The 72,089-nt window shown below is 39.7% G+C and overlaps 3 protein-coding genes across 3 annotated transcripts; 2 read left to right on the plus strand and 1 right to left on the minus strand.

The window, feature by feature from the left end:
• The first annotated feature begins 20,717 nt into the window (after window positions 1-20,717).
• Window positions 20,718-21,818, plus strand: HTR1F (5-hydroxytryptamine receptor 1F). The gene has a single exon (XM_062175985.1). It carries the CDS (start codon window positions 20,718-20,720, stop codon window positions 21,816-21,818), a length of 1,101 nt encoding a protein of 366 aa, XP_062031969.1.
• Window positions 21,819-28,707: 6,889 nt separating this feature from the next.
• LOC133750780 (large ribosomal subunit protein eL42-like) lies at window positions 28,708-30,112 on the plus strand. The gene is made up of 2 exons (XM_062180454.1): window positions 28,708-28,716; window positions 29,780-30,112. Exons 1-2 carry the CDS (start codon window positions 28,708-28,710, stop codon window positions 30,110-30,112), a joined length of 342 nt encoding a protein of 113 aa, XP_062036438.1.
• A 35,512-nt stretch (window positions 30,113-65,624) lies between these two features.
• LOC133750790 (short coiled-coil protein-like) lies at window positions 65,625-65,906 on the minus strand. The gene has a single exon (XM_062180464.1). It carries the CDS (start codon window positions 65,865-65,867, stop codon window positions 65,625-65,627), a length of 243 nt encoding a protein of 80 aa, XP_062036448.1. The 5' UTR covers window positions 65,868-65,906.
• Window positions 65,907-72,089: the final 6,183 nt, after the last annotated feature.

Raw genomic sequence — 72,089 nt, forward strand, 5'->3', positions numbered from 1 at the left:
ACTAAGTTGATCTCTGTATATAAAGATAATTGAAAATGAATCATGATGAAGAATGGGATGGGAGAGGGAGTGGGAGATGGGATGGTTGCAGGTGGGAGGGAGGTTATGGGGGTAAAAGCTACTGTGATTCAAAAGTTGTACTTTGGAAATTTATATTTATTAAATAAAAGTTGAAAAGAAAAAAATAAAAACTTAAAAGACTAAAGTAAATACTTATTGGTTGATTAGATTATCTTATGTATCCTTTGAAACTCATAAGATAAAGGTGAACTCTGCTTTGATAGGGCTTAGAAAATATTCAAAGTACATCAACTCATGTACTCTTATATATTCTTCATTTATATATATATAAATATACATATTTATATATATGCTTCATGTACTTTTTATATATGAGTTATACTCTTAAATATGCTTCATTTCTATTGCCTGGTTTTTTTTGTTTTGTTTTTGTTTTTGTTTTTGTTTTTGTTTGGACAGGCAGAGTTAGACAGAGAGAGAGAGAGACAGGGAGAAAGGTCTTCCTTCCGTTGGTTCACCCCCCAAATGGCTGTTACGGCTGAAGCACTGCACCTGTCAGAAGCCAGCAGCCAGGTGCTTCCTCCTGGTCTCCCATGCTGGTGCAGGGCTTAAGCACTTAGGCCATCCTCCACTGCACTCCCGGGCCACAGCAGAGAGCTGGACTGGAAGAGGAGCAACCGGGACAGGACCAGCGCCCCAACCAGGACTAGAATCCAAGGTGCCAGCACCACAGGCGGAGGATTAGCCATGTGAGCCTGCGGTGCCGGCCTCTATTGCCTGTTAAGCTGTATTTTTGGTAAAAAAAAAAAAAAAAAAAAAATGGTGTCACATGGGAACCTTTTACATTGTAATTTATTGTCATCTTTTAACAACAATTGACATCTGACAGGAAATGATAAATTACATTTTAGGCTGGCACCGTGGCTTAACAGGCTTGGGCCCTGCACCTGCTTGGGAGACCAGGAGAAGCACCTGGCTCCTGGCTTCGGATCAGCAAGATGTGCTGGCCGCAGCGGCCATTGGAGGATGAACCAACAGCAAAAAGGAAGACCTTTCTCTCTGTCTCTCTCTCTCACTATCCACTCTGCCTGTCAAATATATATATATATATTTTTTTAAAAAATTACATTTTAAGTTGATTGAATTCAAATGATAAAAAATTAGTGATCAAAGAATAAAGTAAATAAATACTTATTGGTTGATTAGATTATCTTACATATCCTTTAAAGCTCATAAGATAAAGGTGAACTCTGCTTTAATAGGGCTTAGAAAATGTCTGAAGTACATTAACTCATGTACTCTTATATAATTATTCTGCTTACTGAATCTACAAATGTGGTTTGCTTCCAAAATTATTTATATGATTATTGACTTTGAAGATTCATAATACAGCACAATGAAAATAATAACCTAATTCTACCATATTATTAATAAAGTGTAAATAGAAATAAGTTAAATGACATTTACTTAATTCTTTTGCTTATAGTACCTCTGCTTTATTAAACCCCTTTTTAGCCAGATCATCAATCCTTCAATAATCAAGTGTTCTGGGAACACATGTCTAAGAAATAAATAGAAATTCTACATGAACTTGCACCCCTGAATGCCGGTTACAGACATTTTATTAGAGTAGAATCCATCACAAGTTGTAAGTAGATTTTGTTTTAAGAAAGTCTATTATACTTTAGATATGGATGCATATGTATATATAAAATGAAAAAGACAGAACAGGACAGAACTTGAAAGAGAAGCCCAAGTAGACAGCCATTTGGGCATCCACGCTATCACAGTGTTAAGACACCAGACATGAGAGAAGAGGTCACCGTTCTCCACTCCCCAACACCTTCCCTCTGCTCCTTGCTCTTTTCACCATTCATCCAGCTCTCTTTGCAGAGATCAGAGAACAGCCTCTGCATTCCACAACCCTGCCTCTCTGACCCTCCAAACACCCACTGCCCTCCTGGAGTATTTCTCTGCCCTTACACTTCATTCTTAGGTAACACTTAGTGTACCATGTTAGATTTTGACTCTGAATCATGGAGTCTGAAAAAAAAGTAACTGGTGCAAGCCACACACCTGCAAGGCCAAAGGTTGAGAGACAACTGCTGTCCAGAAAGGGAGCCTCTTTGGGAATAGCTGTTTATCCAAAGAATATAGAAATATTCACTTAACAAATATGTATTGAGCTCCCACTGTATAGCAAGCATTGTTCTGGGAATGTAGAATATATCAACAAACAAAACAAAGATGCCTGGATTCAAGTCACTCGCATCCTTATGAGTAGAGATAGACAAAAACATTCATAATAAATAAGGATGTAATACAAGGCATTGTAAATGTTAAGGAAAAGAGAAACAGTGAAGCTTGGTTAGGAAGATAAGAGAAAGGGCAGCAAAAGAGGATTAGAGGTAAGTGGAGGTTGCAACATAAATCAGAGTGGTGGGAATTTGGGCAAAGACCTGAAGGTGATAATGAAGTTCATTAACCAAGTGGTTATCTCATGCGAGATAGCATAGGACTGCTACACCAATGGTTCTATTTAAGCGTGCTTTAGACTCTCTGGTGCAGGTAGGGAGGAATATTTTCCAAATATGGACTGGAGAGCTTCCCTCTCCAGGTCTCTGAATCAGAGTCAGAGAAGAGACAGGAATTTGCATTTCTAAAAGTTCCTGGATGATGCTTATGCTGCTGGGCCAGGAGCTACAATATGCTAAAAACCTGAAATGCCAGGTGTATTTACATGTCTCACTGAGTGAGGGCCACTCGGGGAGGGCTGGATGGAGCCTTTCTGCAAGGGGTTTTTTGGGGTTTTTCATTTTGTTTTTTGGTTTTATGATTGATTTTTTCTTTTTTTTCTTTTTTTTTTTTTTTTGTATTTGAAAGCAGATTTAGAGAGGGAGGGAGAGAGAGAGATAAAGATCTTCCATATGCTGGTTCACTCCCCAAATGGCTGCAATGGGCAGAGCAGGGTGGGACCAGGCTGAAACCAGGAGCCAGGAGCTTTCATCCAGGTCTTCATTCATGGGTGTGGCAGGGGCTCACTTGGGTCAAGGGTCAAAGTTCAACTTGGGTCAAAGTTCTGCAGGAATTTATATCAAGGGGCTGGTGTTGTGGATAGCAGCCTCTGCTGGTGATGCTGGCATAGCATATGGGAGCCCATTTGTGTCCCAGATGCCCAACTTCTCATCCAGCTCCCTGGTGATGGCCTAGGAAAAGTAGCAGAAGATGTCCCCATTGTTTGGGCCCCTGCCACCTATGTGGGACACCCAGATGCTGCTCCTGGATCCTGGTTTTGGCCTGACCCAGCCCTGGCCATTGCTGCCATTTGGAGAGTGAACCAGCTGATGGAAGGTTATGTCTCTCTCTCTCTCTCTCTCTCTCTCCCCCTCTCTCGCTGTGTCTCTCCCTTTCTCTGGAACTCTGACTTTCAAATAATTCAATAAGATATTTTTTAAAAAAAAGAATTTAATCAACATGGCCACTGTGAGAAGCTGTGGCTGAGCAACAGAAAATTATGCACAAGCAGAGAATGTTAGTAATCAACTAAAAATGATAACGGTAGATGAAAGGACCACCTTGACATTCTCCCTTCCTCTTATCTAATGGAAATCATGCCTTCCTTCAAGATACCATCTCTCCTCCCCTTGTAGTCTAAATATACTTCCCATTTAGTGTCTTTATTTACCATTTCACTAGTTTTTGGCTAATAGCTTCAAATGCTTCCTTCCACCACAGCAAAATATCCCTTAGCCACTCTTACATGGCTGTTGAACATTTCCAAAGAAAAACTGTACTGCAGTACAGATTGATGCCTGCACAGCTCTACACAGTACATAGATTTTTTTTTTTACAATACACAGATTCTTTCGTCAGCCCTTGACCATATAGCATACCATATAGCACCTGTGCCATTTGATCATCTTACTCTTCGTGATCTCTACCTCCTCCCTACCAGCAGATGCCACTGTTTCCTATTTAAAGACAAAACGGTCTACAACAATGAAAGCTCCCTGGTTTCTGCCAGTGGGCTCTTTCCCAACATCTACATGCTCACCTATTTACTCGTTGGGAACTTATTTCCTTCACTTACTTCCTTTCTTCTGGTATAATTTAGAAGATATCTATAAAAGGACTATTTTTAAAGGTGTGAAGGGAGTAGAGAACCATATTCAATAATTTCAGGCATGCTGCTGTGTACCAGGGGCAAGTATGAACCTAGAAGTCAGATTTACTCGAGACTTGGACCCAGGAAGTGGTCCTATCAGTGCCCACTTTGATGTGCTGTGAAACTGTAGAGATGCAGAAGACAAGTACTCATGATCCTGCTGCTATCTCATCTGCAATTTTATTCAAAATCTAGCCCATGAAGTTCTTTTTTTTTTTTAACTTTTATTTAATGAATATAAATTTCCAGTATACAGCTTATGGATTACAATGGCTTCCCCCTTCCATAACTTCCCTCCCAACCGCAACCCTCCCCTCTCCCGCTCCCTCTACCCTTCCATTTGCATCAAGATTCATTTTCAATTCTCTTTATATACAGAAGATCAATTTAGTATAAAGATTTCAACAGTTTGCACCCACATAGAAACACAAAGTGAAACATACTGTTTGAGTACTAGTTATAGCATTAAATCACAATGTACAGCACATTAAGGACAGAGATCCCACATGAGGAGCAAGTACACAGTGACTCCTGTTGTTGACCCAACAAATTGACACTCTAGTTTATGGCGCCAGTAACCATCCTAGGCTGTCGTCATGAGTTGCCAAGGCTATGGAAGCCTTCCAAGTTTACCGACTCTGATCATATTTAGACAAGGTCATAAAAGACAGAGTGAGGATAGTAACCAATGATCCTAAGAGTGGCATTTACCAGGTTTGAACAATTATACAGCATTAAGTGGGGAAGAGGACCATGAAGTTCTGTTGATTTTTGCCATACTCAATATTTCTATTACCAATTCACAGAACTAGGAAAATTTAAAAAAAAAGAGAGCGAGAGATTGATTTGTTTATTTGAAAGGCAAAGTTACAGAGAGAGAGAGAGAGAGAGAGAATCTTGCATCTGCTAGTTCTCCCCAAATGGCCACAACAATTGGGGCTGTGCCAGTCCAAAGCCAGGAACTCCATCCAAGTCTACCACATGGGTGGCAGGGCCCCAAGCTCCTGGGCTATCTTCCATTGTTTTCCCCATTGCAGTAGAAGGAAGCTGGTTCAGAAGTGGGGCAGCCAGAACTCGAACCAGCACCCACATTGGATGCTGGTATTGCAGGCAGCAGCTTAACCCTCTGTACCACAACACCAACTGCAATTTGTTCAATAGTGATCTTAATTGGTTTGAGCTAATAGGTTTATTTCAGAATATATGTTATTAAATTTACTTCTTGTTAGAGTTTTAAATTTTTTTATTAAATTTTATCAAAGCATTTCACTTGTTTAACAACAAATATAGCTGGTAATATCTACACTATTACAAGAATGAAAAACTTTAGATGTCTGGCAACCAGAAAGCATTTGTTTCATCATATTGCAATGATTTATATACATAACAATGAGCTCTTTGAGAAAATGATTTGTGACATATTCATTTTTTATTTACAGAGTGATAACTACAATATTACAAATAAAGAAATGCTTCCTAAATAAGTATATGTCTCTTTTTCTCAACTGCTGATAAACAATATACTCCTTGATGGCATGAACTATGTGTACCTTTTATGCATATTTACCATATTTGGAAAAAAGTACATTCTTCATTACTTAATAAATGTTTATTAATTAATACTCAAAACTTAGGAAACAAATCAGGAGGTTCAACATTTGCTTTCTCTCAATATTTTGTAAAAATATATATATATATTGTAATTCTTTTTAGAGATCAGTTCAGATTTGTTCTATGCCAAGTCACCACTAAGAAACACATAAAACATCATCATCTAACCATGTTATTTCAAAAATATCCATCATACTAAATGATTTCTTATTTTTTTAAACATGACCATTATTAGTATCTGCTTTTTTAAAGATTTATTTTATTTATTTTAAAGGCAGAGTTACACAGAGAGAGACAGAGAAACAGACAGAAATATCTTCCATCTGCTGGCTCTCCCCAAATGGCCACAACATTCAGGGCTGAGCTAGACCAAAGCCAGGAGACAGGAACTCTATCTGTGTCTCCCATGTGGGTGGCAGGGGTCCAAGAACTTGCACCATCTTCCACTGCTATCCCAGGCAATCCAGCAGGGTGCTAGACTGGAAGTGGAGGAGCCAGGCCTCGAACGGGAGCTCATAAGGTATTGATATCATAGGTGATGACTTAACCAGCTGTGCCACAATGCCAACCCCAAATATTAAAGTGCTTTTAATATAGAAAAAAAAAAGGAACCACTATTAAAGTATTTACCAAAGTAGAAGTGCAGAAGTAATCAAAATAACTGAATGAGACCTTTTTTTTTTTTTTTTCAGGTCACACAAATTAAAATGTATCTTTGATTGATTTTAGCAGCTTAAATTTATGGACAATCTTATCTATAAGCCATTTAAAATAAAACTCTTAATAAAATTTCCCCATGTGGACATACAATATGTACACACATATAACATAGCATAATAGACCAATATAGCAATTTTAATAATAGCTTTTAAAATCTTTAACTCTTTTTGTAGATTGTCAATTGATTTGAATTGCTTTTTGTTTTTTTTTTGTTTGTTTTTTTGTTTTTTTTAACTTTTATTTAATGAATATAAATTTCCAGTGTACAGCTTATGGATTACAATGGCTTCCCCCTTCCATAACTTCCCTCCCACCCGCAACCCTTCCCTCTCCCACTCCCTCTCCCCTTCCATTTGCATCAAGATTCATTTTCAATTCTCTTTATATACAGATCAATTTAGTATAAAGATTTCAACAGTTTGCACCCACATAGAAACACAAAGTGAAACATACTTTTTGAGTACTAGTTATAGCATTAAATCACAATGTACAGCACATTAAGGACAGAGATCCAACATGAGGAGCAACTGCACAGTGGCTCCTGTTGTTGACCCAACAAATTGACACTCTAGTTTATGGCGCCAGTAACCATCCTAGGCTGTCGTCATGAGTTGCCAAGGCTATGGAAGCCTTCCAAGTTTGCCGACTCTGATCATATTTAGACAAGGTCATAAAAGACAGAGTGAGGATAGTAACCAATGATCCTAAGAGTGGCATTTACCAGGTTTGAACAATTATACAGCATTAAGTGGGGAAGAGGACCATCAGTACACACAGGTTGGGAGTAGAGCCATTGGTGGTAGAGTAGAGGTTCAGAGCCACAGATCTTATTGGCTCTAAGCTGAAAAGCCCTTCACTCAGCCCAACTTCCAAAGTGACCACTGCAGCTGAGGGGATGGTCAAGTAGGGTCAGCAACATTGCAGGCAGAACTGTACATTTCTTGTTAGAGATGCCACCTGCCTTTACCTGGCCAGCTCTCCTCCCAGGCCAGCCAAATAATGAAAGTCAACAGAGTGCCTTCCCCTAGGAGGTTCACACCTCCCTTAGGATATACCCTATGTGAAGAGATAGATAGGTCTGGGCCTCTGAATTTACAAGGCCTGAAGCCCACCAGATTATTATCAAGCCCCTTCTATCAGGTTCTACTTGCCTCTCAATCAGAAAACTTAATTGTAGCTTAGACAGCACCTTTCTTAGCTCCTCTAATAATGACTCTGTCCTTTGTTCTAGGCCCTGTTTAGTGCACTTGGGCCTCATTCCTTTGTAATTGAATGAGACCTTTTTAAAAATTTGTATTTATATGAAAGATAAAGAAAGAGGATGGAGAGAGACAGAGAGCTCCTCCTATCCACCTACTCACTCCCCTACAACAACTGGGGCTGGGGCTGGGTCAGGTCAAAGACAGGAGTTAGGAACACAATTAAGGTCTCCTATGAGTGGCAGGAGCATAACTACTTGAGCCATCACCTGCCTCCCATGCTCTGCATTAGTGAGAAACTGGAGACAGGAGCTGATGCTGGGAATATGATCTATGCACTTTGGATGTGGTTTGAGGACAGCTCAACTGCCTTGTTTAAAAAAATATTTTTTTTTAATTTTATTTGGAAAGCAGAAAGAGAGAGAAACAGAGGGAAATCTTCATTCCCCAAATGCCTGCAACAACCAGGACTAGGCCAAGCCAAAGCCAAGAGCCCAGAACTTTATCCAGCTCCCCAGTACAATGAACAGGACCCAAATACTTGAGTAAGCACCTATTGTCTCCTAGTATACTCATTAACAGGAAACTGTATTGGAAGCAGAATATTGAAGACTTGAACCAAACACTCCTATATGGGATGCAGATGTTCCAAACAGTGATTTAAGATGCTACACCAAACACCCACCCCTTCAACTGGCATCCTAACTGCTAAGGCCCAACTCCCAACCGCCCCCAAAAAACTTTGGCTATTTAAATTTAAAATAATGGCACAAAAATAGGAGAATAGGGAAACTATTTGGTAGCAATTTCAATATTTTCAAATAGCAAAAAAAAAAAAAAAGTTAAGTCAAAATATATGGAGAGGAATTCTTTCTTGCTATTCAAATATAAGCAGATTTTTCATAATTACCTTGGAGCTGAATCTCAAGACGTCAGCATGTTTGGTTTGTATCTTCACATCCTAGGATAATTTACTGCACAAAACAGAGACAATGAAGATATTGGATTCTACAGCAATATAGCATTAAATAAGGCAACTAAATACATAAAAATAGAGGCATACCATCCCTGTTTAATTTTATGTATATATGTATATATATAATATACATAAATAATACATATATTATATATAGCCACTGTGTGTTTAAGTTAAATTATGTCACAATCACTGCCTGATCCAAGTCTGAAAGTTAAGTTTTTTCTTGTATTTTGGTTGATAGCCTTGATTAACCAACAGACTAGAAGACCAGATTGCATTTGATCAGAGCTCCAAATCATGGCTATATAACATCTGTCTTGAGTTCAGGGCTAAATATCTCATAACATCATTAACTGAGGATGGCTAATCAACTCCCAATTTCTATTAACAGCAATTAACACCCACCTACATTACTAGACTGCTGCTTTGTGTACTAACCCTACTAAGCTGTGGGTGCCCAATAAATGTCATTATTAATAATTTGTTTTGTTATAGTTGATACTAAACTCATCTGATGTAAAATTGTAATAATTTAAATATAAATGTAAAACTGTAATATTTTAAATAGAAATCTTTTTTCTTCACTCCCCAAATGGTTGCAATGACCAGAGCTGGGCTGGTCCGAAGCCAGGAGCCAGAAGCTTCATCCAGGTCAACCACGTCAGTAGGAGAGTTCCAAGGAGTTAGGCCATCTTCCTCTGCTCTCCCAGAAGCATTAGCAGGGAACTGGATCGGATGTGGAGCAGACAGGACTCAAACCAGCTGCCATGTGGGATGCTTTCTCTACAGATGGCAACTTAACCCACTCTGCCACGACACCAGCCTCTAAATGTAAATCTTAAGTAAAAGAAATCAAAGAGAAAAAGTTGATTAAAAATGAAAGAATTTGAGGAATATTTTGAGTTTAACATATTTGCAAAAGAAAAATAAAATAAATAGAAGAGTATACATCATGACCAAATGAATACCTTCATTCCGTTAGTTACAGTTGCATGAAATATATGTAACAGTTTAATGACTTTCAAGTACTGGATTAAAACAGGGGAAATAGGGGGAAAAGACATTTTAGTTCTTGAAATTGTTTAAACCTTGCCACCTTAGTCTGGTTAACTAATTACTATACATTTAAAAAATGGGTTGTTAAATCATCACGGAAATCTTTTTTTTTTACCATCACAACAGCTTTTATTGCATGTTCACACATCCAAAGCATGTGATTGATATTTCTTCTCAAATAATTTACCATAATGTTTTTATTGTCCAGTCTTGCATTTGATTTCCTATGTTAAGATATTCACCAGATTTTTAATAATTAACTTGTGAAATAAATAACAATTTTAAAATATTCTTCACATGTAGCATATGGTTAAATATCAACTTTTCAGCAATTCCCCCATAAGAATACAGAATTTCCACATTTTTTGTCTAGTTTCTAATAAGAACCACTTGCTTAAGACATTGTTAAATCCACTATCACCATGGAGAGAATTCTTGCCTTATTAAGTACTCAAGGAGAGAGAACAATAGGCAGGGAGAAGGAAAAGATTACAACTGTATTCTTTTTAAATTTCCATCTCTAGCTTGCTAACATATTACCTGTTTTCCACTCTAGATCAAATATTAGAAGACTATGTCATTCCTTATCTATGATAGTTGTCCATTATTTCCTCCCACCACCCTCCTATCAATGATAGAACTATAAATACTATAAAGTGAAAACTGGAATAAAAATGAAAATAATAATAATCAAATTCGTGACTTCTCCAGTGCTTATCATAGTCCTAAAGACAGAGCTTGCTACCTCTATATTGCAGATGACAAATAATGTCTTTATTAGGTGCCCTAAGGGATTCTTATTTAATCTTAAACACTTTGTATGGTTTGATTTTATTATATTTACAGATAATAAAATTTAATCTTTCAAAGTTGAAATATCTTGCCTGAGCACATGCTAGTAAGTGGGGAAGTCAGGCTTCAAACCAAATTCTGTTGAACTTGTCAGTTTAATTTTACAGTACTGTACTTAATCATTGCTGTGGCTTGAAAGTGTCCCCCATGTTTCAACTGCTGGAAACTTAATCCCCAGTGCACCAGTGTTAGGAAAATGGGTCTCATGGGAGATGCATAGGTCACGAGGGCAGAGGAAGCTCATGACCGTGCAAGTAGATTTGTTATAAAAGTGAGTTTGGCCTCCTCCCTCTCTTTCCTTTCTTGCCCTTCTGCCTTCCACTGCTGGATGATTCAGTAGAAAAGGTGGTGCCGGATTTCAACCTGTTGATCTCAGATTTCCCGACCTCCAGAACTGTAAGACATAGATCTATGTTCTTTGTGCATTACCCAGTCTGAAGTTCTGTTATAGGAGCACAAAACAGACTGAGAAAAGAGTCTCTTGACAAGCTGAGGAGCCATTCAGAAATAGACAGCAGTCCTTATGGCCTTTGCAACCGCCTTCTGCATATTCCGAACCTTTCCTGCACTCATTCACACACTTGGTCATCTCCCTCTTTAGGGTTCAGCTACAGTCAAACAAGATGAAATCATATAGTATATTGAGTCTATCCCTGCCTGTTCAATTGCTTTTCCATAGCACATGCTTCTAAAGCTGGATTCACAACATTCATTTTTTAAATTTTATTTATTTATTTATTTGAGAGCCAGAAAGAGGGACACACAGATAGAGTTCCCATCCACTCTCCAAATGCCTGCAAAATCTGGGATTGGGCTGGGGCCAAAGCCAGGAGCAGGGAATGCAACCAAGAGCTCCCACATGGTGGGCAGAAATACAATTACTTGAGACATGATTACAATCCTTAGGGTCTGCATTAAACAGGAAACTGGAGTCAGGAGCTGAGGCAACATACTCCAATGTGGAACATGGGCGTCTTTACTAGTAGGCTAAACACCTGCTCCTCACACTGTTCATCGAATATAGTACAGTTATCCTTAAGAATGCCAGTGTTGTGGCATAGTGACTGCTGACTGAGACACTGGCATCTCATATGGGTGCCAATTTGAGTCCCAGCTTCTCCACTTCTGATCCAGCAGGGGCTGGATCACCTGAGAAAGTAGCAGAAGATGGTCCAAGTACTTGGGCCCCTGCACCCACATGGAATACCTGTATAAAGTTCCCAGCTCCTAGCTTCAGCCTGGCCCTGCCCTCATCATTGCAGCCATTTGGGAAGTGAATCAGCAAATGGAAGGTTCCCTTTCTCTCTCTCTCTCTCTCTCTCTCTCTCTCTCCCCCTAACTGTGACTTTCAAATAAATAAATAAATCTTTTTAAAAAGAAAGAAAAAATAAGGAGAATCTTGAAATGTATATGTAAATGCCATTTAAAATCAGATTACTCTCTTTTTGCTAAGTATTCTTAAGATTTAGCTAAAGTTAAATCAGTAACAAAACAAAAAAAAAAAGATTTAGCTAAAGTTAAATAACGAGTCAATACATTGTATGTCAGTGACTTCATGGGAATGGAAAATCTTCTCGAAGGAACATTCCTATAAAAGTACAGATTTCTCCTGAGAGAAGCCATTCTATCGAATGCATTCACATTGTCACACCTCTGTCTTTGCTCACACTTTTCTCCTACCTGGTAAGTCTTTCACTGTTTTATCATGACAAGATTCATTCTCGGCCAGCGCCGTGGCTTAACAGGCTAATCCTCCGCCTTGCAGTGCCGGCACACCGGGTTCTAGTCCCGGTCGGGGCACCGGATTCTATCCCAGTTGCCCCTCTTCCAGGCCAGCTCTCTGCTATGGCCCAGGAAGGCAGTGGAGGATGGCTCAAGTCCTTGGGCCCTGCACCCGCATGGGAGACCGGGAGAAGCACCTGGCTCCTGGCTTCGGATCAGCGAGATGCGCCGGCCACAGCAGCCATTGGAGGGTGAACCAACGGCAAAAAGGAAGACCTTTCTCTCTGTCTCTCTCTCTCACTATCCACTCTGCCTGTCAAAAAAAAAAAAAAAATTCATTCTCCCTCACTGATAATTCCAGGATATTTTATGCGTATCTTCATAGTTCCTTTATTGCATTGTATAATGAGATTATACTTATGTGGTTAGCTGTTTCATTACTGTGGCTAGCTTCTTAAAGACAAGAGCAATGTGTTGTTTTGCTGGTTTGTTTTGTTTTGGGTTAGGTGTTTGTATTTTTTGTTGGGGAGGATGTATATCTTTTACAACCACCAGGTTAATCAACACATAAATAGCACTCAATAAATAGCCCTTCAAGGAATAAATAGGCTCAAAGAAGTATAATAAGCAGAAGTGGAGTCTTAGAGTTGGAGAGAAAGTAGGAAAAAGAAAAAACTTTAGAAAACACTATTACCCTAATCCTAGCATTACAATCAAAACATGTAGAGCTGATCCTTATAGTAAACATTTGTTCTATTTGACATTTGTCTCTGAGCATACTTTGCACTGTAGCAGGATATTTACCTGAGAAAAAGCATTTACTTTATACACTTCATGACTATAATAGAGCTATAAAATAATAAATCTTGTTTAGATAATAAAATAGTGATGAAGAAGACGAATTTGTTACACCGCTTATCTGTTGTGCTGTTATTTTACAGAAGTTCATTGAACTGCTGTGCCTCGGTTTTGTGATCTGTGACAAACTGATAACTGTACTTGCCTCATAAGTTAGCTGTGAGGACTGAATGGGTTAATAACATGTAAACCATTTAATATGATGCCTGCAGAAGTAAACACTCAGAAAAGATGAATATTACTATTATTATAATTGAAATAGGTAACTTCTATGTTCTCATGAGGTCTTGGTCGAATTGAATTTTACTGTGTTGCTCTGTTACAATATTATTATGAAGACTGTTTGTGTATGACTCCCCACAAGTTACTTAAAATAATAACTAAATTAAGCTATACCCCTAAGAACTAATAGCATAACCTAAGGACAAAACAATTGGGCATTAAAGTCAGACAGACACATGAATATGCAAGAGTACTTCAACAAGTTCATGGAAAATCTAATTGAAACCTAACTTTGTTTTGGTGAAAATAAAAATCTTGAAATCCATGCAGATCTTCTTCATTACACAAACTTTCTGTGAACTTTTTGAAGGCCCCTTGTGTGCATGCATTTCAAAATTTTCTACACCAAATGAGCTTATCTTTTAATTCTATTTTCCATGAACATTTCAAAGGATCCTCATAAATAAACATTATGTTACATCATGTGTAAGAGCTTCCACTCAGCATAGTAATTTAGATGTCAGTTAGGATTTCTTTGTCCCATACCAGAATGCCTGGCTTGAATACCTGGCTCCTCCGATGCACACCCTGGGAGGCAGCAAGTGATGGCTGAAGTAGTTGGGTCTTCACTACCTACATGAGAGACCTGGATTGAGTTTCCTGCTCCTGGCTTCAGTCTGACCCAACCCTGGCTATTGTTGGCATTGAAGGACTAAGCCAGTAGATAAGAATTCTGATTCTCTCTCCTTCTCTCTCCTCTTTCTTTCTTCCTCTCTCTTGCCCTCTCTTTCTTTCTCTCTCCCTCTCTCCCTTTCCTCTCTTTGCTTCTCTCTCTTTCTCTCTCCTTTCCCTGTCCCCCGCCAATCTCTCCCTCTCTTTCTGCCTTATGAATAAGTGACAAAAAAATAATACACTATGTATAAGCCAAAGAGTAAATACATCTTGTGGCTAAATCAACAAACTGACAAATATTCATGGTGTGTAAAACCTAGGTTAGTGTGCTTTCTCCGCTATTTTCAACAAGTCTACATATTTTTTTTCATTTATTAAACTTTTATTTAATAAATATAAATTTCCAAAGTACAGCTTATGGGTTACAATGGCTTCCCCCCACCCCATAACTTCCCTCCCACCCACAACCCTCCCCTTTCCCACTCCCTCTCCCCCTCCATTCACATCAAGATTCATTTTCAATTCTCTTTATATACAGAAGATCAGTTTAGTATATATTAGGTAAAGATTTCAACAGTTTGCCCCCATATAGCAACACGAAATGAAAAAAATACTGTTGGAGTACTAGTTATAGCATTAAATAACAGTGTACAGCACATTAAAGACAGAGATCCTACATAATATATTTTTTAAAAATTAATTAATTTTCTATGCCATTTCCAATTTAACACCAGGTTGTTTTTTTTTCATTTCCAATTATCTTTATATACAGAAGATCGATTCAGTATATAATTAGTAAAGATCTCATCAGTTTGTACCCACACAGAAACACAAAGTGTAAAAATACTGTTTTACTGTTTCAGTACTGGTTATAGCATCACTTCACATTAGACAACACATTAAGGACAGATCCCACATGGGGTGTAAGTACACAGTGACTCCTGTTGCTGACTTAACAATTTGACACTCCTGTTCATGGCGTCAGTAATCTCCCTAGGCTCTAGTCATGAGTTGCCAGGGCTATGGAAGCCTTTAGAGTTCGCTGACTTTGATCTTATTCCGATAGGGTCATAGTCAAAGTGGAAGTTCTCTCCTCCCTTCAGAGAAAGGTACCTTCTTCTTTGATGGCCCCGTTCTTTCCACTGGGATCTCACTCGCAGGGATCTTTCATTTAGGTCTTGTTGTTGTTCTAGTACTAGTGGTTGAACTCTGTAATTAACACACAATTATTCTTAGGTGTTTAAATTTAACTGAAAAGTGATCCCTGTTAAATATAAGAGTGGGAAAAAGAGAGGGAGGAGATGTACAATTTGGGACATGCTCAATCACACTTGCCCCAAATGGTGGAGTTAGAAACGTGCCAGGGGATTCCAATACAATCCCATCAAGGTGGCATGTACCAATGCCATCTCACTAGTCCAAGTGATCAATTTCAGTTCACAATTGGTGGCTCAGATAGGTCTAAGAGTCAAAGGGATCACACAAACAAGACAAGTGTCTGCTAATACTAACTGATAGAATCAAAAAGGGAGAGAAGGATCCAACATGGGAAGTGGGATACACAGCAGACTCATAGAATGGCAGATGTCCTAAACCACACTCTGGCCTCAGAATCAGCCCTTAAGGCATTCGGATCTGCTGAAGAGCCCATGAGAGTATTGTAGGCATGGAAAGCCAAGATACCATGAAAAAGAAAAAAAAGTCTACATATTATTGATGAGACCACAGGCCCTACTTAAAAGAGTAACCTTGGTTATTTCCCAGTGAAGACATTCAAAATACAGTTATAGAGACATAAATAACATCATCTATGTTCAGTAACCCAGATGTTGACGCTCACACTATGAGGACCAAGTGGGATCCTAAAAATATAAAGGAACATAAAGGAATCTGGCTAGAAACCATGTCTGAATTAGTGATGGTTTATTAAATTTGTAATTGCAAATAGCAAGAAAATAAGAGAAAAAGAAAACAAAACCCAGTTGTGATTAGCTGCATTTGTTTTCCTATTTTCTTTGTTATCTATGAATACAGTATCAAGATTAATTAGATTTCTAAATTTAATATTGAAAAAATTTCTGGTAAACTGCAATATAATTTTATGATGTGAATTTTTACATACACTTTGAAAATATGACAAAAATTTGATGTTTTTCTCAGCATTAAATACCATTTTATTGAGCCTAATTTAAATGCTACAATGTGACACTTAGAGAAACCAGTTGATTACCAAATAAATCGTCTTCTAGTTTTAAGCTGGTCTATTATCCCGCAGAATTTATAAAGATTATGGAAATCCACATAATTGTTTCTTCTTTAATATTCTACTCTAAATGTAATTTCAGGATTAGCTCTTGAGCTCTTATGTCAGAACTGTTTATTAAATAAATTAAAGCAGAAAGTTATTTTTGTTTATATTACAGAAAATGTCAGTATTGTAAGTTAAATTGCCAATAATGTAAATAAATATCATTGCAAAGGAATTAACCAACCAGGGTAGGCATTTGACACAGCAATTGATGCTGCTTGGATGCTCACATCCATATCTGAGTGAATGAGTTCAAGTCCTGGCTCCGCTCCTGATTCCAGCTTCCTGCTATTGCACAACCTGATAGGCAGTAGGTAATGGCTGAAATGGCTGGATCCCTGCCACCCATGAGGGAGAATGCCAATGAGTTGTGGGTTTCTGGTTTCATTCTGGCTGAGCCCTGGCTGTTGCAAGCATTTAAGGGGTGAACCATCAGATGGGAAAAATTCTCTCTCTTTCTCTCTCTCTCTCTCTCTCTCTCTCTCTCTCTCCTCCCTCCCCCATGCCTTCACATTCAAACCAATAAAAATAAATAAATAAAAAATTTGATCGTTTTTACGGTGAGGTCAATAGATACAGTGTGAGGTCCACTGATACTGAAAATACTTACTGGAGGTTTTAATGACACCCCTGTTGATGACTATGAGCACTCATTTCATTTCAGGCTCTGTGATCCAGTATTGGCTTAAGGAGATATGATCAAATGGCATCTGTCTCATAACAGTTCAGAAAGAGCAGAAATTATGTGAGTGCAAGGGAATTAATAGAACAGGGCTATAAAAGTTGTATAGAGACAGCAATAAAAATTGAGCAATATATAAATGAAAGTTGTCATAAGATCACTTATTTGAAGGGCTGGCATTGTGAGTTAAGCTGCTTCCTTCAGTGCCTGCACACAATATAGGCATGGGTTCAAGTCCTGGATGCTCCACTACCAATCCAGCTCCCTAATGTGCCTAGGAAAGCAGAAGAAGATGGTTCAAGTCCTTGGGCCCCTGCACCCATGTGGGAGACCCATAAGAAGTACCTGGCTCCTGACTTAGGTTTAGCCTAGCCTGGCTGTTGCAGTTATTTGGAAAGTAAACCAGAGAAAAAAAGATCTCTCTGTGTCTCTTTCTTTCTCTTTCTATAACTCTGCCTTTCAAATAATTTTTTTTAAATCACTTATTTGAGAAACTCCAAGAAATAAGAATATGAGAAAGAAAGACGTTAAAAAAGAAAAGTTGTATAGTAGCAATGTCAGAGTACCTTTCAATGGAGGGCAAGTCATAGATGCTATAGCACTGAAAAATTAGACAGATAAGGAACCACCACGTTGACTACGCTGAGAAATCTGACTCCCTGGTCCAACAGCATCAGCATCACCTGGGAACTTGTTAGGTATGTGGAATTTAGGGTCTGAAAGTCACCAAACTTACTGGATCACAAACTGTGTAGAGTGATACTCAACGATGTGTTTCTTGCAAGCCCTTCAAGTTGGCTGTAAGGCACACAGGATTTGAGAACTGCTGGCTTTAGAATTTCTACGAGGACTTTAGCCTCCATTCTTTATCTGGAGTTGCCCTTAAAAATGAGTGTGGATGGCCGGCGCCACGGCTCACTGGGCTAATCCTCCGCCTGCGGCACCGGGACCCCAGGTTCTAGTCCCAGTTGTGGTACCAGTCCTGTCCTGGTTGCTTCTCTTCCAGTCCAGCTCTCTGCTGTGGCCCAGGAGGGCAGTGGAGGATGGCCCAAGTGCCTGGGCCCTGCACCAGCATGGGAGACCAGGAGGAAGCACCTGGCTCCTGGCTTTGGATCAGCTCAGCGCACCAGCCACAACCCACCAGCCGTAGCAGCCACTTGTGGGGTGAACCAACGGAAAAAGGAAGACCTTTCTGTCTGTCTCTCTCACTGTCTAACTCTGCCTGTCAAAAAAAAAAAATGAGTGTGGGTAACATACTTCTTAATTACACCACAAAAAGTTACTCATTTTCTAGGTAGCAGATATTCAAATTTTTTTATGTCATTCAATTTGCTCTGTAGCACTTGCGTTCAATGAATATTAGAAAATAAAAATTAAATTTAGTAGTGGTATCCCAAAGCCAAATACAATAGTACATATACTACACTCCAAGGTGTTTTATATTTAACAACATATTATGTATATTTATATCCTTATGAAGTACTTGATAAAAAATATTGAATTTTTTTTTTATTTGACAGGTAGAGTTATAGACAGTGAGAGAGACAACAAGAAAGGTCTTCCTTCCGTTGGTTCACCCCCCAAATGGCCGCCATGGCCAGAGCTGTGCCAATCTGAAGCCAGGAGCCAGGTGCCTCTTCCTGGTCTCCCATGCGGGTGCAGGGGCCCAAGCACTTGGGCCATCTTCCACTGCCCTCCTTGGCCACAACAAAGTGTTGGACTGGAAGAGGAGCAACCAGGACTAGAATCTGGCGCCCATATGGGATGCCAGCACCACAGGTGGAGGGTTAACCAAGTGAGCCACAGTGCCGGCCAAAAAATATGAAATTCTTATCAGCTCCAACAAATGAAATATAACCACTTTTAAGTAAATATAATATTTAAAATATGAAAGGATGGAGGCCTGCACTGTGGCATAATAGGCTAAACCTCCACCTACAGCTCCAGCATCCCATCTGGACGTAAGTTCGAGTCCCAGCTGCTCCACCTCCAATCCAGCTCCTTGCTAATGACCTGGGAAAGCAGTGGAAGGTGGCCCATATGCTTAGGTCCCTGCCCCCACATGAGAGACCGGAAGAAACTCCTGGTTCCTGACTTAGAATTGGCCCAGCTCAGGCCTTTGCGGCAATTTGGAGAGTGAACCTACAGATGGAAGACTTCTCTCTCTGTCCCTCTCTCTCTCTCTTTCTCTGTAACTCTACCTCTTAAACAAGTAAATAAATCTTTAAAAAATATATGAAAGGATAGTAATAGTTAAAGGAAGAATAAGGTTTCAAGTTTCCACTTTCTCTGGATTTTTAAAATAAGGATAGCTACTAAGGAATTATAAGAGACAAGGACTGATGAAACAAGAGTTTTTTAAAATATGTTTATTTATTTATTTGAAAAGAAGAGTTACAGAGAGGCAGAGAGAGAGAGAGGTCTTCCATCCACTGGCTCACTCCCCCAATCAGCCTTAGCTATGCCAATCCGAAGCCAGGAGCCAGGAGCTTCCTCCAGGTCTCCCACGTGAGTGCAGCAGCCCAAGCACTTAGATCATCTTGTACTGCTTTCCCAGGCCACAGCAGAGAGCTGGATCAGAAGTGGAATAGCTGGGTCTCGAACCGGCGCCCATATGGAATGCAGCACTGCAGGCCATGGTGTTAACCGTCTACACAACAGTGCCAGCCCTGAAACAAGAATTTCTTTTAAAATATATTAATCTTATACTCTAATTGCTTTGATTTTATTGGTAATTTATTAAGTTACAGCTTAGACTAAAGCCAAAATTCTGATATGTGTGGAGAATTCTGTTTCAGAAGAAAGGTAATATGGTCATTACAAGGGTGACCTATAACAAAGAATAATTTCATTTTCAGGTTGAGAGACATTTTGAGCTCTCCTTACTAGCAAGTTCACCTGAGTAGCTTGGTTATTTGGTCATATATGTAATTTATTATAATAGATAGTATATAATTATTTGACTCTACTATTTTTCTCTTATCTTTTTAAAGCAAATTAACTACTTAGGTCTATAAATCCTCCTAAACACTTTGACATTTTCCTAATTCCATAAAGTGATCATAGAATTCTAGGGATATACCAAATAGTTTTCTTATTTCCCTTTATATAACCTTAAATTTCCCCTAGTTTCCACAAGCCACATGATGTTATTAATGTAATGTTGAACTGAGTACAAAATTCTTACAATTTTGAATACTGCCTTACATAACATTTTTTTATCATATTATACAATACACATTTTATACACTAATGACATGCTTTTAAAGTTTCTCTGCTGTGGACAAAGAGAAAACCATAGCCAAAGTTCATATGATTTTTAAAAACAATTCTATAATGGTAAGGATTTGACTGAGTGAATAGGCTAGTTTACTCATCAAAATTGCCTTATTTGAGTCATACCTTCAGAAATGTTTTGAAAGTAATTTTTATTATTAATCATTGGATTTCTTAAATGCAAATAAAAAGAAAATGTGATCTACATTCCATTTTTTTAACCTATGGAAAAACATACACATATGCTTTCTTAATTTTTCTGAAAGGAAGAGAAAAGAATCTTGAAATCTTCTCTGAACTGTTTTTTCCCTCCTTTGTTACAGGTAGCCATTTCTCATCTACTTAATCTTTAAAACAAAAGTAAAAAAAAAAAAATGGATTTCTTAAACTCATCTGATCAAAACTTGACCTCAGAGGAACTGTTAAACAGAATGCCGTCCAAAATCCTGGTGTCACTCACCCTCTCTGGGCTGGCACTGATGACAACGACCATCAACTCCTTGGTGATTGCTGCAATTATTGTAACCCGGAAGCTGCACCATCCAGCCAACTATTTAATTTGCTCCCTTGCAGTCACGGATTTTCTTGTAGCTGTCCTGGTGATGCCCTTCAGCATTGTGTATATTGTGAGAGAGAGCTGGATAATGGGGCAAGTGGTCTGTGACATTTGGCTGAGTGTTGACATTATCTGTTGCACGTGCTCCATCTTGCATCTCTCAGCTATAGCTTTGGATCGATATCGGGCAATCACAGATGCTGTTGAGTATGCCAGGAAAAGGACTCCCAAGCATGCTGGCATTATGATCACCGTAGTTTGGATTATATCTGTCTTTATCTCAATGCCTCCTCTGTTCTGGAGGCACCAAGGAACTAGCCGAGATGACGAGTGCATCATCAAGCACGACCACATTGTTTCCACTATTTACTCAACATTCGGAGCTTTCTACATCCCACTTGTATTGATTTTGATTCTCTACTACAAAATATATAGAGCAGCAAAGACATTATACCACAAGAGACAAGCAAGTAGGATTGCAAAGGAGGAGCTGAATGGCCAAGTGCTTTTGGAGAGTGGTGAGAAAAGCATTAGATTGGTCTCCACACCCTACACGCTGGAAAAGTCTTTATCTGATCCATCAACAGATCTTGACAAACTTCATGGCACAGTGAAAAGTTCCAGGTCTGAATTAAAGCATGAGAAATCTTGGAGAAGGCAAAAGATCTCAGGCACAAGAGAACGCAAAGCTGCCACTACCCTGGGATTAATCTTGGGTGCATTTGTAATATGTTGGCTTCCTTTTTTTGTAAAAGAATTAGTTGTTAATGTCTGTGAAAGATGTAAAATTTCTGAAGAAATGTCAAATTTTTTGGCATGGCTTGGATATCTCAATTCTCTTATCAATCCACTGATTTATACGATCTTTAACGAAGACTTCAAGAAAGCATTCCAAAAACTTGTGCGATGTCGATGTTAGTTCAAAGAAAGTTAATTATTAAGGGATGGAGCTTTTGGAGGAGAAATAGCTAAATGAATGCTAAAAAACAAAACATTTAAGTTTTAGAGAAAAATGTGTTAAAACTTCTAAAATGATAAGAACTGAATTTATATTTTAATAGTATCATGAATATAAAATTCATTGAAAAATATAAAATTCATCATTCTAGAGTACTCAGAAAATGACTTATGCAGATTATGAAAAACATTTTGCCTATGCAATGTTTATAAAAAGCTAACTGGATTTTATACATATATACATACACATACCTATATATTATTAATGACAGTGGTATTCCAGGTTTATGTCTTACAGCAATTACAGAGGAATTTTTAATTAACAACACAATTCATCCATAATTTCTATATAATCCTATTATTTTATATAATTCTATTATTTTATACAAAATATATAATTTACCACAAGTCTCACACTTCTCGTGATACCTAACAACTCTTATCCCTTATCCATCTCACCCTGAGCAAAAGAAAGGAAGTGACGGCTCTTACTTGGTGTGACTTGAGTAAACACAAAAGAGAGATTGATACTGTTTGAATTTAGACAGTAAAGAGTAATCAGAAAGTGAGTTAAGGATAGAAAAATAATTCTGGATGCAGGACTTGTACATACTTAAGGTACTCTATTTAATGTAAGTTCCTAGAAGAATATTATCTTAACCATAGATTATCAACATTTGAAATCTAAGTCTTCACATGGAGTCAAGAATTCAGTAGGGGTGGTGGAAAAGATGGTGTTATAATTGCCCCTTATTTATTTAGGAATCAAACTTAAGGCAGTATGTACGCTAGGTTATTTACCTATACTTCTATTGTCTTTTTAATTTTTTTATTATTTATTTGATAGGCAGAGAGACAGAGGTGGACAGAGTTCCCGTCTGCTGATTCACTTCCCAAATGCTCACAATGGCCCAGACTGGCCAGGCAGAAGCCAAGAGACAAGACCTCAATCCAGGTCTCTCGCATACATGGCAAGGATGCAATTACTTGACCCATCACAGCTGCCTCCCAGGCTGTACATTGGCAGGAATTGAGAATTGATCGAAGGCACTCCCAGATGGGACACAGGCATCTCAATCTCTATGCTAAATACCCTTTCCCTCTAATGTCTTTTTAAAATATAAAATATTATTGCATTATATTAACTTAATTAGTTCAGTTTATAAATAAAATCTCTGGGTCAGCATCTCCATATTTTTTATTTTAATATTTTTCCTTTCATTAGAAAGAATATTCTACAGCCATAGCACCCTTAATGCACCATATCTCATCTAGAGAGAATATAATAGGAAATCTTAGTACTTTCTATTGACTTCAAAGGAATATCAAATTTTCCAACTGGTAGAAATGAATAGGCAAAGACTCATATTATAGTATATATGAGTTAGCCATTTCTAAACTTGTATTTTTATGAAAGCAATAAAACTGCTTCTGAGAGTTCATCTTATTTGAAACTACAAGGTCACTGACCACCTTTTAGAAAATTAATCATCAATTAAGATCACTTGAAAACAACACAATCCTTTTTTTAAAACTATAACTTTATGTATGTTGTAAAATATTCTTTCTTGATGGGATGCTTAAGAGTGCATTACATCAAATTTTTTTCAGCATCTGTGACACATTACTCTCAATGTATGAAATTTTTACAGAGTTCCCATTTTATCCAAGACATTGAGACATTGCTAGAGAGAAGATACAGAACGTGATGAATTTAGTTTTTCCCTTTATATGCTCACAATCTAAAGTGAGAAACAAGAGAAAAATGACAAAGCTATAAAAAAAAAAGCAAAAATCTAATAGGGAAGTTGTTACATAGTAATGAGCATTCAGAGTCAAAATTTATCACATCTGTTTGACAAAAATAAGAAAAATTTCAGAGTAGTATAGCAGGTAAAGTTGCTGCCTGCAGTGCTGGTATCCCATATGGGCGCTGGTTCGAGTCCTAGCTGCTTCACTTCCAATACAGCTCTCTGTTATGGCCTGGGAAAGCAGTAGAAGATGGCCCAAGTCCTTGGGCTCCTGCACCTGTGTGGGAGACCTGGAAGAAGTTCCTGGCTCCTGGCTCCTGGCTTCAGATCGGCACAGCTCTGCTGCAACCATCTGGGGGGTGAACCAGCAGATGGAAGTCCTCTCTCTCCCTTTTGTTCTCTCTGCCTCTGCCTCTCTGTAGCTCTGCCTTTCAAATGAATAAATAAATATTTTAAAAAATAAATAAACAGAAAAAAATTAAAAATATAAAAAAAGAAAAATTCCATAAACAATGAATTTAAAGCATGTATCAGCCATACAAAAGAAATGGAAGGACAAACTCCAGGTGGTCACAACACCAGGAGTTCGGGCTGCATCATCCAAGTATGTGGGGGGCATCTTCATGAAATAGCTGTGAGTTTGGCAGTTGTTTAGAGGAATAGAGGAAAGGGAGAGGAAAAGACAACTTTGCATTATTGTGGCTGACTTTGTCAGAAAAACAATATCGATTGTATTGTGTTGATATAAGCGGGTGGTCACTGATGCTTTTTTCATGTAAATATAGCAAATTTAGGGCAAATCTTAAAAAATTATCTGAATTGAGCAATGAGGGCACTCTAAATAATGACTTGTTAGAAAACAAACCAATAATCCAAGAAAGGGGTGATGAAGCCCTGTACTTGATGCTGACAATGGGAATAAAAAGAAAGAAACAAGTGGGCAATGTGAAGGAAGAAGCTACAGAATGTGACAAATACTTTAATATAAGCCAGCAAAGGGAATCATATGGAGTGCTACGATAATGTCATCCTATACTGACATGTGGATCTCAACAGAAGGAGCCCAATGCTGAAATAATGACTTCTTTTCTGGCTATGGTAAGCACATAAAGACAGGCCAGATCAAAAGGCACTGCTGAACACTGGCAAGCCCGAACAAAATGGGCAGCTAGCTGAGATTTCCCTCTGACCTCAAAACTGACAGACCAATAAGGCCACCTTTCTTGTCCTCACTTCTCTTTGTCTCCCAGAACCCTTGTGTCTCCTGACAGTCTGAAGCTTTCTCTGCTTCTTTCTCCCATTCTCACTTATCAAAATTTACTTCAGTTACTTATTCATTCAAAGGCCTTACCAAAGCTTAAATAACCTGTTAATTAGCTTACTTAACTCATCTCAAAATCTGTGATACTTTTAAGCCTTGCATACACAGTTCATCAACCTGGAAGAACAATTTCAAACAGGGGAAGATTCACCCAAACACACATACTGCCCTCTGATGTGAGTTGGACTGATGCTGAAATCTAGGAAGATAGTACTATAAGTGACAGAGAAGTCACATCTCCCTTCAAAGCTCATGGGAGAATCAAGTTTATTATTTCTATATGTTTGAAGCCACTTTTTATAAAATTAATTTATTTGTTTTAAAGGCAGGGTATCAAAAAGAGGAAGAGTCAGAGAGAGAGAGAGAGAGAGAGAGTGAAGGAGGCAGGGAGAGATCTTCCATTCACTGATTCACTCTCCAAATGCCCACAACAGCCAGAAGTAGGTCAAGCTAAAGCCAGGAGATGGGAACTCCATCTGGGTCCTTCCATGTAGGTGTCAGGAACCTAACTATTTGGACCATCATCCACTGCCTCCCAGATGCATTAACAGGAAACAAAGATAGGAAATACAGAGTACCTGGGACTTGAACCAGGCACACCCAAATGGAATGTGGGCATCTTAAGCAGTGTCTTAATCCATGGCACCACAAAGATAGAAAACAAAGATAGGAAATATAGAGTAACTGGGGCAGTAATTAATTATTCATCTATATGTTTCCCTTCTTGCTGAGGATACAAATCATTGCATATCCTGCAAACAAATATGAGTGATTTAATGCATATAAATGGCAGATAGTATAGGGGCTCATAACCAGCAATTTATACTTTCTTTAAAATTTATGAAGAACACATTACACTTAACATAATAGACTTCTCTGAATATATTAGATTTATTCTCTCACTGAAAATTTTTCCAAGTTACTAAAAGCTGAGAATTTAAAAAATATTTTTCACGCCTATATCAAATGAAGCAATATAGTGATTCATGTATTTACTGAATAAGATAAAAGAAAAAATCTAAATGTTATAGAAAGTGGATAGAGAGTAAATAATGAAAGTTTACTTCTTGCTATAATTTTAAGTATACCAGCACCAGAAAAGTAGAAGTTTTTTTTCTTTTCTTTTTTTTTTTTTTTTAAGATTTATTTGTTTATTTGAAAGAGTTACAGAGAGAAAGGAAGAGTTCACTCCCCAGACGGCCACAACAGCCTTTGCTGGGCCAGACTGAAGCCAGGAGCTAGGAAATTCCTCCAGGTTTCCCCGGGGCCCGAGCACTGGGGCCATCCTCTCCCAGGCACACCAGCAGAGAGCTGGATTGGAAGCAGAGCAGCCAGGACACAAACCAGCACCTCTATGGGAATCCAGTTTCACAGGCAGCAACTTTACAGGCCCCCAAAGGTTTTTTGTTGTTGTTGTTTTGTTTTGTTTTTTTCCTATATTCCTATAAATCTTTCCAGATGGAGGAAATGTGAAAGGCAGAGACAAGAAACCAGACACATTGGAAGTCATAGTACTGAATATTAAACTGAATCCAGTACTCTATCATTAGACCTATGTGTACAAATTGTGCTAAAAAATTCACTTCTGCCTGTGAAACATGATCTTTAATCCAATACTGGCTTAAGAATATGGATTGCCTTGGTTAATAGGTGCTTTGTTTTGTTTTGTTTGATAATTCAGGGTCAAGTCCATAACACAAATCGCTTATCCGGGTATTGGCAGTTGATGGGTAGGACCAGTTGCCTTTTTGAATCTCCAAAACCAGTCTTTCTTTCTCTTTTATGGTGAGTTTGGGCCCCACCTATCCATCCCTAATATACCCTAGTGTATATATGTTCCTTGTTTCTATCAGTTAAATCAGTTCCAAATTAATTCCCTCAGCAGAGGATAACCCCACATTCACAGGCTCAGTGTTAAGCTTGCCCCTGTGTATATGAGCTTTTTATCAAAAATAAAAGGAGAATTCATTAGAAGCCAGTCACTGGGATGTGTGTTGATTTGCTCCACAAAATAGGTAGGATTAATTATATGCTTATTGCTGAAATGTGTTCCTCTATTTCCAGAAAGAAGCAATTTTCTAATGCATTTATAGAAGACTATTTTTTACTCCAATGTCATAGAATCAGGTTTTCTGTATTGCAATATAAAGAAAATGTGAAGGATTTTTCCTTAATGTATTCCAAAGTCCTTCAAAAATAATCCTGTCTGGTGCCAGACCTGTGGCACAGTGGGTTAAAGCCCCTGCCTGTTGCACCAGCACCCCATATGGTCACCAGTTCGAATCCTGGCTGCTCCACTTCCAATCCTGCTCTTTGCTACTGTGCCTAGAAAAGCAGGAGAGGATGGCCCAAGTGCTTGGGCCCCTGCACCTGCATGGGAGACCTGAAAGAAGCTCCTGGCTCCTAGCTTCGGATCAGCTCAGCTCCAGCCATTGTGGCCATTTGGGGAGTGAACCAGTGGATGGAAGATCTCTTTCTCTCTGTCTCTAGCTTTCTCTGTAACTCTGTCTTTCAAATAAATAAAATAAATTTTAAAAAATCCTGCTCAACTCAAAATGTGTCCATATGGATTTGTTTCAGAAAATGTGTTTCTAATATTCTCCTAATAACCAAAGTGATTATATTTAGATCTTTATTTTGCCAGGAAATATTTCTTAAAGCAAATTAATATTTTTATTATGAATAAAGTATTTTCTTATGACTTTGTGATCATTTTTCTTGGGCTTTTCAATCAATATGCTTTCTCTCACTATTTAAAATGAGGGACTTTTTCCTGAGAGAAATGTTTCCCAGCAATATAATGAATGTTTGGATATTGATATAGAATGTCTTCTCTATATGTGGTAGTACTTGAAATCCACTTGGGAAAGACAGAACTTTCTCTGAGGATGTATACTCTCTGATTATACCACAAACCATAAGAATCCTGTATAAAAAAAATGCATGAGATTGTCTCTATCAACAATACCAACAATAAATCATGTCAAACAGTCTTTTATTAAAGCTTGTGTTTAGTCGGAGCTCTAATATTTACCAAGGAGAGCTTCACCTCAGCAAGGACACTAAAATTATTTTACTGGCTTATACAGACACAGCAAACTTGCTGTGCCTTTCTTCCTGTGTTCCCCATATCTTTTCATTGTGTTCTGTGAATGTCCCTGAACTATATATATATTTAATGATCATGTCTAAAATGATATTTTATATGCTGTGTCATGATTTATTATATAATTATAATTGTATTATATGGCTGAATCTACTACCTTGGGGTTTCCTCTATCTCAATTAATAAAGGAATATTTTACTCAGCCCCCTACCCTACCACTTACACATACATTGATGTATTTTCTGTTTCTGTTAGCTTTGCTGGGTCAAGACTATCAACGCCCTAGTTAGGAGGGTGTGTGCAACAGCGTGTGTGTCCATATTGCAAGGCTAATGTGAAGAACTGAACTGTGGAGGGAAAACTGATTTTCTTAGCCCAGCATACTATTGAACTTAAAGATGAAGATGGAGGTAGAAAGAAGAGGATTTTTCAATAGGAAGGAAGAAGGCTACTTCAAGTTTCAGATTTTAAAAATCAGTGTGCAAAAGAGTCACTCGAGATGCTTGTTAGAAATTTTTAAGAAGTCTGAGTCCATAAGTCCAAAGTAGAGCACAAGAATCTGAGTCCTTAGCAAGAATCTTGGGTTATTCTAACGAGAGTGAAGCTTGTGGAGCTTTGAGTCTAGACACCACTGTTTTAAAGCTCCAAGCCAGTTCAGTGTTTCTGTTGAACCATGGTTATAGTAAGTGGAACTACACCATTACTTTATCAGATGACCCCCATTTCCAACCTAGAAAACTACAATAGTACATATGAAAAGTGCCTATACAAAACAAAACAAGCAGAAGGAAAAAAAATAAATAAATATTGCTGAATGCAATTAAAGAATTTAGTTTTGTTTTTTTTTTTAAGAATTATTTATTTATTTGAAAAGCAGAGTTACAGAGGTAGAGGCAACGAGAAAAAGTGTTCCATCTGCTGGTTCATTACCCAAATGGCAGCAATGGCTGGAGCTGGGCCAATCCAAAGCCAGGAGCCTGGAGCATAGCTCCAGGGGTGCGCATTGCCAAGGTCCAAGGACTTGAGCCATCTTCTACTGCTTTCCCAGGCTGTAGCAGAGGGCTGAGTCAGAAGTGGAGCAGCCAGGACTCAAAGGACACCCATATAGAATTCCGGAACTGCAGGCGGTGGCTTTATCCACTATGCCCCAAGAATTTAGTTAAAAAAAAATTAAAATCTCTTCTCAGACAGATTGTTGTTTATATTTTCTAGGGTAAAGAATGAAAGATTTTCACCAAATATAAATAATAGGCTTGGAGAACTAGATAATCTGCTAGATTTTAAATCATAAAAGATTAATGATTCCTGATTCTTCTACTGATCGTTAACCTGATGCTGAGCAATTGTCCTCCATCCTCAGATTACAGTGAAAAGGCTAAGGAGAAAGACTGAGAGAACCCCAATACTATCGTTATTCCCTACAGTAAGTAAAGAAGGAGTCAGAATACACTTCATGGAACGTTCTGTTCTACATGGTGAGCTGCCCTTTTCTGAGCCAGGAGAGGAGCAAGTGGATAGTTATTGGCCTGCTCCTGGCTGTCTCTATAGGACAGCTCACGCCCCACAACCATATACAGACAGGCCACCCTTCTGAGTACTCTTCCGTCATTCCTCTCAGTCTGCATTGCCATCTCTGTTGCTTAAAGCCTGGAGTCTTCAAAACCTATTTCAGCTTCCCAGAAGGCTGTACCATCACATATCCTTCTACCCTAATAACATCATAACTGCACTTTCCGAGCCGATAGCACTCCGGCAACTTGGTGAACGTTCCGAAAACCCGCCGGACCTTCTGTAAGAAGTGTGGCAAGCACCAGCCCCACAAGGTGACACAGTGTAAGAAGGGCAAAGACTCTCTGTGTGCCCAGGGAAAGCGGCGTTATGATAGGAAGCAGAGTGGCTATGGGGGACAGACTAAGCCGATTTTCCGGAAAAAGGCTAAAACTACAAAGAAGATTGTGCTGAGGCTTGAGTGTGTGGAGCCCAACTGCAGATCCAGAAGAATGTTGGCTATTAAGAGACGTAAACACTTTGAATTGGGAGGAGATAAAAAGAGAAAGGGGCAAGTGATCCAGTTCTAATCTTCGTCTTCTGTTTTGTTATGAAGACAATAAAATCTAAAGGTTACCACTGTTCACTTCATTTGGTCTTTTGGAAGGAAATGAACCAGAGCCATCAATAAAACTCCTCTTGGAAATTTTTAAGCTAAAAAAAAAAAATTATAACTGCAATTATTTCAGCATTAATTTCTGCTGTTGAGGTGTGCAGAGATGATTTCCCATATGTTCCAGGATTAGAGCATTATTTTAATCCTTTAAATAATAAAGGAGAAAGTCTCTTTTGAAACAAGAATTCTAAGTTGATGAAAACAAAATGTTAGGGTTAATTTTAGGCTCCAGTAAGTATAAGAAAAAAACAATACTAATTTATAGGAGAATATCAATATTTAAAGAAATTACTCAACAATGGCTTACTTTTCCTTATTACATTGTATCCAGACTCCCTTGGTTGGCTTTTAGGATCTTAATATAAGTGACAAAACACCACTTTCTGGAAAAACCTTACTTCTCACTCTCCTCCTTGGTCCCCAAAAATACTCCCTTTCCCAGTCTCGTCCCTATTCATGTCTTTGTCTTCCACATTCTTGTCTCCATTGCTCTTTTAACTTTGTTTATTTTCCTCTCACCTTTCTGAAAAGCCCTCGGCCTCCTTGATGTTAGGCAATTTATCCCTCCAAGCACAGATAAATTTCTACTTCCTCTTTGAAACTGAAGTTGTATTATGCTTGAAGTCAATATCACATGATATGATCTCCAATAATTTCTTTTTTTTGTTTTTAATAACTAATTTCTTCATTGGTGCTTGGTTTCTATCCCAACTAACAACAGTAATGTAAATTACTTAAAGGATGGATATTTGTTTTGTTTTGTTTTGTTTTTTTTTATAATCTTCCACACCTCTTGCAAACATTTTTGAGTACTGATCTCCTTCTTTGAGTAAGCCTGGTCCATTTCACTGTTTTCTAGTAACTAAAATATAAACAACTGATTTATCTTGAAAACTGTATTTTATAAGAAATACAAATGTGTTATCAAAAAGGAAATTGAGTTTTCTAAGGACAGAAAAGCAGGGACTAGCGTTGTGGCATAGAGGGTAAAGCTACCACCTGTAATGCCTGCATCCCATAAGGATGCTGGTTTCAGTGGTTGACCCCACTTCCATTTCAGCTTCTTGCTAATACTCCTGAAAAAAGTAACAAAAGATGGCTCAAGTGCTTGGGCCTCTACAACCAAGTGGGAGACTGGGATGATGCTTCTGGCTTTGGCCTGGCCCAGCCCTGGTCCTTGCGGCCACTTAGGGAGTGAACCAGCATCTTGAGGATCACTCTCTGTCTCTCCCTTTTTCTCTCTAACTCTGACATTCAACATAAATAAATAAATATCTAATAATAATAAAATATATTATTGTATCTTATAAATAATTAAAACAACAGCAACTGGGGCTAGCGCTGTGGCATAGAGGGTTAAGCCACTGCCTGCAGTCCTGGCATCCCATACGGGCACCGGTTTGAGACTTGGCTGCTCTACTTCCGATCCAGCTCTCTGCTATGGCCTGGGAAAGCAGTGGAAGATGGCCCAAGTCCTTGGGCCCCTGCACCCGCATGGGAGACCAGGAAGATGTTGCTGGCTCCTGGCTTTGGATCAGCACAGCTTCGCCAATGAGACCAATTAAGAGTGAACCAGTGGGCTCTCTTGGTTCTTCTCTCCTGTGCTCTCTCCTCTCTTGGCTCATCTCTCTACTCTATCTTCTCTCCTCTGTCTCTCTCTCTCTTATACTCTCTTTCTCTCTTTTCCCTTTTTCGCCCCTTCACTCCGGTCTGTAGGGTGTTCCCCAATAAACCCTTTCCCTTACTCAGTGTCCAGTGTGTTTTTAACATTAAGATATAACATTGGTGCCGTGACTCGGATAGCCTCATATTGGTAATCCAGCATCCTCCAGTGCTCTGGGGTCCTGGATTTTTGCCGGTCGCGAAGCACACCTCCGGAACTCTTTCCAAGCCACCGAACGCTCTGCCATCTCCATCCACACATCGGTCTTCCAAATTTTGAGGTAAGATGCGAAACGAAAATTCCTCACGGCGACTGCTATTTGAGAGGTGGTCTACTGTCAGATACTCACCTGACTACTCTCGTAAAGGTCGTAGCACTGGACTCTAGCCACCACTCCTACTACTTAAGGCCTTTAGCCTCTACGGACACTGTGTCCAGGCAAAGTGGGTGTGAGTGATGACTCCATCTCTGTTCACATCTTTACAGGCTAGGCCCTGGGCTCCAGTGGGCGCTTGGGTGACGACCCCATCTTCTGCTCCCATTCCTCTCCTAGTCAGATGGCCAGGACTTCAAGGACGCTTGCTGTCCACCGATCTGACCTACTGAATAGCCATGGGAAATTCTTCCTCCCGCGTTCTATCTGATTCTCCTCTTGGTTGCCTTTTAAGTAATATGGTCCCTCTCAAATTGGCCCCAGCCCTCAAAAGGAGGCCCCTCCATGGTGGTGCATTTGGCCCTGAGGGATCGGAAGTGGAGTAGTTTGACCCTGATAACATCTTTATCACTTCTGTGAGCATTCAGGAAAATGGAAGGAGATTCCATAGGTTCAAGCCTTTTCCTGTCTTCAAACTAAACCTTCCCTGTGTACTTCTTGCTGTCCCACTCAAGTCCTTCTGGTCTCCAAGATTGGCACTAGGGGACAGAAGCCTGAGCAAAAAATCCTTTCTTCTGCCCCGAACCTGTTCCCGCCACTACCACAACCTCTTTTTGTTAGGTAGGAAGTCAGTTATGAGCTTATGTGTGTACTAGACATCTATGTCCAGCATATGCTGCATCTCAAGGTCATCCCGATGGTGCTTCAGGGGCAGCCCAGTATTCACATCCTGCCCTGCCCTGCCCCCTTCTACCCAATAACCTGCCAGGTGGAGGTCCCCACCCCTTCTGCCTGACAATCTTCCACAATCTCCCAGGTGCAGCCCAGTATCTGCATCTCAAACCCCCTGCTCCCTTCCTCCAGTCTGATAACATTTGCATCCATAAAGTCCTTTGTTTCAGCCATAAAGTCCTTTGTTTCAGGAGGAAGTATGTGAAGACAAAGACACATCTCCTTAAAAACAGCCCCCCCACCTCAACTGGACTGCGTGCTCAGCCCTCTTCCTCTCTGCTGAGCCGCCGGCCTGGCCTGGTCAGGTGTAATCTCTCCACTCAACATGTAAGCTCGCTCCTTCCCCCGCCCCCAGTCTCTCAGGCTCTGTCTGGAGAGGTGCCCATCCATCCTTACGGATGTCCCTTACCTAATAAACCTTGCTTTTTTTTTTTTTTTTAATTTTTTGACAGGCAGAGTGGACAGTGAGAGAGAGAGATAGAGAGAAAGGTCTTCCTTTGCCGTTGGTTCACCCTCCAATGGCCGCTGCGGTAGGCGCGCTGCGGCCGGCGCACTGCGCTGATCCGATGGCAGGAGCCAGGTGCTTCTCCTGGTCTCCCATGGGGTGCAGGGCCCAAGAACTTGGGCCATCCTCCACTGCACTCCCGGGCCACAGCAGAGAGCTGGCCTGGAAGAGGGGCAACCGGGACAGGATCGGTGCCCCGACCGGGACTAGAACCCGGTGTGCCAGCGCCGCAAGGCAGAGGATTAGCCTATTGAGCCGCGGCGCCGGCCAAACCTTGCTATTTTACCTCCCACTACTCTCTGTCTCACACCTGAATTCTTTCTTGCGTGCAGACAAGAACCCTGCAGTTTCTCCAGTAACACCTTGATCCTGCAGATGAACCCCCCCCTTAACGCTCCAATCTACAGGCACCGGCTCAGCCACCTCCTGAGGCCTCCTCAGCTGAAGTTCCAGCGCCATTATCTCCCACACAACAGGTCTGGCCCTGGCTGCGTCCTCACCTCCCCCTCCCATCGAATTCCAGGGGGCGGGGTCAACCTCTACTCCCACCTCCACTGCAATCTCTTCCATCTTATCTCAAGCCTCTTGCCTATCTATTCCTCAAAGCCATTCTCTGCCCACGTGTACTTCCTCCCTAGCTCCTACCCCCACTCTCACAGTATCTCTCCCTCCCACCTAGAAGTTCTGACTTTATCTTAAAACCAGTCCTGGCCCAAAGTCTACTATCTCCATGGTCTCCAACTGGTCTTTTGTCCCTCTCTTGTCCCAGTCTTTCTATAAGAATAGCAAGGGAATGGTAGTCCCACCCTTTTGGGCTCCCTGCTTATTGAAAAACAAATTAGGTATCCCACCCTTCTGAAGGCTCCTTGTTTTATCGTGAGCTAGCCAGGCAGGAGAATCAGATTTCCTGCATGGACCTGGCCCACTGTAACTAATTTTTCTTTGAATCTAAAAAGATCACTACCTTTAAAAATATTGCTTTGTAAAATGCTGAACTTATTTTGCAATTTATTTTAACAGGTTTCCGGGTAATCAGTACTCAATGAAACAGCAATGGGTAATTAGTACTTGTCTTAGATGAATGCAATTTTAATTTTAATTAAATTCAGATAAAATATATCAGCATCTTAAGTCATTTAGGTGTAGCTGCTAACTTAAATTGGGTAAAGGCGAATAAAATGTGTCTAAATGTAAACTTTTGTATACTCTGTAAGACCCCCGACAGGTGTCTCACACTTTTACCGACCCCAGAAACACGATTCCAATCCAATCGCTGCAAGTGCATGAGGAAGTTTATTACATCTGCGCAGATGGGCCATCTCTGTGCAAGAAGAGAGGCCCCGACCATCAACTGCTCAAGGTATTTAAGACTAAAAACCACAACATTAGCATATCTCCATAGCATAACACAAAGGATCACAAGATAAACCGCAGCATGACAAATTCTCATAAGATGCATGACAAATTTCCAGGGTGAGGGGACAGAAAACCTTAAGTAAGCATAAACACGGGGTCATCATGACCAAAAACTTGTCATATGCTCAGTTATCTCATAAACGCATTAGCACAATCATCACATGCTACAAGTTTAACTAAAGTTCAATTAGCTCATGAAAGCATTTTGCAAGCCCAGCTATTTTGTACAAAAGCAGAACAATATGCAGTTAGCCAAGCGACTCCATTTTAAACCCAGGCTGCCTAATTTCTTTCTTTAAACCTGTCTAATTTCCTTCATTCCCCCCTTTTCTTCTGGTCAAATTTTAATCTTAAAATTTTAGGAATTACTTTTTAAATTTTGTCCCATATTGGTAACAATTCCTTTGTTTCATAGGGGAGTCTGATCAGAAAACAGGTGCAAGGAGGGCCACCATATCCCAGAAGGGGCCACGCGGGCCACACAACCTCAGCGGTACCAGATATTACCTCCCACGTGATCTTCATTGGGATATGTGGGCGGCCCATCACCGGGGTAAAACAATACAGCCAATCTTATAAGCACAGAAGCAAGTCTGCAGGGTAGGGGAAGTAGGCCCCGCAGAATACAAAGTTACAAAAAGGCATCAAAATTCAAAAACAGAAAATACAACAGAAACAAAAAAAAAACAGAAAACACATTCCTAAAGAAGTCATACAAATTTGGATTAATACCTGGTGCCTGTTCAGCTGAATTGACCCAAATACTTTCTGTGACTTTCACACACCCTCTTCGACTTACTTTAAACATTTTACCATTTCCATTTCAGTCTAGAGTAAACTAGCCATCCGGATAAAGTCATTCTGACAAACCATGTCCTTTTCTTATATAAAAAGCTCTCTCTCTTTTAAACCCTTTTTACCAACAATACTCTTTTTTTTATGTCCTTCATTTTTAAACTTTGGCACTGCTGGGTCAGGACCAAGGTATGGGTGATAAACACTTCTACTTTTAATAAACTAAAGAAGTCTATTCAATCTATTCATTATGCAGGGTCAGCAATACTTCTTCTTTAGCAATAACAGTATCACACAGATCTATTTGGTAACTTCCAGAAAAATCTCTTAACCAGAATTATATATAAAGTAGAGCCTCTTCCACTTCTTGCTGGATGGAAAAGGTGACGTTCTGCAGCACTCTGGACGTCTTGCTCAATCCCTGTCCAGGTTGCGGCGTCTTCAGGATATACAGCAAATAGGCAAACTCGCAGTCACTCATCTTCCGCTGCTCGGAGAGCAGAGCCAAGGACTGCTTCCTCAGGAAGCCTTTAAAGAAAGCCCTAAAAGGCAGACATTTAAGCAAAGCCTGGCAAAATAGGAAAGTTGCAAAAGAGTAGCAGCATATAAAGGACATGTAGCATTATAAAAATGTGTAGCAGCAATTTGACCCAGTCTCTAGTGCCAGTCTCCACCATTAATTATACGTTTTACCTAACTATATCCCCAGTACCTTGGCTACCACTACCACCATCTGACTTACCCTATAAACACAATGTAGCTTTCTATTTCCAACACTTGTGCCACCGTCTGACTTACCCTGGAGACGAAGGCCGGCCCGGTGTCTGACCCCAGTACCTTTGGTAGTCCAAATCAGGGAAACATTGGCACAATTCTTCTTCCTGGTCGATAAAGCCTCTGTCCATTTTGAGTTCCCCGTAGGTAGTGGCGAGAGCGTACCTGCTGTTCTTGTGCATTGCCACCCGCTCCTTTTTCTTAGCTGCACGGAGTGCATGGTCCATAGCGATCAGCCCTGCCTGCCGAGCAGAGTCCTCGGGGGGTTGAAGATGGAAACCCAGACGTGTCCCAATGAGGGAGGGGACGAGGGGCCGCTGTCGCCCAGTCTCACCACTCCGCTGCTGTCGTCTTTCCTCTCGCTGGCTTGCAGAGGCCGTTTTCGGTCAGTTCAGTCTCGTGTGGCAGTCGTACACCACTTGACTCTCGTTGTTAGTCGGACCTTAGGCAGACTTGTCCTTTTGGGCACTTTTCTGTGCTTTTGCCAGTCTCCGGGGGTCCCTGCTTACCCTGATTCTCCCTTACTCTGCTTCCTGTTAACTGTGGTGGTCAGGATCCTAGTTAGTTCCTCTTTCTTAGCCCATTTTAAACTTCCCCTTTTTTAACTAAAAAAACTTTAACCCCTTCAGCTAAACTCCTCAGGGGAGTCTGGCAGTAGAGACTGAATCTTTTACAAAATTCCATTTAAGTATAGTAAAATTAATGTTAATAAAACAGGCCCTGCAAGTCCTGTCAGGGCTTGTCTTCCCAGTTATATGGAGGAGGAGGACGGCCAGTTAGAACGGGCCGGGGGTCCTCCCTCCTCTGCTTCATTCTAACTGTTACATTTTTGTAGGTTTGTACAATCTTAACTATTTATTTCCCTTTTGGCTAGACCTCCCGTTTGATTTGAACTAGCAACGCCTGGTTGTTTAGCGTTAGCTGGACGGAGACTTCATCGGTCCCTTTTAAAGGATCTGGCTTCTGAGCCAGAGACTGGAGCAGCTAGAAAGAAACATGTTTATAGCTGAAATTTAGCATCATTTTACATCTTGGCACCACTTTTAATTTAAACAGCCGATCAGGATGAGAGATCTCTTTTTGACATCTCCAGGGGCCCTCTGGGGGTGTCAAAAGTTCGGATAATTTAGAACTTGGATTTTTAGAAAGTCTGTTAAAGGTGCCAAGAGAACTTAGAGTATCTGGTCAAAATAGAATTCCTTAACATCCTGAAATAGTAGCCATTTATTAGTCAGGGTGATTTTTTACACTTTTAAACCAGATTTGATCATAATACTTAACAATGCTTCTTATTAATTTAAACTTAACAGAAACAGTAGAGTACACAATAGATCACTTTGATAAAACATGAATTTTATGTCTGTTGTTAAGTAAACCAGAAATAAAAACCTTGAACATAAGGGTTTACATAATTTAGAACTACCCAACAGAGTCAAAAAGAGCTTATAGGACCTAACTCTAAAAATGGCAGAATAACTGATTCAGTAGACACTGTTAAAATAGACATTACAATTTTTGCAAAAACAGATTTTAAAACTTAAACCATTTTTAGGTATTTTGTTGTAACAGAAGATCAGACTTTAACTTTAGGTCAATGTAATTTTGGCATTAGCACTTAACCCAAAGAAAACTCTGTAAACAATTCCAAAGTTGCAAACCCTTTAAAACTTTTTATGACTTGCTTACATTTTCTGAAACTTTATACCTGTAGTTACTTTTACATAGTCTTAAATTGTTATGTATAGACAATCTATGAAAATACATGTTAACAAACTCAAACAGTCTCTCCTATCGAATTTAAGATGTGAAAAGTACAATACATTTTTTTTTTTTTTTTTTTACATTTTGCTTAGCATTGATGCCTAGATGGCTTAAGACACTGAGTTCTGAATTAAAAGTCAAAATTACATTTCCATGCTTTTAAGTAACATAAGAATAACTCCTCCTGAACAGCAAACATGGGCACAACTTTGAAAAGACAGCATAGGTCTGACACCATTTATAACATTTTAATATATTTTACATAATCTAAATTGACTCAAGCAGCGGTTACTTTAACAAATTTTAGAGTCTCATCCTTTGAGAGTTCCAGGGATCCGACTGGAAGCCCAAAGTTGGAAGACTCAGTTTAGAATTTAAGCTGTCAGAGTCAAGCAGTTTGGCCAACAATTAGTACACTTCTAATCAATTGGGTAATCACTCAAACACTGGAAACAGATAAACAACATAAACAACTTCGCGTTGCAGTTTTCCCAATCAAGACTCATAAAGTAAGACTCAAAGGTGTAATTAATTCCTGTCCCATATTGAAGGGGAAAGGCAAATAAGGGAAGTATATTAAAACACAGAAAACAACCACAAGACTCACAAATCACAAGACTTCACAAAGACACTGCGCACAACACTGGAACGAGACCTGCGCGCCCTAATGAGACAAGACCTGCGCGCAACAAAACTGAAACCAAAACGGGAGTGGCTGCTGCCACCAGCTCTTCTCCCGGGGAAAAAACCCTACTGAATCCTAACCAGAGCTTCCGATGAGAGCGAAGCGGCTGCCACCCGCCACGCTCCCCTGGTAAGCTTAATAATGGGAGCGAAGCGGCTGCCACCCGCCAGGCCCCCCCCAGAATACCGCCAATGGAGCGTCCTCCAAGGGCCTGAGCCAGGGGTCTTGACACGTCTGTCCTTCCTACTACTGGCTCAATACAGATACAGGTCCTGCAGGCACAATTTCAGTAAAACATAAACCTCCGGTACGTCAAGCGCCCCGGGAAAAAAATAAAAAATCAACAAAATCAACAGAACACAAAAAAACACTTAAAACAGCAAAAACTTACCTCCGATTGGAAAATGGAGCGTGGGTCTGGGGTCTCGAATCTCGGTGGAACCTCCAAGAATGTAAGACCCCCGACAGGTGTCTCACACTTTTACCGACCCCAGAAACACGATTCCAATCCAATCGCTGCAAGTGCATGAGGAAGTTTATTACATCTGCGCAGATGGGCCATCTCTGTGCAAGAAGAGAGGCCCCGACCATCAACTGCTCAAGGTATTTAAGACTAAAAACCACAACATTAGCATATCTCCATAGCATAACACAAAGGATCACAAGATAAACCGCAGCATGACAAATTCTCATAAGATGCATGACAAATTTCCAGGGTGAGGGGACAGAAAACCTTAAGTAAGCATAAACACGGGGTCATCATGACCAAAAACTTGTCATATGCTCAGTTATCTCATAAACGCATTAGCACAATCATCACATGCTACAAGTTTAACTAAAGTTCAATTAGCTCATGAAAGCATTTTGCAAGCCCAGCTATTTTGTACAAAAGCAGAACAATATGCAGTTAGCCAAGCGACTCCATTTTAAACCCAGGCTGCCTAATTTCTTTCTTTAAACCTGTCTAATTTCCTTCAACTCAACATGTTATATTCTATAAAAAACTATTTGGGTTAGTTAATAAACTGTCTATGAAAATAGTTCAACACTGTTTAAAGTAACTCGGGGTAAAATTTGATGCGTTACCTTAATCTTAATTTGAAGATTTTTAACAGTTTATCTCAAAATGTAAATCAAAGACATTGGCAGATGGAAAACATCACAAGTATACTAATCTATTCCTCTTTGACATAAAATTAAAATCTGATCCTCTGTTAAAGCAGTGTGTTACTCCGTTATCTTCTCTTGATGTCTGTTAGATTCTAATTGTTTAAAAACAGCTGAATTTTTATTAAGAGCTATGGGTTATTTAAATATGTGCTTATTTTCAAACATTTAAATAATTACCTTGTAACAATGATCAAATTTGGTCTATATTATGTCATGATGTCAAAGAATCTTATTTCAACCAGATATTTTGGATTTTTGAGTCTTCTTGGCATTCTTGACAGGCATTCAAAAAATCAAAGTTTCAAATAATTTGGACTCTGAAATTTCCAGTAAATTCTGGACTTCGGTTTTTCCAGTTCGGGCCCAAATGAAAAAATTGAAGGATATATGTCTCTCATCTTGTAGAGACACCAACTAATCAGGCTATTTGGATTATATTAGAAGTACTGTCAAGATGTGAAGTGGTGCTAAATTTTAAGTTTCTCTATATAAAATGCTACTGCTACAAATGTCTAAAAATTAATAATCTTGTGCTACTAGACATGATGGTTATCTTGATGAGAAAGCCCCAGAGGCTTTTTAACTAAAAGAGTTAAATCCTTTGTAAAATCCTACAGGTGCGCTGAAAAAAAAAAAATGTGTGAATTATGCAAGTGCCTCTTGTTGGTTAATGAGTTTATAATTTTATTTTATTTTATTTATTTTTTTTTTATTTTTGACAGGCAGAGTGGACAGTGAGAGAGAGAGAGACAGAGAGAAAGGTCTTCCTTTTGCCGTTGGTTCACCCTCCAATGGCCGCCGCGGTAGCGCGCTGCGGCCGGCGCACCGCGCTGTTCCGATGGCAGGAGCCAGGTGCTTCTCCTGGTCTCCCATGGGGTGCAGAGCCCAAACACTTGGGCTATCCTCCACTGCACACCCTGGCCACAGCAGAGAGCTGGCCTGGAAGAGGGGCAACCGGGACAGGATCGGTGCCCCGACCGGGACTAGAACCCGGTGTGCCGGCGCCGCAAGGCGGAGGATTAGCCTGTTGAGCCACGGTGCCGGCCAAGTTTATAATTTTAAATGTGGCAACTTAGTCTTTTGTCATCCACAGTTTTATATATCAGATTCACTGCTCATAAAACTAAAGCGTTGGTTCTGTGTTTATCTGTCCTCCTATAGGTTCGAATGAACTTTTTCCAGCCACTTCTATTGTATTCAGTATTTTGGGATGGCTCTGTAAACAAATAAAGCTAATAATGTATTAAAGGTACCAACTGAGAGAAAGTATGGTTAACTGAGGTTGCTAAAAACAAAAAGTAATTGAAATCAATTGGTAATTTACAAACAGAAGTTAGATTTTTTTTTTTAAAAAAAGCTATTATTAAAACTACTATGTTCTATTATGTTATATGTGTATACATATTGTATGTCTACATGGGAAAATTTATTAAGAGTTTTATTTTAATTGGCTTATAGTTAAGATTGCCCATAAACTTAAACAGCTAAAATTATTCAAATTTACATTTTAATTTGTGTGACCTAAATCTGTATCATATGTTTTAAACTTGTTGGTAGAAAGAAACTAAAAACATTTTATATGTTTGTGCTTAAATTTGCTGGTTAAACAAGCTACACCCTGTTAGATTTATAAGAGATATTTACAAATATACGTATTCTTAATATTTATGGAAGGCATTGGACCTTCTGGTAAATGTTTTCTTAAGTTGTTATCTAATGGTTAAAACTGCTTTCTAAGTTTTCATGTGATATTGCTATTGTCAGTAAGAGATCTGGGACTTGCTCCCCCATTTCTCTATTCTAAGCCCAACTTGTTCTCTCATTTCTCTATTCTCTTCAAGGTAGGAAACTAATTCTATTATGAAAAAATCTCCAAAATGCAGAATTTGATTTTAGATCTTATAAAAGATGGCTAACATTTTTCTGTAATAGCATAGCCAAAATAAGAGCTTAAATTATAATCTCATAGCTAGATTTACTTCACCATCAGCAAAGTAAACAGTAAATAGAAAAGACCTCCCTTTCAGAACAAAGGGAAAGAAAATTTTAAAGTAAGAATATAGTTTTCCTCATGGGCATTGTCTACCTCAGAAAAACGACTACAGAACATGCCTGTGACTATAGACTTCTAGTTTAGGCCACCGAAGATTAGAGATGGGACTTGGGCACTCCCTTGACTTGCATCCTCTGGTCTGCTTTAACAAAACCCAGGAGGAAAAGAAAGCTAGGCATCAGAAGCAATGGGTGGCAGGCCTATTAAATGTAGCTCTGTACAGTGATCTGCCCTCAAGGAGACCCAACAGGCCAGTTCACTGCAGTGGCTTTCAGTGTGGCAAGCCTGGGCTTCAGCAGAATTCAGCTTGTAGGGAGCCCTGGCAGCTCTGCCAGCCGAGTTGCATCACTGGAAATGGAACTGCCCTGGAGTCGAAGGACGCCCAGGTCAGAGCCACAGATCTTATTGGCTCTAAGCTGAAAAGCTCTTCACTCAGCCCAGCTTTCAAAGTGACCACTGCAACTGAGGAAATGGCCAAATAGGGTCAGTAACATTGCAGGCAGAACTGTATATTTCCTGTTGGAGTTGCACTTGCCTTTACCTGGCCAGCTCTCCTCCCAGACCAGCTAGGTGATGGAAGTCAACAGGGTGCCTTCCCAAGGAGGTTCACACCTCCCTTAGGATGTAGGCTATATGAAGAGATAGATGAGTCTGAGCCTCATAATTTACAAGGCTTAAAGCCCACCAGATTATTATCAAGCCGCTTCAGTCAGGTTCTATTTTCCTCTCAATCAGAAAACTTATTAGTAGCTTAGCATCTTTCTTAGGTTCTCTAATAACAACTCTGTCCTCTGTATCTAGCCCACTTGGGCCTCATTCCTTTGTAATCATAACCTCTACTCTACCATCAATGGCTCTACTCCTAACCTGTCTGTGTGTACTGATGGTCCTCTCCCCCACTTAATGTTATATGATTGTTCAGAATTTCTCTACAGGCAAACCCCGCTACCTACAAAAGTTGAGTGGCCTTTCTCCCAGTCTTGGCTGGAACCAGCTGAAAGCATAACCTGTCCCCAAAAGGGTCCAGAGGACCCCCCCCCCGCATTTCCTCTATGAAATCCTCTCATTACCTGGTTAATGTTACTCTTACGATCATTGGTTACTAGTCTCACCCTTTCTTTTATACTACAGTGTCTAAGTGTTTACAGCAGGTGATAATGGAATGAACAAAGGCCTTCAACAACCAGGCAGTCCAGCAAATGCTGCTACAAGGACTTACTCGGCTCCCCACCCAGGAGACAGTGGCTTGAGACATCGCCCCATGTCAGCAGGAAGTAGCTCTAAAGACAGATCATCGTCCCTCTACCCCTCCTGGACTTTTGGGACTAATGTAATCCCATACAAACCCTGCTTTATAAAAAACAAAAGGGGGGAATGTTAGGAAACTGGGGCAGTTTTAGCCAGGTGGCCGCATGGCCCAGCTACCTGAGCCAGGCTCCACCCCCATCCTAATGGGATTCGCTGCTCCTGCTTCCCTGCCTGCACTCAGGCAAAGTTTTAAAAGGGCCTGTTCCTGAACACGTGCTCTCTTGGTTCTTCTCTCCTGTGCTCTCTCCTCTCTCGGCTCATCTCTCTACTCTATCTTCTCTCCTCTGTCTCTCTCTCTCTCTTATACTCTCTTTCTCTCTTTTCCCTTTGCTGCCCCTTCACTCCGGTCTGTAGGGTGTTCCCCAATAAACCCTTTCCTTTAAAAAAAAAAAAAAAAAAAGAGTGAAGCAGTGGATGGAAGATCTCTCTCTCTCTCTGCCTCTACCTCTCCTTCTCTCTCTGTGTAACTCTGGCTCTCAAATAGATAAATCTTAAAAAAAAAAAAAAAAAGATGGTAACAAAAAGGATAGAAAAGTAGACATTATTTTTCAATAACTATGGAATATCTGAAAATAAAATACTTGAAATTCATAGAATACTGATTTCCTGGAATTCTCTGTACACAATGATACATTTCAATAAGCTTCTAATTATTCATTATTAATCATAGATGAAATATATATAATACTTTAAATCACCTGTTTCCAAAGGCAATATTTCATTTACTACCTTTAAATAGATATAAATATATACGCTTGGTTATTTTAAAATTATAAGCTGTTGGCTTCAGCCTACCTGATACAGTATTATTCCTCATTAGACCCAAGGCCCCCCTCTATTCCACAATTTGTGTGTGGATGAAAAGACAGCATGTTAAATTAGAAAATATGTCTAATGTGAAGTGGGAAATGCAATGTTTTTTGGCTCAAAAGGAACAGTTTTTACTTTCTGAGAAATTCTCAAAATCACTTGGTATATTTTTGAAAGCTGCAGAAACAATTTTTTACCAGTTGCACTTGGTTCAAGAATCTTAAAAGAGGTAATAAGTACTCAGGGTCCATACCCACCTCACCACCCTATATAATTATGGTACAAGCACTAGCAAGCTAACCAAACACAGAAATGTCAAATCATGAAAACAGCTCACAAGCACCTGAGAATCACTTCAGCCTTGGAAAGTAAAACAGAATGTTAGCCCTGACAACCAAAGTGCACTTCCCTTATTCTGCAAGGTGCCAATTTGTCATGGTGGTCCCTCAGCCATAAATTTGGGGCCTAAGTCCATATCCCCAGAAGGAAAAAAAAAGGAATAAAGGTGAATTGCAAGTTCATATTTTCTTCTTATATTTCTTTGTGTATTAGTGTCTCAAAATATGAAACTGAACTCAGCAACAATTTTCTGTATTAAGTTTGCTGTTCTATTATATATCTTCCTATTGACTGAAAGGCTTTAATAGTACTATTCTACTTGCCATACTTACACAAAAATGATTCTGATTATAAATGCGTGTGTACATTAAGAATCTCTGTCCTTCTCTCTATTCTCATTAGTATATCACATGGAAAACATCTGAAAATTCAAGTTGGATAATAGACTTCTTATATTTATATTTTCCATTGAATAATGTCTGAACTATAGTGGTATATGTATGACATTAAAACAGGGTCTAAATTTAAATTCATTTTATTTCTCAAAATCTTCCCATTGGTGAAAAATAGTACATGATAGTTGTTATCTTTAGTAAAAAAAATTAAAAACCAGTTTATTTTTATACTTTTAATATCAGTTGCCCAAACTACAGAATATGTTCAAACATGAATTTTAATAGTCTATGAAATATAAAAATCAATTCAATTTGTTAAAGAGAGTGATAAAACAAATGTATCCTGGAATTTGATGTTACTTAACCAAAGACATAGCAAAATGTGAAATAAACCATATTGTTCAGATAATATGTGTTGGTTTTAACTTAATGATTTCAAAATATCCTATAGTAGTCTGTTATGAAAACTACAAAGGAAGAATGATAATGTGCAACAAATATGGATTTTAAGCACCCCAGTGTTTTGCCATGATATTTGTAGCAGCCTGAGCTACTTAGTGAATCTCCCCCACCTGACAAAGAAACCTACAATAACATCACCCTGATCCTTCACCTTACCTCACTAAATTTACAGTTAGCCTTTTTTTTTTCTTTGACAGGCAGAGTTAGACAGTGAGAGAGAGAGAGACAGAGAGAAAGGTCTTCCTTTTCTGTTGGTTCACCTCCCCAATGGCCACTGCGGCCAGCGCACTGTGGCCGGTGCACCACGCTGATCCAAAGGCAGGAGCCAGGTGCTTCCTCCTGGTTTCCTATGCAGGTGCAGGGCCCAAGGACTTGGGCCATCCTCCACTGCCTTCCGGGGCCACAGCAGAGAGCTGGACTGGAAGAGGAGCAACTGGGACAGAATCCGGTGCCCCAACCGGGACTAGAACCCAGGGTGCCGGCGCCGCAGGCGGAGGATTAGCCTATTGAGCCGCAGCGCTGCCCATACTGTTAGTCTTGTAGTTTTGAAAAAAGTTAATTTAGAACAAAGACAATTCCTTTTATTTTTCTTGAACTAAAAAAAGTAAAAATAGTTTTTGAGATACACTGTTACAAATAATGTTCAAGTACAAATGTGTTTTATTCTGAATTCCAATCTTAGAATAGTTTTGAATGTAATTACATTGAATTATATATTAAACTTTGAGAAACAACTTCTTTCAACTTCTCCCTCCCAAAATATATCTTCATAAAAACAAAGAGAAAAAAATGTTAACATTAAGAGGATGAGAAGAAAAGATTATAGTGCTGTTTAAATAAATAATAACAGAGTACTTCAAAAGGTTCATAGAAAATGGAATTAAAATATAAATTTAATTTAGTGTGAAAAGTTTTTGAAATGTATACATAAAGTGATCTTCAAAAAATTTGCAAAAACTGCAAATTATAAAAAGTGCATTCCAAAAATTTTGTACCAAAATAAATCTTTAGTTGCATTTTCCCATGAACTTTTTTGAAGAGAAAGCTAGATCTTTATATTTTATTATTATGAAAACTATATCAAAGAGAAAGCAACAGAAAAAAATGTGCACATATACACAAATATTTGCGAATAATTGTGCACCCAGGAGAAAACTGCTTCCGTTTTGTTTTGTTTCATTTTTTTTCCCTTCTCTTTCTCCCCTCTCTTCGTTTCTGTCCTTTTGATTATAGGCGTAGTGTATGCTACATACTATAGAATTTATACAGTGCATAGAGCCTAGTTTAAATGTTGGAGCTTTAGTGTCTGCAACTTGACGTTTGAGGTATTCAGTGTAATTATGAGAAGCCAAAGCTCTATTCCTGCTGAGGAACGATCCACAGGCACATCTGCCCCCTTGTGGTGACTTTGGGTGTTGGCCCCATTCAAAGGAGATGGCTGGTTTGGAATTTGCAGCGCAGGCAGTCACAAGGAGCGACACTGGTTCTCTATGCCTACCTCTGCGCTTCACATCAGAGACTGAGCTCACTCAGGTAGAAGAAACAAATTAACAGTGCAAAGCCTGAAATGTTTATTTCCTATTCGTCTGCCTGCTGGTAACCATCACGCCACAAAATGTATCTCTTTGTTCAATTTTCAAAACAAATTGTATCATGTACTTTGTCAGATTAACTCGGCTGAATTTAAATTTGTGCTTCTAACACAATTGGAATGTTTGTTCAAAGATACAGGTGTCGGGGGTGCCATTGTTGCAGTGGGTTAAGCTCTCTCTTAGGAGACTCACATTCCATATAGGAGTGCAGATTTGAGTCCTGACCACTGCACTTCCTTTTCAGCTTCCTGCTGATGCCCCTGGGAAACAGCGATGATGCACAAATACTGGAGTTCCTGCCCCCAATGTGAGAGACCCAGTTGGGGTGCCTGGCTCCTGGCCCAGCCCCAGATGTTTTGGACATTTGAGGAGTGAAGCAGTGGATGGAAGATCGCTCTTTCTCTCTGTCCCCCAGACCCATATCCTGCCCTCCCTCTCCTTCTCACTCTTTCCCCTTCTATGTGTCTTTCAAATAAATTATAAAATAAAATTTTTAAAAAGATACAGGTGTCCATACCATGTCTTGACACTGCTCTTGAAGGAGCCTTTCCAATTGACTCCCTAAAAGGCTGTCATTTCATTTTATTTGGTAATAGGATCTACAATACGAATTTCTCTAGCTCTTTCCAAATATGCGTGGGAAAAACTAGGCAGTCTATTTCTCAGAAATATGGCAGAGAATGCAACTTAGAATTTCTTCCTCTGAAAAATTTGCACCAAAATTTTAATAATGTTTTTTTAAGTGATTTGCAATTTAGCTATAGTGGATTTTTAATTTGGACTTCTCTTAAGTTGTCCTCTTTGGGGTTCACTGGGGTTCCTGGAGTGAATGCTTGTTTTCTTTCATAAGTTCTGAAAAGCTCTTAGTTCAAATATAGTCCCTAACCCATTTCTCTCTTCTCATTTTTGAATTCCAACCAAGTATATGTTAACAGCATCTTATTCTGCACTTCATGTCTCTTTCCTATTTTCTACTTTTTTGCACTCTGAATAAAATCATCCAACGAGTTCTAAATTTACATTATTACATTTTTTCTAAAAGTGTTCCATTTAGAAGTGCTTCTAAAAGTGTTGGGTTTAGTTTTTTTATTTTTATTTTATTTGAAAAAGAGAGAGAGAGAGAAAGAAATATTCCATCCCCTTGTTCATTTCCTGGATGCCTACAATAGCCAGGGTCCAGCTAGGTGGAAGAAGCTGGGAATTCCAGACTCAACCTGGGTCTCCCATATGGGTTGCAGAGACCCAAGTACTTGCACTTGCTACTTCCCAGGCTGCACATTACCAGAAAACTGGATTAGAAGCAGAGTTGTCAGAACTCAAACCAGGCACTCAGAGATGGAATACAAGTGTCCCAGGCAGCAAATTAACTACTGTGCCAATGGCCCGCCCCTGAATCCACATTTTTCAAGAACTTTTCTTCTTATCTGAGGCATCATAGTCTTTCTAATTTATTTACAACCCAGAGCTTTGGTATTTTGTATTTTGGGACCATTTTTCTTCCCAAATCTCTTTAAAAAAAAAAATGAGACTGTCCATTAGAACTGGACACAGATTGCAAAAATAAGTAGAAATTGCTGAAGATGAGCTCTCCAGAAAAATTCATAAGAGGCTGGGAAAATATTAGGTGTTTCACACATCCATTTACTCTTTCCTCATTATTTTGTGCCTTTTAATTCTTTGAAGCACTTTAAACAAGCATTTTTATACTTTCAGTCTCACAAGTCCTCTACCTGAAGACTTTGGAGCCTGTTGTTTATGCTTGTTATCATTTATCATGCTTTGTTTACTTAAAATTTGATTGATTCTTTTCTGTTCACTTTGAGTTTCTCATTTTCACTGGAACTTTATGGCAATTCTTTGAGGGCTGTGATGAAGGTGGGAGGGGTAGCGCTTGCTTCTGTCAGGCATCAGTGTGCAAGCATCATCAGCACTGTGTCCACTTAAACTAGATCGTGTGTGTGTGTGTGTGTGGTCACACCAGTTGGTGTGAACTCAGGATATAAACTAGAACAGAAGCCACAGTGTGGCCATGAGTCCTCAGGTAAAAGTCTTTCCACCTCCAATCAGAATCAATATTCAATGTTTGGGTTTCACAATGGGAAATTGTCTTAAACTGGCAGTATAGTGCTTTGGGAATTCAATTTTATTTGGAAGGGGTCTCCTAATATAATCAAAAACCTAAATGGGGCATTGACTTTGTCTCTCATGCCTGAAATTTTAAAAACCAGTGCTTAAGATCAGAGTTAACGCCCTGGCCTGAAGTTCCCGCATCCCATATGGGCTCCAGTTCTAGTCCCGGCTGTTCCTCTTCCCATCCAGCTCTCTGCCAAGGCCTGGGAAAGCAGTGGAAGATGGCCCAAGTCCTTGGGCCCCTGCACCCTCGTGGGAGACCTGGAAGAAGCTCCGGGCTCCTGGCTTCAGATTGGCCCAACTCCAGCCATTGAAGCCAACAGTGGAGTGAACCAGCAGATGGAAGACCTCTCTCTCTGTCTCTAACTCTGTAATTCTGTCTTCCAAATAAATAAAAAATAAATCTTTTTTAAAAAATCATCTGAATTAAGCAAATTTCATTAAGGCAAAAGCCAGCATTAGTGTTTTCCATATCTCCCAGGGTCCCTACCTTTATCTGATTTGGGGCCTTACTAATACAGTATTTGTTGTTTGTTTGTTTGTTTGGTTTTTGCCAATATTTGTATGCATTTAGAATTTTTAAGATATTTTTACTCAGCACTTTCAGTTGTTTTCAGCAGTAGAAACTTAGGTATTTAATTCCCCATGTTACTAGTAATGGAAGCCAAATTTTTTAAATGTGCTTTTCCTCCTGCATTCATTAAAATTATCTCAAACCTTTACTGCATTTTATTATAAATTATTTCATCCTTTACTATTTCTGATGTTATGATTTATTTATGAGATTGTTGGTTGGTTCTCAAATTGTTTTCTTATTTCTGAAATCTTTTAACCTTTTAAACCTAATCATCTTGTTTTCTAGCTCTTATTGAATTATTTATTTTGTTATGTTATTGCACAACATAAAACATTCATGAGGGATCAGCCTCTGTAGTCTGAACTATCCTTACATCCAAGCTTTTGCATGTTATGAGCCTTACGTCTCTCTTTTTTCTGCTTTCCTCCCTTTTATTCTTTCCTTTGTCTTTCTTCCTTCATTCCTTATTTCGCTTCTCCCTTCCTTCCTGGTCCCTTTTTTCACTCTGCTATAGCTCCATAATTTCCTTGCCATTTATTTTTACCTTTTTTTTTTTTTTTTTTTTTGACAGGCAGAGTTAGACAGTGAGAGAGAGAGAGACAGAGAGAAAGGTCTTCCTTCCATTGGTTCACCCCTCAAATGGCCACCACAGCCGGTGCGCTGCGCCAATCCGAAGCGAAGCCAGGAGCCAGGTGCTTCCTCCTGGTCTCCCATGCGGGTGCAGGGCCCAAGCACTTGGGCCATCCTCCACTGCCTTCCCGGGCCACAGCAGAGAATGGGTCTGGAAGAGGAGCAACCGGGACAGAATCTGGCACCCCAACCGGGACTAGAACCCAGGATGCCAGCGCTGCAGGCGGAGGATTAGCCTAGTGAGCCGCAGCGCTGGCTCATTTATTTTTATCTTGATCACAATTATTATCAGGTATTTCTGTCCAAACGGAGTCTATATAAATTTTCCTTTAATCTCTTACTATATTACCTATTTTTGATTTTTTATTTGAAATATGGAGATACAAAGACATACAGGCAGAAACATCTCCCATCCATTGGTTCATGCCCCGTATACCCACAGCTGATGCTGAACCAGGCTGAAGCCAAGAGCCTAGAACTCCATCCAGATCTCCCACATGAGTGGCAAGGAGCCAACTATTTGAGCCATCACCTGCTGTCTCCCAGGGTGCACATTAGCAGGAAGCTAGAATTGGATGAGGATCCAGGACTCAAACCCAGGCACTCTGATGTGAGAAGAAAGATCCCAAGCAGACATCTTAACTGCTGTGCCAAACGCACACCCCATCTTATCTATAACCAGTCTTTCCTTCAAGGGTAAGAACCTGCAGAGATGGCAGGGTTGGATCACTGCTGTGGGAGAATATTACTCAGGCCAGAAACCTGGCATTTGAGTTCTTTTCTGAGATCCACTCATGAATGGGCTATTGGGCTGAGATCCACTCATGAATGGGTTATTGGGCTGAGATCCACTCAAGAGTGGGTTATTGAGCTGAGATTCACTCATGAATGGGTTTTCATTCTAATACCGTATGGTTCCATTAAAGATACTGAGCCTATTGGTCCTCCTTATCTTTGATGAATTTCCAAGGATGCAATTGGTTCATATCTTTGTGGCTGTCTTCATTTTTCTCAGGGCTACTTACTTAACTACTGCTCTTCAGTCTACATGTTTCCAAATTACATACAATGATTGGCATCACAGAATCCTCTAGAGTCATTTTCCCCAATGATTCTTGAGAAAAGTGGAGGTTAAGAAGTCTAATACAATGTGCCAATATTTTCAGTTTCTTGGTTGACCATATTTCTTTTTATTTATTTTGTTAGCTTGTTACCTTTGCTTTGTTGCTTCTGGTAAATTAATTATACCCTTCTCCTCCCTTCTGTAAGTTTTATAATTACTTATTTCATCATGTACATAGGTATTGGGGGGCCCTATTTCTTTCTACTGCTCTTAGCCAAATACACTCTCTTGCAACAAAAATTATTAATTTATCGGTAACTTAATTTTAGATAATTAAATTTAAGTGACATATATCTGTGAAGGATAATGTGCAGCTAATGAGAGTAGTTATTCTCTTTACCTGGTCAGCACCCCTAGGAGACAACACAAGTAGAAATTAAACAAAAAATCATTTTTGTTGGAGAGGGTATCATTCTAGGTGTCAGACTGAAGTGACAGCCCACAGAAAGAGCCCTAGTATCCTGTATCCAGAAGCAGTGAACAATTCTAATTCTCTGGAAGAAAGCTCTCCAAGTACCAGAGGAATACAAAGCTACCTAAATAAATTATACTACTTCTTTTTCACAGTCAGCCCAGTGCTATTTTTATTTCAATAAAAAAAATAGCCACAAAAATCTTCCTTATGTCAAGAAAAGAAATTACTGCTGATTTTTAAATAAGGTGGAAAAACCTCTGTAATTTAGTCACACCACGCCTGAGGTTTGAGCTTTTAGAGAACAGGGATTTGCAGTACTATTTGCCGCCCCCTGCAGGAGAATCTAGAACTCACAACGTTGTGAAAACAATAAAAATCTATATCTGAAGGCAGATGTGTATTAGTAATCTTGAAACAAGAAAGATATGAAACTGGAAAGTATTTCTATTTCAGTTGTATATATCTCATATTATTGGAAACTATTAAATGTTGAATGGTTGGAAAATGGAGACTTCTCTTTTGAGGAGTTTAACAGGGAAAGAAAAAGAGAAATGTGCTTGAGATAGAAGTTATATGTAGATTTGGTTTTGATTCTAAAGCAACAGATCAGTTGAACATACATGTCGATGTGTGAAGTGTTACTTGATACAATTATGTTTTTCCCCTGAGTTTCTTTTCCATTAGTTGAACCTCCCTCATTCAAAGAAATGTCCCTTGAACAAATATTGGCCTTCAAGTTCAGAAACCTGGATGCAAGAATAACATAAATGAAATTTTTTAAAATATTAGTCTTTAAAGCATATTTTTCCTAAGCCATCACCCTCAAAAATAAAACAGAACTGTGGGATAAGCCCATACCATCTCAACAGGAAAAGTGGAACAGTCGGTGAATTCATTCATGTATGTGAAGGTGTCAGAAACTGAAAATCAGGCAAATCCATCTACTCTTCAAAAATACCTTGAAAATAAATTGCTTAAAGAAATTATATCCCAGAGATCCTACATGAGGAAATTTAAAGTTGTCACTAGAATGTCTGTAACTCAAGTAGCATCAGTTCATTCAAAAGGACTACTTTGAAGATTCACAGGAACTACGATGACTTTAATGGGCAGCAGAAGGAATTGCAACATGAGCAAATCCTTAAATAAAAATGTATTGACTTTAAACAACTTTCCCTCATTTTACACAGTAAAAGAAAATATATAGGCCGGCGCCGTGGCTCACTAGGCTAGTCCTCCGCCTTGCGGCGCCGGCACACCAGGTTCTAGTCCCGGTCGGGGCACCAATCCTGTCCCGGTTGCCCCTCTTCCAGGCCAGCTCTCTGCTGTGGCCAGGGAGTGCAGTGGAGGATGGCCCAGGTCCTTGGGCCCTGCACCCCATGGGAGACCAGGAGAAGCACCTGGCTCCTGCCATCGGATCAACGCGGTGTGCCGGCCGCAGCTTGCCTACCGCGGCAGCCATTGGAAGGTGAACCAACGGCAAAAGGAAGACCTTTCTCTCTGTCTCTCTCTCACTGTCCACTCTGCCTGTCAAAAAGAAAAAAAAAAGAAAGAAAGAAAGAAAGAAAATATATAAACTTTACACTGGTTTGTGGGGGTAGGGAGAGAATATTTGTCTCATTTAACTCCAACAATTAAGTTGGCAAGCATGGGGGTGGATAAAAGAAAACCCCAGAATGTTTGGAGGACTGACAGTGAAGAATTTCTGAGCTTACTTCCCTTCTGGGACCCTGAGTAGATGGAAATTTCTATTCCACAGAATTTTGCCAGAGAAATTCTCATTCCAGAAAAGTGCAATGGCAGTCTTTCAAATAAACCCCTTAGGATGTGGAGGCAGAGAAATCTGATACAGCTCCAATGAGCATCCCACGACCTGTAGTGACAAAGGAGCTCTGCTCAAAAAGCCCATATAGGATACAGAAGTCAGAGACATCAGCTGCCTAGAAGGGGCCCTCTGGTGTGCAAGGAGAAGATACCACAGCGGATTGCATCTTCATTGTAATCGTATCTTGATACTGACTGATATCAGGATGGAAAAAGAACTCCCAAATACCATGTAAAACGGGATACATTTCAAAGGTTACAACACAACATTAAGCCAGATCCAACAACAGAAGTGATGCTTGTTCTCAAACCGAGGATTAAAAACAGTTATGGAACGCAGATTTTGAGTTTGAATAAAGCATGACATACTCAGAAACTCTTAGCGCAATGAAGTTTGATTGGCAGTAATCAAATTTTATCCCTCAGACAGAAGTTCTTGACATAGAGATTACATCCAACTATGAGAAAACAGTGTTACATTTTCCACACTAGTGTCTGTAGTTGGAAAAAAACTGATGACAGGTTCAAATGAGGTTCCTGAAGAAATCTCACCAGTGCTGGAACTTGGCACTTGTAGCATCATACTCTGTTCATGCTTGTCATTCGTGATTTCTCCTCTTCTATTCCATATCACCCCTCCCTTCATTAGGATACCTTTCCTGCACTAAAAGGGAAGCACTGGGAGGACAGACATTATATCTATCTTGTCTATCATTTGTTTCTACTAGTTAGAATGGATCCTGACTTGTGGGACACACTTAATAAAAACTCACTGAAATATATTGAAAAAAATAAAAAATAAAACCAAGTAGCTAAAGCTCAGATGAGAAACCAATCTTTTGAGGGCAAAGCAAGTGAAAGTAAAATGTTACTTTCATCTTCTCCTCATCAATGGGCTGTGAACACTTTCTGTGGATACTTGGTATGTGGCAGTTACTAGCACCCAGCTAGGAAATTATGAGACTCACCATTTGCCAACAAAAAGGACCGGCAGATTTTTATCCTTTTCTTAGTATTGTATTTTAAATGTTCTCATTTACACATTTCCCTTTTACACATGTCTGTTATACTCAACCTCTCTGGCTTCAACAATACTAGGAAAAGTGGGAAAGGGGTCAGAAATGTATTTATTTAACAGAAAAAGTAAAGGACAAGCTCTAAATTAATTTAAAGCAATAGCTTAACATTTCAAACAAACATTGTTATTTGCTGCCCCTTACTGGTAAGATAACAAAATTGCCAAATCACATTTGAAAGCATTTTAAAGCATTTTGAAAGCTGAAACCTATTTTACAAGAAATAGCTCCTTTACCACAAGAAACACTGTATAAGTTAATGTTCACGAATAACGTGCACCATATAGGAAGAGTCACATGGTAAAGGCAGTTTCTGACCTCCCACTTAGATAAAGGTAAAGAAAAGTTAAGGGAGAAATATACTAAAACAAAACTTGGAGACAAAGTGCCCTCCCTTCTTAGAAAACTTGAAATTATCATTGGCAACAAATACTGTCTGTTGCTTTCCTTGAAATGACAAGCTCATTCCATTCATTTCTGAGAAAATATCTGCCAAAGGCCCATGTCTGAATAAATACGATTTGTCTGACAGTCACTCTTTCAGGCAAAAATGGAATTCCACAAAAAGCAGCAGCTAATTCAATTGCAATTCAAACTAGAGCCCAAGTGTTCTTTCTTAAGATAACCATCATAATAGTCACTATTCAGCAAAAGTGCTTTATACACATTTCCCATGTCATAGCACAGTGCATTAGGAAGGAGCAGGCCTGAACTGCTGGAAAATGCTTTAACCGGTGCGTTAGAATAAACCACAATGTTCCAAGGGTTTCTAGAACTCTGGGGGTTGGGCCTCTGAATGCAGAGTTAGGAGCTCTGCCTTGGTCTCTTACTGGTCTGTGAGTCCACGGATTCTGGTTATCAGAGTCATGCTCTTCTACTACTCATGCTGGGTTAGCTGGCCATGTTGGACTTTGATGTGGACATGAAATGTCCATGGCTTTACCAAGAAGGTGATCCAGAACTTCAGGCTGACAAGCCAATGTGTGGTTCCCACTGGTATACCTTGAGTAAACAGCACAGGGTCAGGGCTGGTTTGAGATAAGCATGCCACAGCATTAAACAGAAAGGACTTAGTTTTTGGTTATGGAGTAGACCAGATTATAGATAAGAAAACGATGCTGAAAATCTAGCCCAAGAGGCAAGACAACAATGAAATAGGCAACAGTGTAATCAGAACTCAGGAAAGAGAACAGGCAGAAGACGGGAATTTGAGCAATCCTTTCTGTATGGCACCTGGGGTGACAAGGCATTGGAAGATGGCTCCCTAAAAGCGTTGTACAAGGCTAAAGAGAGCAGCTGGACAGGGTGCATGTGGAACCTACAACAAAAAGGAAATAGGATCAGAGAAATGGCTGTGACAAGGAAGCTGCAGTCAGATGACAACTGCGAACAAGGACATGGCAAATCCTGTACTATTTCAGATATGCGTAGTCTCCAACCCTTCTTGGGAGAATAGAGAAGCTGCTGTCTGTCTCTCTTCCGCTTACAGTAAACTGGACAGAATAACGATCTCTGACCTCCTTATTTTAAGCCACTTCACTCAAACTTCATTCCCAAGTCTCCACAGAAAAATAAAGTTCATCATGGTTTTGTAACTGAAAATTCTAGACTTATTTTAATTCTCGTGTTGCTTCTCAATAGCGCCAAGCACTCACGCATAGCCAGGAAAAGTGCTTGTCCCTACCAGCAAGACTAGGAAACTCCACAATTCATAAAGCACTGGCAACAGTACATGGAAAGTCTTGTCTCAACAGTAGGGATTAGGGGGCCGACACTGTGGCACAGCAGATAAGGCTGCCGCCTGAGCTACTGGCATCCCACATGGGTGCTAGTTCAAGTGCCAGCTACTCCACTTCTGAACCGGTGGTTGGAAATCTCTCTGACTCTCTCTCTCTCTCTCTCTCTCTGCCTTTCAAATAAACAAATCTTAAAAAAAGAAAGAAAGAAAGAAAGATTGGCCGGCACCGCGGCTCAATAGGCTAATCCTCCGCCTGCAGCACAGCACCCTGGGTTCTAGTCCCGGTTGGGGCGCCGGATTCTGTCCCGGTTGCTCCTCCTCCTGTCCTGCTCTCTGCTGTGGCCTGGGAAGGCAGTGGAGGATGGCCCAAGTGCTTGGGCCCTGCACCCGCATGGGAGACCAGGAGGAAGCACCTGGCTCCTGGCTTCGGATTGGAGCAGCGCATCAGCTATAGCAGCCGTTTGAGGGGTGAACCAACAGAAGGAAGACCTTTCTCTCTGTCTCTCTCTCTCTCACTGTCTAACTCTGCCTGTAAAAAAAAAAAAAAAAAAAAAAAAAAAAAGATCAGCAACATACCTTCACTATAAAAAATGCTAAAGGAAATCATTCAGTTAGAAGACAAATGATGGAAATGTGATTTATACCAAGCAATGAAGATCAATGAAAATGGTAAATATGAGGATTCAAGAAGTGTGGAATGAAGTTAGAAGTAGGGGCCAGTGCTGTGGCACAATGGATTAAACCATTGCTATAGAGCCAGTATTGCATATGGGCACCAGTACAAGTCCCAGCTGCTCCACTTCCTATCTAACTCTGCTATGGCCTGGGAAAGCAGCAGAATATGGTCCAGGTGCTTCAGCTCCTGCACTCACGTGAGAGACCCAGAAGAAGTTCCTGGCTCCCGGCTCCGGGTCAGCTCAGCTCTAGTCATGCAGTAATTTCAGGAGTGAACCAAAGGATGGAAGATTTCTTTCTCTCTCTGGCTAGACCTCTCTCTGTAACTCTTTCAAATAAATAAAACAAATCTTTAAAAACAAAAAAGAAATTAAAAGTAAATATATTTTGGTGCAAACAATTTTAAATCTGTTTTTAGAATAAGCATTTTCCATGAACTTGCTGAAGACTGCTTGTATATGGATGAATGTCAGGATTTTTTTTTCTTATTTTTTAAGTCTTTTTTTTAAGATTTATTTAACTTATTTGAAAGGCAGTTACAGAGAGAGGGTGGGGGGTGGGAGACAGAAACAGAAGTCTTCTATCCACAGGTTCACTCTCCAAATGGCCACAATAGCCGAGGCTGGGCCAAGCAGAAGCTAGGAGCCAGGAGCTTCTTCTACATCCCATATGGGATGCTGGCTCGCAGGTGATTGCTAAACCTGCTAATGCCACAATGCTAGCCCCTTACGTTTTTAAAAATATTATTGATTGTTTAAACAAAAACAGCAACAGTGTAGTATGGATTTCATAACATAGATAAAAGTAAAATGTGTGACCACAATGACACAAAAGTCAGGAGGGGAGAAGGGAAATGTTCTGAGATATTTGGCAGAAGAAATAGCTAAGTAATAAAGCATGCAAGCTGCAGCTTAGTTGCCTATAACTGCATGCAGTAGGATTTGGGGGCAATGGAATGATATGAAGGTAGAAATTATAATTAAAAGAGAAGTGGGGTAGAAAGACATGGAGAATTCACAGCCTGCCTGAGAAGGAGCAGGAGGAAAAAAAGTATGTTAGGGACAGGAGAGTACAGTGCAGTGGAGAAGGGGGTGCTGCAGAGATTAGTGCAAACAAACGGGAGCCTTGTGCTAACTGACAAGACAGTAAGATAAAGGCCTCAAGGGCATCACAGAAATGCTCAGTGCTGCCCCTCCCATCATAGGCCCAGAGGCCAGAAAGGGCAGAATTGTTCCATGGAGCCCCAGGGTGCTTTCCAGGGACCTGCCCCAGACCACACTGGGATTCACTTGCCTGTGACCAGCCAGTGATTCACTCCAAGGTTAAAGTGGTGTTCAAGAGGGCCTAGGTGTAGCTTGTGCTGGCAGTAGTCCTTGGCATTGTCCATGTGATGCTGGCTTTGCAGGTATGCAGAATGCAACAGCTACGGTGACCTGACTGCTTCCACCAAGATTTCAGAGGAAATCCCGGAAGGCCAGCAGAGTTGTGGTACAGGGTTGGAGCTTTTACATGGAGCCCCCAATGGGGTGATGCCTCACAGAAGAGAGAATATCAGACTTAGAAGACAGGGAACAGGAAAGGAAACAGTCAAATCAAAGAAAAGAAGAAGAAATCAGAAATCTAAAAAATATTGTCGGGAATCTACAGGATACTATTAAAAAACCCAACATTCGGGTTCTAGGAGTTCCTGAAGGCATGGAGAGGGAGAAAGGATTAGAAGGCATTTTCAGTGAGATACTAGCAGAAAATTTCCCAGGTTTGGAGAAAGACAGAGGCATCTTAGTACAGGAAGCTTATAGAACCCCTAATAAACATGACCAAAAGAGATCCTCACCACGACACATTGTAATCAAACTCACCACAGTGAAACATAAAGAAAAGATTCTAAAAGGTGCAAGAGAGAAACGTCAGATTACTCTCAGAGGATCTCCAATTAGACTCACAGCAGACTTCTCATCAGAAACCCTACAAGCTAGAAGGGAATGGCGAGATATAGCCCAGGTACTAAGAGAGAAAAACTGCCAGCCCAGAATATTATATCCTGCAAAGCTCTCATTTGTGAATGAAGGTGAAATTAAGACTTTTCATAGCAAACAGAAACTGAAAGAATTTGTTGCCACTCATCCTGCCCTGCAAAAGATGCTTAAAGATGTGTTACACACAGAAACACAGAAACATGGTCACCAATATGAAAGAAGGTAAAGGAAGGAAACCTCACAGCAAAAGATCACAGGAAGCTCAATTTCTCTTTGACATAGAATTAAACTCTGATGCTCTGTTAAAGCAATGTGTTAAAGTAATCTAAAAACAAAAAGCAATTCAAATCAATTGGCAATCTACAAAAAGAGTTAAAGATTTTAAAAGCTATTATTAAAATTGCTATATTGGTCTATTATGCTATGTTATATGTGTGTACATATTGTATGTCCACATAGGAAATTTTATTAAGAGTTTTATTTTAAATGGCTTATAGATAAGATTGTCCATAAATTTAAGCTGCTAAAATAAATCAAAGATACATTTTAATTTGTGTGACCTGAATCTGTGTATCATATGTTTTAAACTTGTTGGTAGAAAGAAACTAAAAACATTTTATATGGTTGTGCTTAAGTTTACTGGTTAAACAAACTACACCATGTTAGATATTTAAGAGGTGTTTCCAAATACATGATTCTTAAAATTTATAGAAGGCATTGGACCTTCTGGTAAATGTTTTATTAAGTTGCTATCTAATGGTTGAAGCTGTTTTCTAAGTTTTCATGTGATATTGCTATTGTCAGCAAGCGATCTAGGACTTGCTCCCTCATTTCTCTAGTCTAAGCCCAACTTGTTCTTTCATTTCTCTATTCTCTTCAAGGTAGAAAACTAATTCTATTATGAAGGAATCTGTAGGATGCACAATTTAATCTTTAGACCTTATAAAAGAGATGGCTAACATTTTTCTGTAATAGCATAGCCAAAATAAGAGCTTAAATTATAATCTCATAGCTAGATTTACTTCGCCATCAGTGAAGTAAACAGTAAGTAGAAAAAACCTCCCTTTCAGACCAAAGGGAAAGAAAGTTTTAAAGTGAGAATATAATTTTCCTCATGGGCATTGTCTACCTTAGAAAAACTACTACAGAACATGCCTGTGACTATAGACTTGTAGTTCAGGCCACCGAAGATTAGAGATGGGACTTGGGCACTTCCTTGACTTGCATCCTCTGGTCTGCTTTAACACAAACCAGGAGGAAAAGAAAGCTCGGCATCAGAAGCAATGGGTGGCAGGCCTATTACTGGCTGATCTGTACAGTGATCTGCCCTCAAGGAGACCCAACAGGCCAGTCCACTGCAGTGGCTTTCAATGTGGTAAGCCTGGGCTTCAGCAGAAGTCAGCTTGTGAAGAGCCCTGGCAGCTCTGCCAAGAGTTGGATCACTGGAAATGGACCTGCCCTGGAGTCGAAGGATGCCCAGGTCAGAGCCACAGATCTTATTGGCTCTAAGCTGAAAAGCCCTTCACTCAGCCCAACTTCCAAAGTGACCACTGCAGCTGAGGGTGTGATCAAGTAGGGTCAGCAACATTGAAGGCAGAACTGTAAATTTCTTGTTAGAGATGCCATCTGCCTTTACCTGGCCAGCTCTCCTCCCAGGCCAGCCAAGTAATGAAAGTCAACAGAGTGCCTTCCCCTAGGAGGTTCACACCTCCCTTAGGATATACCCCATGTGAAGAGATAGATAGGTCTGGGCCTCTTAACTTACAAGGCCTAAAGCCCACCAGATTATTATCAAGCCCCTTCTGTCAGGTTCTACTTGCCTCTCAATCAGAAAACTTAATTGTAGCTTAGACAGCACCTTTCTTTTTTTTTTTTTTTTTTTTTTTAATTTTTGACAGGCAGAGTGGACAGTGAGAGAGAGACAGAGAGAAAGGTCTTCCTTTTGCCGTTGGTTCACCCTCCAATGGCCGCCGCGGTAGCGCGCTGCGGCCGGCGCACCGCGCTGTTCCGATGGCAGGAGCCAGGTGCTTCTCCTGGTCTCCCATGGGGTGCAGAGCCCAAGCACTTGGGCCATCCTCCACTGCACTCCCTGGCCACAGCAGAGAGCTGGCCTGGAAGAGGGGCAACCGGGACAGGATCGGTGCCCTGACCGGGACTAGAACCCGGTGTGCCGGCGCCGCAAGGCGGAGGATTAGCCTGTTGAGCCACGGCGCCGGCTGACAGCACCTTTCTTAGCTCCTCTAATAATGACTCTGTCCTTTGTTCTAGACCCTGTCTAGCGTACTTGGGCCTCATTCCTTTGTAATCATAACCTCTACCACCAATGGCTCTACTCCCAACCTGTGTGTACTGATGGTCCTCTTCCCCACTTAATGCTCTATAATTGTTCAAACCTGGTAAATGCCACTCTTAGGATCATTGGTTACTATCCTCACCCTGTCTTTTATGACCTTGTCTAAATATGATCAGAGTCGGCAAACTTGGAAGGCTTCCATAGCCTTGGCAACTCATGACGACAGCCTAGGGTGGTTACTGGTGCCATAAACTAGAGTGTCAATTTGTTGGGTCAACAACAAGAGCCACTGTGCACTTGCTCCTCATGTGGGATCTCTGTCCTTAATGTGCTGTCCATTGTGATTTAATGCTATAACTAGTACTCAAACAGTATGTTTCACTTTGTGTGTCTATGTGGGTGCAAACTGTTGAAATCTTTATACTAAATTGATCTTCTGTATATAAAGAGAATTGAAAATGAATCTTGATGTGAATGGAAGGGGAGAGGGAGTGGGAGAGGGAGGGTTGTGGGTGGGAGGGAAGTTATGGGAGGGGGAAGCCATTGTAATCCATAAGCTGTACACTGGAAATTTATATTCATTAAATAAAAGTTAAAAAAAAATTGATCAGATTTGTGAACTAGAAGACCACGCCTTCGCCACGCCACTGTGTGGCCTCATGCCCCTACCTGATGCCTTTGCCATGCCCCTGTGTGGCCTCATTTCCCTATCTGGCCACACCTGGGTACCCACTAGCCAATCAGGTTAATTAACCACTCCCCTTTGGAAGTGGGTTAGAAGCTGGGCCACGGTGTGGCCTGGCCTGCTCTTCTTCCCTGGCCTCTTGCCAGGACAGGGCTTCCTGTAGCCCTGCGCCTCCAGGGCACATGGCCTTCAGACCATGTGCTCTAGGCTTCCTGACCTAGATGCTCATCCACGTGGCTGGTTCCTGGTGCTTGGTATGAACCCCTATTCACCTCTCTCTCTTAAATAAAGCTCTCACTCTCCTATGCATCTTTCTCACTAAATAAAAGCTTAAAACCTACCATGCTGTCTTGTTTACCTGTGCTGGTATTTAGAATTCTTCTCTAAATATTAGGCAAGAACCCTCTTGGGCCTATTAATATCGCGGATTTAGTAATAAGCCCGTGGTGAAATTGTAAGGCACCCCAAATTCTGGTAGCACATGTGGCACCCCAAATAGCATTTCTAGGGAACTTCAAGGGGCCACATTTCAGGGTAAATTTTAGGGGGTCTTTTCCGATTTCAGTAAAAGTTTGGACTCTTGAACTAAGATTAAGGGAAAACAGCGAGAGAAATTATTCTTACCTAGGTTCTTTGTCTCACATGTAAGAATTTCCAAGTGGAAAAGCAGAGACATTTAAAAAACAAAATTTATTAGAGTCAAAGACCTCCAGCCAGAGTGGCATTGAGGGGGGCTTCCAAGAAAGGAAAAAAAAAAAAAAAAAGACAAAGGACCCTGTGACACTGGGGTTTTTAAGTACAATTTCGAAGGAAAAGAAAACTTGACAATCAGTTACCAGGCAGAGACAAAACCCATCAAAAGACCTGATTTATAATCCTTTATCCTATCTGGCTTGTTCATGATAAAACAAAACAAAACAAAACAAAAACCAAAAAAACTCTCCAGAAGAGTGGGATAGGTAACTTGTTTTCACAATAAACTGTGAGCTTGGAGGATGCAATCACCACTCCCTTGCTATTCTCATGTTCATTTGGAGATTCCTAGGAAGGAGGACAGACCTTTTGGGAGGAAGCATGCATTCTACACCCCAAATTGCACTGGGACCACCCTGACTGCCTGGTAACCAATCTGACTCCTCACACTAATGCAGAAGTAAAGACATTGGCACTACTAAAGATAGAATGATTGTATGTTGTATACAAGAATGACACGAGTCTTGGGGGGACAGGGGTAGAATGCTGTGATATGAATCCCAAACTTATCAGGTGTTTAAACCTCAAAGTCATAAGATTAATATAGGCAGAGAGCTCATGAGTGATGAGAAATTGAAGCCTTCAGAAACACTTGCAGTTATAGCAGCCCACATCACCCAAACACTATTCCTTCCATTCAGACACAGCTGCCAAGGTGGTGCCTGATAGATTATATCCAACATGGCAGCAGGCTTAGCAAACTCACTGCTCATGATACACCTGACTTTCAGTCCCATCATGCACTAGATGCCACAACACTTCCTAAATTTAACATGTGCTCTGCCACTCCATTTGTACCAGATGCCATGACACTTCCAAGATCTAAAAAGAAAAAGAAAAAAGAAAGACAGAAATAGGGCATTGGAATCATTGTTGTGGTATAGCAGGTAAAGTTATTGCCTGCAATGCCAGCATCCCATATGGGTGCTGGTTCAAGTCCCAGCTGCTCCATTTCCAATCCAACTCCCTGCTAATATTCTGGGAAAAGCAGAGGAAGATGGCCCAGGTATTTGGGTCTCTACCACCCACTTGGGAGATCCAGATGAAGTTCCTGCCTCCTGGCTTTGGCTTAGCCCAACCTGGCCATTGTGGCCATCTGTGGAGTGAACTAGCAGATGGAAGATCTCCCTCTCTGTCCCTCTTTGTAACTCTGAATTTCAAATAAATAAATAAATCTGGGGAAATAAAAAAGAAAGAAATAGAGAACTGGGCATGGAAATGGATAGTACTCAAGCCCTGTCCTAAACTGTGCCTTCTTTGAATATTCAATTAAGTACCACACCACACACTACATCTATTCTATGAAAGGATGACCCCAAACTTTGTTAATTGTAGCTCATTCTTGCCCACATAGGTTTTGCAAGTGAGTAGTATCCCTTTGACTCTTGCTTTCTTGCTCACTTCTATCTATGTCTCCTCCTTGAAATCTTTCACTTACGTAGACAAGAACCTAGACCAAGTCTATCTGAAGGCCTCCCCCACAAGATGATGGTACAAAGAGGGTGGAAACAAACCAATTACGGTTTTTAGCAATTACACCTAGTGGGAGATCCTAGGTCACTGAGTCATGCCCTCAGAAGGTAATTCTTATGAGAATAGGTAAATTTTTTTTTTTTTTGACAGGCAGAGTTAGTGAGAGAGAGAGACAGGGAGAAAGGTCTTCCTTCCATTGGTTCACCCCTCAAATGGTTGCTACGGCCAGAACGCTGTGCCAATCTGAAGCCAGGAGCCAGGTGCTTCCTTCTAGTCTCCCACGCGGGTGCAGGCCCAAGCACTTGGGCCATCCTCCACTGCCTTCCCGGGCCACAGCAGAGAGCTGGACTAGAAGAGGAGCAACCGGGACAGAATCCGGTGCCCCAAGAGAATAGGTAATTCTTATGAGAGAAAGTCTAGGTTGGACCCAACCTCTCTCTGTGTGTTTCCTGTCTCACCAAGCAGTCCTTCCACTGTGCATGCTATTATTGCCCTTTACCATCCTCATCAGAGCCCAACCAATGAAGCTACACAGTATTGAACTTGAACCTCACAAACTATGAGCTAAATAGTCCTTTTTTACTTATGAATGCTATTTGCCTCAGGTATTTCATTGTAGTATAGAAAAGCTGACCAATACAATCATGCTATCATTAATCACAAAAATGATGGAATGACTATATTAATTTCAGAGCAAAGTATTTTTTTGAAACAGTTTTAAGTTGCAAATCAGAATTGCAGTACAATTTAACATTAGTAAATTTGGTCATGAAAGAGAAAATATTTGCAGTTTGACTATTATATACTTATACAGCTAACACCATTATTTTGCAAATGTGAAATCATTCTTTTTGTTAAGGAAACAGAAATGGGAAGGAAGAAGCAAAGAAGAGGCACAGCATGGAAGACAGGGTACATGAAGCTGTACATTCAGTACATGATTTTGGTCACTCTTTCACAACCTAGTGGTTATTTTCTTGTATACCCTATACATAGTGATAAACCTGTAAATCAAAGCAAATTCAATAAAACATTCATCAAAGGTCAGAAATTTATGCAATTCTAGTTACAAAACTTTAATGATACATTTGCATAGATTAACATAACACACATACTTGGACATTTCCTATTATGTAGTTAATTTTATTGTAACTTTTGACACCTATTCAGGTTTTAAGAAAAACAAAAGGTCAGCCAAAATGCCATAAAATAGAATATCAATCCTTTACATTCTTTTGTTTTTTGTGTAGTGAAAAACATGGGAACTTGACATGAGGTTTCTTAAGTAGTGTCTAAGCACTTGGTTTTCTGATTTTAGCTTCATATTTTCTTCCTTAACTGCTTCTACTCTTGCAAAGAGATCTTCAAGCGTGTGCTGGAGGTCCAAGACTTGATGGATAAGTTGTGTTTGCTCTTCCAGTTCCACCTGATTTACAGCACCAACTGCATCTGTGTCAGCACTCATCATCTTGGTTAACAAACATTTGGGCCTTGCATGCAAAATTCTTGATGAACCCTCTTCTATTTGAGGTGCTTGGAAGGGGAAGGATCAGGAGAACTGGACCAACTGGCACCAGCAGCTCCACCACAAAGAATTTTACTAGAGGGAAAAAAAAGAATTGTAGTAGGTAAAGAATGTCATTGCACAATGATAAAGTGGTCAATATGTCACAAGGATAATACACACCTAAATGTTTATTTATCTAATAACTGAGCTTCAAAATAGCATACCACAAAAATTAATAGAATTATAAGGATTAAATAAGTAAGTTCTTAAGTATATTCAGAGATTTCCATACCGTTCTCTCAAATAGGAAGGTAGAAAATCAGTAACAAATTAAAATGCCATTAGCTTAAATGCTAAATCTATCTCTTTAATTCTCATTTTGTAGCTAACATTATATTGAGACTGAGATAAGCTCATTCACTTGTGTAGAGTCTATGACTGACTTCACGTTGTAACAGAAATGTTGGATTGAAGTGGAAATTTATAGCACTAAGTGCCAATATTTTGTACTGAATGAAAATGAAACCACAACGTATCAAACTTGGTGAAACATCACTAAACTAGAACTCAGGGAAACTTTAGCACTAAGTGCCAATAAAGAAAAGAAAAAAGATCTTTAATAAATGACTCCAGTTTCCACCTCAAGAATGACAGCACTGTGACAGAAACTCCAGGACCCATAAAGAGAAAAATATTTACCATTTTATCTTTAGAGAAAAGTTTTAAGGGTGGGAATAGTGGCACAGTGAGTTAGGGTGATGCTTGCCATGCCTGTATCTCACATCAGAGTTGGGGTTTTAGTCTCAGCTACTCTGCTTCTGCTTCTGATCCAGCTCCCTGCTAAAGTGCCTGGGAAGCAGCTGATGACAGATGGCTCAACTACTTGAGTTCCTGCCACCTATGTGGGAGACCAGGATGGCGTTCCTGGCTCTTGGCTTGCACCAGCAACCCAGGCTGTTGCAGCCATTTGGAAAGTTAACTAGAGGATGGAAGATATTCTCAATCTCTCTCTGAGATCTCTCTCCGAGAAAGAGAGAGAGAGAGAGAGAGAGAGAGAGAGAGAGAGAGAGACTCTGCCTTTCAAATAAATAAATAAATCTTTAAAAGAAAAAGGAACAGTTTACTGGTACACGATAGTGAAGATTATAATATAACCACTTTGGTACTTTGACCTAGTAGAATTTTATTGAATACACCATTCAACAATAGCAGAAAACATATTCTTTTTATTAAGAATGAATGGAACATTAGCCAAGAGAGTCCATATTCTGGTCACAAAATAAATCTCAGTTAATTCAAATGAGTTAAAAATCATATAAAATATGTTAACTAATTACAATAAAATTAAATTAAAAATCAATATAAAAAATTACTAGGAACATTCTTAAACATTTGGAAACTGGTATACATATAAATAACTCATCAAGTAAAGAAGAATCCTAAAGAGAAATAAAAAATTATTTTGTGGTGTATGTGAAAATCACAACATATCAAATACAAGAGTTACTTAGGAAGACAACAGAAAAGATCTCCAATAAATTACTTCAGCTTCCACCTTATGAAAGTAAAAAGATTAGATCAAATTAAGTGCAAAGCAAATAGAATAAAGGAAATGGTAAATATCAGAAAGAAACAAATGACATAGGAAACAGAAAGCAGTAGAGAAAAATCAATAAAAAAAAAAGCTGATTCTTTGAAATGATCGATCAACTTGATAAAACTCTAGCCAGACTGATCAGGGAAAAGACAGATGATACAAAGAAAGCAATTGTCTCACAATAGAATCTACAGTTATTAAAGGATAATAAGGAAATATTGTGAATTCTAAGTCTATACATTCACAACTCAGATGAAATGAAAAGCAGTAACCATGAAAATCAGAAATTACTAAAGCTCACTCAGGAACAAATAGATAACCTGAGAATCTTATATGTACTAAAAAAATTAAATCTGTGGTTAAAAATCTTCCCATAGGAGCTGGTGTTCTGACCCAGCAGGGTAAGCCACCACTTGTAAAGCCAGCATCCCATATCAGCTCCAGTTCAAGTCCCAGCTGCTCCACTTCTAATCCAGCTCCCTGCTAATGATGCTGGGAAAGCAGCAGATGACCCAAGTGCTTGGGCCCATGGTCACTCATGTAGGAGACCAGGATAGAGTTTCTGGCTTCTGGCTTCAACCTGTTCCAGACCTGGCTCTGGTAATCATTTGGAGAATGAAGCAGTGGATGGAAGATTCTCTTTCTCTCGTTCCCCTTATCCTCCACCCCCATCTCTCCCTTTCTGTGTAACTCTGACTTTCAAGTACATAAATCTTAGGGAAAGAAAATTCCTATAAAGAAAGCTTCAAGCCACCTTGCTTCACTGGTAAATGCTACCAAACATTAAAGAAAGAAATACTATCAATTCCACACACGCTTTTCCAGAGAATTAAAATGGAAGAATATTCTGATCACTACTTTTCACTCTGTTGTTGAAGGAGGAAACTCTACCCAGAATAGTACAGGATGGCCAAAGACAACATCCAACACTGGGCAGATGAGATTAAGGGCAGTTTATCACTCACATATGCTCACAACCACAACCTGGGGGAAGACAACACTATGTGCCACATAGGGCCACAGGAACTGTGGGAGGCAATATTTGCAGTAAAAACAAAGTACATTGACTGCTGTTGCTTCCTATAGAAGGGTGTAATTAGCTTGTTTGAATAATATACTAGGTTGGTAAGAGAGGAAATATGTAAGGTTGAAGGCTGGGTGAAATTAAGTTAGTCCAGGTAATTAGGGAACTTACTGGGCAGAGAACTTTTCCTATTGGGTAGGGGCATATCTGGTGAAAGCAAGAGAACTCTCCTGTAGACCTGGGGATCCTGTGAAGATCAAAGATGTCAAAGCAGCTGATGGAATTTCAGGTCTTTCAGTATAAGGCAACGCATTCCAACTCATTCTATGACACCAGCACTACTATGACACAAAAACAGACAAAGACATTACAAGAGAAGAACACTGACAACTAATATCTCTGATGAACACAGATTTTAAAAATTCTAAATGAAATTAAATAAATTAAATGCAATACTATATAAGAAGAACATTACATCATCTTTCTAAAGTGTGGTTTATCCCAGAAATACAAGGCTTGTTTAAGATTCAAAAATCAATCCAAGTAATTTACCATATCAATAAATTTTAAAGTATGTTTCTCTCAGTAGAGAAAGCATTTGACAGGGGGTACAGCTACAGCACAGCCGGGTTAAGCCACTGCCTGCAGTGCCAGCATCTCATGTGGCACTGTTTGAATCACTGCTGCTCTACTTCCAATCCAGCTCTCTGCTACATTCCTGGGAAAGCAGTGGAAGAGATACTCCCAGTGTGGGACACTGGATGAAGCTTCTGACTCCTGGCTTCAGCCTGCCCAACCCTGACCATTGTGACCACTTGGGGATTGAACCAGTGATTGAAAAATCAATATCTCTCTCTGCCTCTGTCTCTGTCTCTCTCTCTCCCATCCCCTCCCTCTCTCCCTCTCTCTCTCTTTCCTCTCTCCTTTCTCCTCTCTCCTCTTCTCTCTGTCTCTCTCTCTCTCTCTTCCTCCCCCGCCCTGTAACCCTGTCTTTCAAAAAAACTAAGTAAATCTTTGAAAAAGAAAAAGAAAAGGCATTTGACAAAATCTAAAATGTAATCCTGGTTAAAAAGAAAAATTCTTAGTAAAATAGAAATAGAGAAATCCTCAGACAACATAGAACATTTATGAAAAATCTACAATTAACAGCATCATTAATGGTAAAAAGTGAATGCTTCCCCCGTTGTGTCAGAGGAAAGGGAGAGAGATTTCACTTTTACCAATTCTGATCAAGAAAAGTTCTAGCCAGAGTGAAATGCAAAGAAAAAAACAAAAGGCATCCAGTTTGGAAAGAAGGAAGTAAAAATTATCTTTATTAGCAATTGAGTAGATAATCTATAGTAAAGTCTACAGACTAAATAAATTTATGTAATGAATTTACATGATATAGAAATAATACACAAAAATTGTGTTTTTACACATTAGTGATGAACAATTAGAAATACCATTTAAAATAGAATAAAACTTATAAGAGACATAAAATACTTGTGTAAATAAAGCTACAAAATATTGCCAGGGAAAATTAAAGAAGATTAAAAAAAATAGAAAATTGAGTTAGAAGACCCAGTATTGTCAAAATGTTAATTATCCCAAATTCATCTGTAAATTCTAGGTGAACTCTATCAATATCACAGTCTTTTTGGAGAAATTGGCAAAATAATTCTAAAACTTACATGAAAGTGCCAAGGACTAAGAGTAGACAAGGCAACTTAAACCAAAAAAGAACACTGTTTTTTGAAAGACTCATTCTACCTGATATTAAGACTTAATATAAGACATATTGTGGCATAGCAGGTAAAGCCCTACCCACAATACTGGCATGTCATATGGGTGCCAGTTCAATACCCAGCCACTCCACTTCCAATCCAGCTCCCTGCTAATGTGCTTGGGAAAGCAGTGGAATATGGCCCAAGAGCTTGGCACCCTGCACCCACGTGGGATATCTGGAGGAAGCTCCTGGCTCCTACCCACTGCAGCCACTTGAGGAGGGAACCAGTAGATGCAAGATCTCTTTCTTTCTGTCTCTATCTCTTCCTATCTCTGTGTAATTCTGATTTTCAAATAAATAAATAAATCTTTTTAAAAAAGACATTATAAATCTAGAGTTATCAAGAAAGTGTAGTATTGGAAGCAGGCATTGGGCCTAGCAATTAAGACACTTGTATCCCACATCAGAGTGCCTATACTGATTCCTAACTCTGGCTCCTCACTCTAGCTTCCTGGCAATGCAAATTCTGAGAGGCAGCAGTGATGTGCTCAAGTAATGGGGTTCCTGCCCCTACATGGTAGATTGGAATTGTTCCCGGCTCCTGGCTTCAGCTCTGACCCAGGTTCAGCATGCCAGGCATCTGGGGAGTGAACCTGCAGATGGTTGCACCCTGTCTCTCTCTCTCTCTCTCTCTCTCTCTCTCTCTCTCTCTGTCTGTCTCTTTCTGTGCCTCGAGCTAAAAGTGTTTGTAGAGTATATTATTGCCACAAAGATAGTCAAATAAAACTTAATAGTCCATACACACATGTGAATAACTGATTTTGACAAAGACGTAAAGGCAATTCAGTTAATAAAGGGTAGTATTTTCAACAAAGGTACTGGAATGATTAGACAGCCACATACAAAAAAAAAAAAAAGGTACCTCAATATACCTCTCTCACAGTGTAAAAAGCAACTCAAAATGCATTATTGATCTAAATGTAAACATGAGAACAATTAAACTTCTAGAAGAAAAAATGTTTCTACCCTTCCAATTTCTTAGAAATTATTCAAAAAATACTACATTTAAGAAAATAAACTGACAAAATGTGTTTGAGCTTAATTAAATTCTCCCTTTCTCAAAAAACACTGTTGTGAGAGTGAAAAGATAAGACACAGATTGGGATAACATGTATGCAAATTGCATATACAGGATAGAAAATTTGCATTCAGATGGTAAAAAGAATTCTCCAAATTCAATAGTAAAAAAATAAATAATCCAATAAAAATTGGCAAGTGCTTTGTCCAGATTCATTACCAGAGAAAATCACAAACAGGGCAGGCATTTAGCATAGTGGTTCAGATGCTATTTGGGGCACCTGCATTTTATGTTTGAGTGTGTAAGTCCAAGTTCTGGCTTCAATTCTGAATCCAGCTTCCTACTAATGTGCATCTTGGGAGGCAGCAAGTGATGCTTCAAGTACGTGAGTTCCTGCCAGCCACATGGGAGACCTGAATTGAGTACCTGGTTCCCAGCTTTGGCCTGGCCCAGCCCTGGCTATAGAAGGCATCTAGGGAGTAAAACTAGCAGATGGAAGATCTTTCTCTATCTCTGTCTCTGTTTCTTCTCTCTCTTTCTGTCTCCTTGCCTTTCAAATAAATAACAATAAGTACATTTAAGAATGAAAAACAAGCATATGAAAAGATGATCAATAGTATTAATCATTAGAGAAGTGCAAATTAGAATCATATAGGGAAGGAAATAATTGAGGTTATTTTTGCAAACAACCTAACAGGATCATTATTATCCCATTCATTTAATTATGCGATGTTTCAGTCAGTTGCAATTATTATCCTTATTGATATTCAAATTGC

This window comes from Lepus europaeus, chromosome 2 (assembly GCF_033115175.1).
Source record: "Lepus europaeus isolate LE1 chromosome 2, mLepTim1.pri, whole genome shotgun sequence".
Lineage (NCBI taxonomy): Eukaryota > Metazoa > Chordata > Mammalia > Lagomorpha > Leporidae > Lepus > Lepus europaeus.

Coding starts and splice junctions, on each gene's coding strand:
- HTR1F (XM_062175985.1), top strand. CDS start 20,718: ATGGATTTCTTAAACTCATCTGATCAAAACTTGACCTCAGAGGAACTG.
- LOC133750790 (XM_062180464.1), bottom strand. CDS start 65,867: ATGATGAGTGCTGACACAGATGCAGTTGGTGCTGTAAATCAGGTGGAA.